Raw genomic sequence first — 68,995 nt, 5'->3', positions numbered from 1 at the left:
CTCACTTCTTTGAAGTTTATGTATAATTTTGCTAGTAGGGTCACAGAAAACAATGGAGATTTAACTTTAGCTTCCTTACCCCACATAATAGCAGAATCACTCAGACTTCTTGTCTTCTCCCAAAGATGCAAGGTAACGGGTGCCCAAGCTTAGTTAAGATAATAAATGAAAGATGGTGTGTGTGTACGACCCGCTCTGTCTGCCTTCGCTGCTGCGTATACATTGCAAGTGTTCAAAAATTCCTCACACTTGTAGCGGTGCTGTTTGGGCCTTCCTAAAGGATGGAGTAGGCACCGAGAAGAAACTTCACAGACCAGATGGGAGACTGGCATTAATAGCCACCGGGGGCACTTCAGGAAAAGCGGTCTGAGCCAACATTTGTCACTCGGAAATCTTGGCATCTGAGGCCCTTTTCATCCCGCGTTTACACGTAGCGGGCACTCCCCATCGCAAGCGGGTGAGCACAGAGGTGCCTGGAGGCAAGAGGCACAATCCTGAGCAACACGGCCACAGGCGTTTACCCGCGATCTCAGGTTTCTTCACTTAAGGGGGTGGGAGAGATGAGGCGTGAGAGGTGACGGTGCCTTTGGAAGATGGGTAAGTACAGAGGGAGGAGCTGGGAGTGCGCTGCCCTCCCCGCCCGGAGACCTTCCTCGCCAGGTGAAGCCTGGGCCCTCCGCCTCCGCCCCCTCCCTCCCTCCCTGGCACTTACGGCCCAGCCAAAATGGCGCACAGCATCAAAGCGGTACCCTGATCACGTGTTGGCCGGGGGGGCGTGCCCGGCTCGGGGGGCGTGGTCTGGGAGATGGCCAGGCCCCGCCCCTGGGGGTGTGGCCTGGGGGAGGGGGCGGGCCTGGAGGCCGGGCGCCGAGGCGGCGGAGGCTGCAGCTCCCACGGCGGGCGCGTGGGGCTCCGGGACTTGCGCTGCTGCCCCGGTCGGGGGCGGCTCCCTGCTGCCTCCAAGCGAACGAGCGCGGCTTCCCGCTACTGGGCCTTTGGTAGGTGAGCTCCCAGAGCTGGACGTGGGGGGGGGGGGGGTGTGCGGAGGGTGCTCTTTCCCAGCCCCAGCGCCCCCTCCACAGTTTGGGGAGGGGTCTGGCTACGGTGCCCTTGCACTCGGGTTGTGTCTCCGCCATACGTCAGTGCTGCCTCCTCCGCCGCCCCTGGCCAGCGTTGGCGGTGCCCGGTGCCCTTGGGGATGGGAATGGGGGCCGGCCGGAGCCGGGTTCGTAGCGAGGGCGTGGAGTTCCCCTCCGCTTCGTGGGCTCGGCGGGAGGGGGCCGAGTGGGCTGGTCTCCCCCGTGGAAACTGAATGCATTGCGCCCCAATTTCCCCTCCAGCAGAGTCAGAGAAAAAGCGCCTGGCCTCGCGAGCCAACTCTGCTCCTGTGGGCAAAGCGCGTCTGAGGGGCTGAGGAGGGCTTGGTGCCTCCCGGGGGCGGGGGGCGGGGGTCTCAAGCCCTGCTGTGCGCATCGTTGCGCCCCTCGTTCCGGGCACCGGCTCTTCATTCCCGGAGCCGCCAGTCTCAGGTTGTGCCAGGGATGCCTTCATCTCCGCAGTGCCAGGGCGGTGAGGTGGAAGGAGCGGCCAGCCCGAGGCCTGGTGGGGGTGGGGACGAGGGTGGGCGCAACAGGAAGACACAGTTGGGATGGAGATTCCCGAACTACAGGGGGTCGTGGGAGTGGGGAACTGACTTTTGTGCATGCAGCCGGGGAGGATTTCCAGTGCGGATGTGGAGGTTTTGATGGTGGGTGGAAGGGAAAGGTTGGGCTGGAGGGCTTGGAAACTGATGTGGGCTATTTTCTTTCAGAAGGAGGATGGGTCCAGGACAGTGCCACTAGGTGCTCATGTCATCTTTGAGCTGAGATTTTTCTGGTACTATTTGTTAAAGGAGCAGGGGAGTTGAGGCTGCTATTTAGTTCTGCCTGGGAGAACAAGGGGTTAAGGAGCAGCCTCTGCTTAGTTAGCATGGTGAGGCCCTTCCTGGTGTGAGCATAAGGGCATACCTCCAGCAGGTTTCAGGGACTTCCTGCAGGCTTTTTTTTTGAGGTGATGGAATTGTTCTGAATACTTTGTTCAATAATCAATGAACATTTATTGGGCACCTGCTGTATACCACACATCAGGCTAGGTGCTTGGTTTTCTAAAGGCAGCTTAACGGTACCCTCCAAGTAGGCTTAGAGTGTGTTATCACTCCCCCTTTTTAGGTGCATTGCTACTGGTTTAGCAAGAGAAAGGCCGTCCAAGTAGATTGCAGCCCATGCAATTTCTACCACTGTTATCTGGTCAGGTACTCCCAGAGAGGCCACTTTAGCAAAATGGACAGCTTGGATCATTTCCCTTGATTGTTTCCTCAGATTTTGTACAGGGGTGAATGGTATCTCCAAATAATAAGGCGACGGGTGACACAGTGGTTTCTGGGGACCAGGAATGCACTAGACACTGCATAGTGGGAGATACCATCTGAAATATGGAAGAGCATGAAGGAAAGGGAAGAAAGAATCTCATGGGGTGTTTGGTTGTGTGCTGCTGAGCATGTCATGATGTCACACTCTTTGAGGTCTGGCAGCTGCATTTTAAACGAGGGATGGAGGGGTGGGGCCGGGCAGGTAGGCAGGCAGGCAGGCTCCTGAGTCCCCTCTCTGAGTTGATTACAAAAAGCTTAGAACTAGAAAAAGTTACTAGAGGTTGCTGTGGGGGTCTTTCTGAGCCTCTGAAAATAGCAGGAAGGGCTATATCTGGGGTGAGGATGAGTAGTTGAGCTGGCGTGGCAATGAGGAGGGGTAAAGGCTCAGAGGGGTCAGGTGCCATGGGGTGTGTGTGTGTGTGTGTGTATGTGTGTGAGGATACAGGGGAGCTAATGGAAGCCTTGCTATGCTAGAGCTACTCAACCCCTGGGCCTTAGGTTCTATTGGGTTGAATTGGCACAGGAGTTGCTGTATAAATGAGGTGCATTGTGCTGAGTGACATGTAGAAGTGTGTGTGTGGGGGTGGGCTGGGGAGGAGTAGTGAGGAGAGGGGAGGACTGAGGGAGGGACCACTCACTCAGAGTTTGGGCCCCAGATAGAGAATCAGTGGAACTGGAGGGGAGGGAAGTGGGATGAGAGGGAGAGACAAGAGTATACTGCAGCCACATGAAGTCACCATCTGTCCCCCCGCTGGCCTGCTAGCTCACTGACCTATAATTAGCTCTAGAGGGCATACGGTGCTGGCTCACAGGAAGGAGCATGGCACTTCAGGTGGCCAGTAGAGTAGAGTGCTCAGAGTGGCCGTGGCTACCTTGAGGATCTTACGCCAAGGACCGTGGTTCCTCTGTGGATGCCACGCATGGAGGGGCTGCTTCTGGGCGACACTGGGCATTTTGCTAAACTGGGAGAGGATGGTATTGGGGGACGGGGCTGGGGAGGGGGGAAGGCCGTGGGGCAGGGAGCGCTAAGCAAGGAAGGTATGAGACTCAGGACCAGGCAAACCCTGAGGACTCCCCTGCTGGCCTCACCTGCCACAGGCCTCACCTGCCCACGGGCCTCACCACACAAGCGTGATGGCTGCCCAGCCTGATGTGCTGCCCACAGGGAGGCTGGGGGCTGCAGCCCCGAGGCCTCCATCCTCTCTTTCCCCAGAAGTCAGCTTTAGCACAGGGCAGCTGCCGGGCTTTCATTTGGAGGCTGAGAGGCCTTGGCTTGGAATGTCTTCCTTCTGAGAAAGCCGGAAGAGAAACTGTCACCGGCTAATTCACTTGGTCTTTCTCCAAGTGATGCTTAGCTCTGACCCCAGGCTGGGCCAGAAACTGAGTATTTGGCCACATTCTGTTCTGTAGTGTTCTCCAACAACTACATGTATGTTTGTGTTCTCCCAAGGTGTCTGCGAACTTCCTGAGGGTGGGGGTGTGTCCTGCATGTCTTTAGTGTCCATACCAATATTGAATTCACTCATGAAAATCACTCAGTGAGTGATTATTGGATTGAATTGAAGAGGTCTGTCTTCTGGTCATAGGTTGTCTGGAGCAGAGCCTCCTTACAGCTACAAGTATTTAAGCTGGACTAGCAGTGCCTCTGGGGTCCCGTATAGTGTTACAAGGGAATTTGATGATGTGAAAATCCCTAAATCTCTTGTAACGCACAGTACAGGGGTATAGTTTTGAAATCCTGAACAGTATAGTGAATGAGTAGATATTTTTTTGTTAGTGACAAACAATATACAATGTATACATCATTGTATGACAATTAAAAAGAGCAGATATACCTAAAACAATTTTTTTTTCTGCCAGTTCTGGGGCTTGAATGCTCAGAGCCTGGGCACTGTCCCTGAGCTTCTTTTGCTTAAGGCAAGTAGTGTTTTACCACTTGAACCACAGCGCTTTTTCTGTGTGTGTGGTACTGAGGAATAGAACCCAAGGCTTCATGTATGCAGTGCAAGAACTCTACCACCAAGCCACATTCCCAGCCCCCTAAAACAATTTTATAGTAAGTGTTGTATGAACTATCTGGTTTGCATGTAGAGGCCTTATGTTGCCCAGCCAGTGAGTTGAATCATAAATGAAATGAATATCTGGTTTGCTTTTGTGACTATTTTCCCCAGCTAGATGACTGTCATTTCACAGAGGAAATAGGTTTCCATTTCCTTTAAGAATAGCTTCCTTCGAGTGCTGAAGAATAACTCCTTCCTCATGTAGTAGTGAGCTCCTTGTTCCTCAACGACGGTTGAGTGAACACTGAGCCATCAGGGATATTGTAGTGGGAGTGGGAGGTACCCCCCTACACACACACAAAGGGTGGGGAATTCTGTGTTCCAGTTAGGGGGCTGGGAGGGGAACGGCTGCTGGATGGAAGGATCCTTGGCATTTGCTTTGGAAGAGAGCTGTCTTGAGTTAGGCTTAGAGGAATACTGATGAGCGTGAAGGGCCTGGGGGGTGGCCAGGCCCAGGGCTTGGCCTAGGCCTTTCATGAGAATGGGCAAGGGGCTGGGAATGTGGCCTAGTGGTAGAGTGCTTGCCTCATATACTTGAAGCCCTGGGTTCGATTCCTCAGCACCACATACACAGAAAAAGCCAGAAGTGGCGCTGTGGCTCAAGTGGCAGAGTGCTAGCCTTGAGCAAAAAGAAGCCAGGGACAGTGCTCAGGCCCTGAGTTCAAGCTCTGACAAGAGAGAGAGAGAGAGAGAGAGAGAGAGAGAGAGAGAGAGAGAGAGAGAGAGAGAGAGAGAGAATGAGCATCATGTGCTTATCCCCATCCCTTTCTTCTCTTTCTTTCTCACACACATTTATATGGCTGGCAACATAGTTTCATTGATCACACACACACGATATGCGCAAGCTCTCATGTTTCTGCTGTGCTTTGATGAGCACACATTCTCTCTCCATCTTTTACACCCACACATGTACATCATGTGTTATCATGACCACACACTGACACACAATATCTCCCCTTACTTTCTTTCATAAGCTCTCTCTCTTTCTCTCTCCCCTTCCTTCCATGATGCCTATATTTCTCAGGGTAGGATGTACTCTGGACACTTCTCTCCCTGGTACCTGTCAGCACTTTGGTTAGTGCATAGTGATAGCTCCTTAATGAAATGCAATGATTTCTTTGTTCCTTTTTGTTTTGTTTTGTTTTGTTTTTTTTTTTGGTTGTGTGGCTTGAACTCAGATCCTGGGTGGTGCCCTTTAGCCTCCTTGTGCTCAAGGCTCTACCACTTAAGCTACAGCACCACTTCCAGGTCTTTTGTTTTTTGTTTTTTTCTGCCAGTCCTTGGGCTTGAACTCAGGGCCTGAGCACTGTCCCTGGCTTCTTTTGCTTAAGGCTAGCACTGTATCACTTGAGCCACAGCACCACTTCTGGCCTTTTCTGTTTATGTGGTGCTAAGGAATCGAACCCAGGGCTTCATGCATGCTAGGCGAGCGCTCTACCACTAGGCCACATTCCCAGCTTTTGAGTGGTTAGTTGGAGATAAGAGTTTTGTGGGGACTTTTCTGCCTGGGTTGGCTTCAAACCATAATCCTCAGATCTTAGCTTTCTGAGTAGCTAGGATTATAGGCGTGAGCCATGGGTGCCCAGCTTAACACAGTGATTTCTATATTAGTTTTTTTCCAACTCCAGAAGGTCCCATTCAAGATTTGTCCAAAATAGATCCCTGATTTTAAATAATTTTGTTCTCCAAATCCACCTCACTTTGTGTGTGTGTGTGTGTGTGTGTGTGTGTGTGTGTGCAAGCACTGAGGTTTGAACTCGGGGCTTTGTGTTCTCTCAGCTTTTTTTGCTCAAGGCTCATGCTGTACCACATGAGATACATCTTCACTTTTTGCTGGTTAACTGTAGTTAAGAGTCTCTTAAAATGTTAATGCCTGGGCTGGCTTTGAATCAGGATCCTCAAATTTCAGCTTCCTTGGTAGTTGGGATTACAGGTGTGAGCCACTAGATCCTGGCTGCACTTTACTGATTACTTTGATTCTTCTTTTGCAAGCATATTTTAGAACAATTGTGTTAAGTAATGGTTTACATGAGAGGAGATGGCTAGGGTTACCGTAGTTAACAGTAAGTTCAGCACAGGGTGACGACTCTTGGTTTGGCTGAATGGTGAGTTGCCTGGAATGTCAACACTGACTGGTGGGTCCCAGAGTTACCTCTGCAGCGTCTCCAGGCTTATTGCTGTGTTGTATTTGAGTATTCAAGCTCTCTGAAAGGACTCTAGTGTGTATGTGTGTGTATGCGTATGTGCGTGTATGTGCCAGTCCTGGGGCTTGAACTCAGAGCCTCAGTGCTGTCCCTGAGGTTTTTTTTGCTCAAGGCTAGCACTTTACTACTTGAGCCACAGCTCCACTTTTGGCTTTTTGGTGATTAATCGGAAATAAAAGTCTCATAGACTTTGCTGCTTGTGCTAGCTTTTAACACGCCAGTCTTATATCTCAGCCTGTCGAGTGGCTAAGATTACAGGCATGAGCCATGGGTGCTGGCTGACAACACTTTTTTTGTGGGGATAATTTTGGGCTTTAAACACAGGGCCTTGCATTTTCTTTTTGTGTGTGTGTATGCTGGTCCTGGGCTTGAACTCAGGGCCTGAGCACTGTCCCCAGGTCTTTTCACTCAAGGCGAGCGCCTTACCACTTGAGCCACAGATCCATTTCTGGCTTTTTTTTTTTTTTTTTTTTTGGTGTGGTTAATTGGAGATAAAAGTCTTGTGGACTTTCCAGCCCATGCTGACTTTGAACCTTGATCTCAGTCTCCCAAGTAGCTAGGATTATAGACATGAGCTACTGGTGCCCAGCAGGTACTTATATTTTCTAGGCAGGTTCTCCGCCACTTAAGCTATGACCTTAGCTTTTTAGAAAAAATTTAAAATTATTTAATTAATTTATTTTTTAACAAGGACTTACTCTGTAATCCATGTTGGTCTTGAACTGATGATCTTTCTGCCTCCACCCCCCCAAAAAAAGTATATGGCACAGTACCTCAAGTTTGTAATTCTAGCAATTTGTGAGGTGAAGATTGGAGAATCATAGTTCTAGCCAATCTAGATTTAAAAAAGAGTTTGGGGACTCTACCTCAACCCATGGCGATGGTGTGGCGATAAATGCCTGCTATCTTATTGGCAAAGGAAATCACAAATAGGATCACAGTCCAGGCTGGCATGCACATTCAGCAAGGTCCTGACTTGAAAACAATCAGTATAAAGACTGGTAGAGTGATTTAAGCATCAGAGCACCCGCCTTGCAAGAGCAAGATCCTGAGTCCAAACTCCAGTACGTCAAAAAAAAAGTACATATATATATTATACACATACATGCATATATCTGACAATACTTACATTAGGGTTTCTTAAGTCTCTTTTTAGTAACACAAGGGAACCTCAGTCAGGTTTTCATACATTGCCTGATTTGGAGGTGATGGAACTGCAGTGGGGAAGGGGAGCTCAGAGCCCTTAGCATTTTTCACATTGCTTCACCCTTTTTTCCACCCCAGGCTGCTTCTAAAAGTCCAGTTTACATGGCGGTGGAAAGGGACGGTGAAGGCTGAAATTTGGGTGTTATGAAGGAGGAACTGTTTTGGAGGGTACAGAAACATGTTGTACTCCTTTCCCCCATTAGGGTTCTCCTGTGAATGTTTGTGGTACTTCCTTTCACCTTTTGTGTGTGTGTGTGTGTGTGTGTGTGGCACTAGCGTTTTGAAGTAAGGGCCTTGTGCTTGCTAGGCAGATGCTCTACTACTTGAGCCATACTCCCAGCCCTTTTTGTTTTGTTATTTTTTTGAATAGGGTCTCACTTTTTACCCAGGCTGTCTTTGTCCCTCGATTCTCTCAATCGGAGCCTCCCAAGTAGCTAGGATGATAGAATTATAGGAGCCAGGAAGCCTGGTTCCACCTTTCACTAGTGTCATGGTTTGGGCAGTGTGCTATGTGCTTGCCGGGTAGGTGATAGGCCCTGCCTTGGGAAGAGGTGGCCTGAGTCGAACTCTTGAGCAGCATCTGGACAGATGGGTTCAGACTCAGTCCTGGGGAAGCCCGCCTGTTCGGTAAGCATGCATCGCCTCATGTGTCTGACGAATGGGAAGGCACAGAGAACTGATTGTTTGTGAAGGAGTTGCTAGCTATTCTGAAATTTGGATATAGCTTTCTCTGTCCACGTGGAAAATGGGAGTGGGCCTAGCCTTGAGGGCTCTGGGAGCTTTGGATGCTAAGAGCTAATTAACATAGAGTGTTCTGAGGAGGTAGGTACTGCTCACTCCCATTTCACATAGGGGGACAGAGGTTCAGAAAGGGTAAGTACCTTCACATGGTCACATATACAGCCAGGAAGGATCCAGAGTCTAGTCAGTCAGCCTGCTCCAGAGTCTGTCTCAAGACAGGAGTGGTCCCAGCTGGCTTTTAAGAAGCTGTAGTTGCCTGGCACTTGTGGCTCACGTCTGTAATCCTAGCTACTCAGGAGGCTGATATCTGAGGATTGCAGTTCAAAGCCAGCCCTGGCAGGAAAGTCTGTGAGACTCTTATCCCCAATGAACCCTTAGAAAACCAGAAGTGGTGCTGTGGCTCACAGTGGTAGAGTGCTAGCCTTGCCAAGTTAAAGCCCCATGACTGACCAAAAACAAAAAACTGTAGTTTCCAGAGGGTCAGTTAAATGCCCTATTCCCAGGCCTTGAGCCAGGTTTTCCGATCTTGGAGTTTTTCTTTGATGTCAGTTGAAGGAGGACTTCCCAGACAGCAGTGGGTCACACAGATATGTGGACTCTGTGCTGGAACTCCCAAAGCTAAGGAGGATATGGTTCTTACCTGAGGCTCTTTAGATATGATCGTGTGGAGGAAAGAGACAGGAAGCAAATAGAGAACTTTCTTGGGCCAGTGAAGGCCAAATGCCACACGTTGGAAGGAATCAGAGAGGAGGAGGTGGTGTTTGAAATGAATTTAGAAGATAGAAAAGGGAATCCAAGAAGCAGGTCCAGTGAAATGCAGAAGGTTTTTTTCAGTGGACAGGAGAGGAACAGAAGCTTCTGGATGAGAGGGAAGGACAGGTGGGCAGCCTAAGGACATGGACAGCTAGACAGTGCCCTGGGGAGTTCGCGTCTGCAAACCCACAGCCAGGAGGGGAGAGCAGTAGCTTACAGCTGGATATGAAGCCAGCTGGGGTGAAGAGAGAGCTCTGGGCGGGTGGTCTTTGCTATTGGGGAAATGGCCCCTGTGATTGTCTTGTCTTCCCCATGGCTCAAGGAGGGAGGAAGGGTAGCAGGAATCAGAGGCTAGTGGTCCTCAGATAGCTATCACCCTGCTAAAGGGGGCGGAGGGGGGGAGGGCCAGGCCCTGGTGCTGTGGTTCCTTGGGGGTGACCACATGCCTGGAGGTGTCACTTCATTCTCTCACCCTCCATACCCTCCCCCTCCTTGGAGTCAGTCAGACAAATGGAACCCTTGGCACTTCCTTTTATTAGCTGTGGCGATTTGCTCGTGTGACTTTGACTCCCAGTTCTGACATGTGTAGAACGGAGAGAAGGATCACATCTTCTTCATCAGGAATTGTGAGGAATAAAATCAATTACTACTTGGTACATGGTGCCTATTGATAAACCACCATGAATCGTTACTACTTCTTGGATCACCACCTTCCTCCCCATGGCCTCAGGCTTCCACCCTTCTTCCAGCTCCCTTCCTCTTAGCTCTGAAGGGGCTTCCACTCCAAGGCTGCCTCTGCCCAGCGGTTCCCCACCACACTTGAGCACTGGCCCCCAGCAGCTTTGCCATGGCCCCCTGCCATCTGGTAATCCAGTGGGGAGCCAGGAATATGCATGTGGCCGTCCAGAGTGTCAGACCCAGGTGTCCAGTCTTCCTGTTTGTTAGGAAAAGATGGGGGGTGGGGGTGACTTTGGGAAAGCCAAAGATGCTTCCAAGTTTGCCTCCGTGTTCATAAAGCCCCTGGCAAATGGTTGCTTTCGGAGCTGGCAGCTTTCACCTCTGAATCAGGACCTGTGAGTGTTACTTACAATTGTGCAGGAGTTGAGAGGCCTCTGTTAGGCTGAGATGATAATTGTTCTATTTAAAGATGGACCTGGAGTCAGAGGGAGCCAGGTGTCTCTCCGTGGCTGTGCTAGAGTTTTCTTCTGCTTCTTGGCTTATGCACTGTGTGTGGGGGGAGTGTGTGCAGTGGGTCCTGTAGCTATCTCTGGGGGTGTCTGCCACACCTTCTATGTGCCTCTAGAGGCTCCCTGGTGCCTGGTTTGTAGGGGGCCAGGGAAGGACAGCTCCTCAAGTGCCAGAATGACCAAGAGAACTGGGAAGGCCAAGCTGGACCAGATAGAACAGCCTTCTCTTCCTTCCTGATAAGTTGATCCACTCCTCCCCCCCCGCACCAGAGTTGAGGACAGAACTCAGGGCCTTGTACTTGTTAGGCAAGTGCTCTCACTGAGCTAAAACCCCAACTTCTTCAGGGAAGTTTTCCAGCACCTCTCCTGTAAGCTTTTTTTTTTTTTTTTTTTTTTTGTTGGTGTTGTTTGTTTTTTTTTTTGGCCAGTCCTGGGCCTTGGACTCAGGGCCTGAGCACTGTCCCTGGCTTCTTCCCGCTCAAGGCTAGCACTCTGCCACTTGAGCCACAGCGCCGCTTCTGGCCGTTTTCTGTATATGTGGTGCTGGGGAATCGAACCTAGGGCCTCGTGTATCCGAGGCAGGCACTCTTGCCACTAGGCTATATCCCCGGCCCTGTTGGTGTTGTTTTTTTGCAATAAAGATTATTTATTTATTTATTTATTTATTCATTCATTCATTTCCTGTAAGCTTTTAAAACTCTGATAGCCAGGTGCCAGTGGCTCACACTTATAATCCTAGCTATTCAGCAGGCTGAGATCTGAGGATCAGAGTTCAAAGCCAGTCTGGGCAGTAAAGGCTGTGAGACCCTTATTGCCAATTAACTACTAAAGAACTGAAAGTAGAGCTATGGCTCAAGTGGTAGAAACACCATCCTTGAGTGAAAAAATGAAATGGCAGTGCCTTAAGCCCCATTACTGGCACAAAACAACAACAACAACCCCTCCAAATCTCTCTATCCATGCTGGGTTTGGTGGTACACACAGGTCATCCCAGCAGTCAGTGGGATCACAATTCAAGACCAGTCTGACCTATATCTCCGGAACTTGTCCCAAACATACGACCCCCCCCAAACACACACACACACACACACACACACACACACACACACACACACACACACAGAGCGAGCAAAAATTAAAAACAGATCCACCCACAGGCCTGCTTTTATCCAACACTCATTTCCCGGTCCTCCCCTGTCCCTGTAGGGTGCCTGCTACTCTCAAGGCTCTGCTCACCCATGGTCTCATCCCTTCAAGGGCTGCAGTTCTGTCTTATTGCAGAGGCCATCAACCAGCTGGTCCCTGGTGGAACTGCAGCCCCAAACTAAGGCCCAGCTCTGGGTTTCTTCCTTTGATGGCAGTGGCTCAGGCCATCCCCAGGGCACCTGAGCTCCTGAGCTCACTGTTCTTCCTGCCCCTTCCTCCCTCTCTCCTTCCCTCCCTTCCATATTTCTTTCCTTTGTTTCCCTGATTCCTCCTGGGCTATTGATGGCAGGGGTACAGGGGCCCTGGGCATTGGGCCTTGCATTCAGTGAAGGGCCTGGACCAGAGGAACTGCGCGAGTGAGATGGGGGGGAGGGCCTGTGACCTTTCTCCGCCCTTCCATGCTGCTCTGTGGGCTGCCAGACCAGGGTTCTACTTGCCAACTTGGTCGCCTTTAGGGACCCTACCCTCCATGGTGGGAGGCTTGTGTCCAGTTTCTGTGTCTGGGAGCATGCCTGTGGCGACATGTGTGCATGTACCAGGTCTTCCTGTGTCTGCATGCCCGTGCATGTGTCTATGCTGGCCCCTCTGGGGATGGCTGTGAACTCTGGAGTTTTCCAACTGCTTCTCTGATTTTCATCTGATTGAGTCCCACATTCCTTCTCATCTCTCTCTTACTGCCCCCCTCTTTTTTTGTCTAGATAGATCATCAGGACTCAGTTTCCCCTGCTTGGGTTCAACCCTGCTACAGGTCTGCCAGCATCTGACCCCTCACCTCATGCTGGGTTCTGACACCTCCTTGTCCCTGCCCTCTCAATCTGCCAGTCCTTCCCCTTGGGGTGATGGGAGGCCACCCCTATGTTTCTTGAAAGTAGGGGAGGGAGGAAAGCACCGTTTATGGAGGTCTCCAGCGTACTCAGCACTAGTCCGGGATGTCACACCCCTTTAGCACTCATTCGATGGGAAGACACTGAGAGCTGATGGAGGTACTGACCCTCTCATGGGTAGAGGCTGGCAGCCGTGCTTGCCAGAGAAGCCACCAGCTATAGTATATGTCCATGTTTTGTCTTTGTTTTGACCACTGGGCTCCACTGTGCCAGGCTCTGAGAATCAGTAGAGCCATGCTGCACATACCTACAGCCCTAGCTGATGACTCCTGGCAGGGCCAGCAGGGATAACCAGCAAGCAGATTCCCAGGCTGGAGGAGGTGGCTGGCTACAGGCCCACGCTGGGGGGGGGCGGCATCCTGGGTTCTTTTCAGTCATTCAGCCACTGATCCAACACAGAAGTAGTAGACTATAAATCTAGAGTCAAAGATTTCTCTCTGCCAGGCCTGTGTGCCACCCTTGGCAGGTTTCAGAAGCGGGGAATGACATGAGCCAGAGCTGCCTCCCTGAATTATGGACATTACAGTAGGTCAGGACTCTTGGCCTATTCCTGTGCCTAACCTGTGCCTCTCCAAGGCCTTAGCCGTGTGTGCCATGGATGATGGCAAGCCCCACCCTGCCTCTTTCCTATGACCCCAGGAGTCCAGTCTCCGTGGGGTCCCCACCCCCCTAGACCCTTTAACCCCCATCTATACCTGCGTTGGCCCAAGTATGCGGGAGAACACTAACGGGGCAGCAGGGCAGAGACCCACTTCTTTTCCTGCCACCCTTAGGTCTCAGGCGAGCTCTGGGCAGCCTGCTGGCTGCTCCCCTACCACTGGATCATTTCTATATTTGGCCAGCGAGCCACGTGGGTGGGGAACCTCTGTGGCTGCACTGCTGACAGCTGCAGGGGGTGGGGCAGGGGCTGCAGGCAGCAGCGTCTGGGCAGCCGCATGTGCATTCCTTGGTGGAGGTAGGGAGGTGCCACCGGAGTGAGCAAGCCCCTCCTCCCCTCGTCCCCCGGGTTCCAGGCCTGTCTCCATCCCCTGGATGCCCTTCTCCCTTCCCTTTAGCCGGTCCTCACAGTGTCCTCTTCTCCTGCAGACTGCACGGCCTTCCAGAAACCATGGGTGTTGCTAGACGCAGCTGGGACTCTGCCAGGCTCCAGTGCTCAGTCTAAGACAAAGGCCGCCCCTCAGCCCTGCTCTTCCTGCCTGTCATGGCCACATTCGGATGCTGCCTGCTTGTCTGGGGACACAGGGCACGAAGCCCCAGCCCTAAGAGGTTAAGCCAGGCCTTCTGGCTCCATTCCACGGGGGCACTGCAGGCCCCAGGCTCCTTTCAGAGCCAGAGCAACTGATGCCATGGCAGAAACCCCTGCCCACCTGTCTCCTTGCCTGGCACTGCCCACTCCGAGACCTGTGCCCTTCTGGGTCCTCCCGCGGGGGCCAACCCTGTGAGTCCCTCCCCATCCCTCTGACGCTGAGAAGGTCCTGTCCACCCCTACCATGTGTGAGGTGATGCCCACAATCAACGAGGGGGACCCTTTGGGGCCCCCCCATGGCGCCGATGCGGATGCCAACTTTGAGCAGCTGATGGTGAACATGCTGGATGAGCGGGAGAAGTTGCTGGAATCCCTTCGAGAGAGTCAGGAAACCTTGGCAGCCACGCAGAGCCGGCTCCAGGATGCCCTGCACGAGCGGGATCAGCTCCAGCGCCACCTTAACTCTGCCCTCCCCCAGGTAAGGCTCAGGCTCTGCTCCTCCCTCAGCCCCTCTCTCTTCCCTGGGCCCCCGTGATTCCAGCACAGTTGGACCACAGCCTTTGGCATCTTTTCACACATCAGACACGGAACACACAGAATTTGCTTGCCATTTTCCTAGATAGATCCTTTTCCTGCCACTTCAAAGCTCTTCTCCCTGGAATGGACTCATATGGAGAAATAAATGAATGGAATTTGCTGCGGGAAGATAAGGCAGCCATACTTGCCAGCCGCGTTGAGCCCATACTACCAGTAGGTGGCACCCTAGGCTGGAAGGAAGCCTCTTGCTCTGCTTGCTTCTCACGGGAGCTCTATTCTGGGAAGTGGCAGGTGGGGAAATCACAGAAAGTGGAGGTGGGAGAAGCCTTAAGATCACCTAGGCCAGCTTCCTACTGCACAGATAAAGACATCCAAGAGACAAAATGTAGACGATGACATGCAGAGCCTGTCGAGAAGCCAGGTATCCCGACAGCCGCGTGTTCCTCAGAGGTACAGCCCACCAGTCCATGCAGTCACCCTCCGTTGTGTCTTCCCGTGGACTGACCCAGCGAATCCCCATAGCCGTGAGGTCGGTACGTCATCACTGCCACTGCTAGGCTGAGATGGAAACTTGGGGAGATTGATCCGTTACTCATGACCCGCCTCCGGGGCACGCAGAGGTGATGTGCTCCCTTCCCTCGCCACGTTGGCCCTGGAGCTCAGTGTTGCTTACTGCTCACCACTGGGTCGGTCGGTAGATATTCCAGGCAAAATGAGAACTCTGAGGATAGAAGGGGAGCAGGAACTTACCTCAGTGACCCTTCTGCTCATGAACTCTGCCTGGTAACCAGGCCTGAGGGTGGGGTTGGCAACTGTCTGTCTGTGGGCATAGTTCTCAGGGATGGAATAAACGTCCTGCGTTCTCCACTTCCTCTTAAGGTGGAGATGGGTGTTGAAACCACATTTGGGATGTGTGATGTAGCCCACCCTGAGCCTGAGGGGGTGCTTTTGGGACCGGGGAGGCAGCCCTGAGGAGTCACGTAGCTCAAGCCTCAGCTCTAGCTCTTTCCCCGGGTTCAGGGAGATGAACCAGGGCTGGGCTAGGGTGAATTTTCTTTCCAGAACTCAGATGTGATGTGGGAAGAATCATGTACTGCTTTATCAATAAGAATGTGGAGCCCAGGGCTGGGAATGTGGCCAAGTGGTAGAGTGCTTGCCTAGCATGCACGAAGCCCTGGCTTCAAGTCCTAAGCACCACATAAACAGAAGTGGCTCTGTGGCTCAAGTGGTAGAGCACTAACTTTGAGCAGAAGAAGTGCAGGGACAGTGCCCAGGCCCTGTGTTCAAGCCCTAGAACTGGCAAAGAAAAAATGGAGCCTGGTTGAGAGGTGGGGTAGGCAGGTGGGCTACTCCTTCTTCACTATGTCTGAGACACTGAACAAGCCCTGGAGTGAATGAGATGGTGCTGGCCCCAAGGGACTCAGACTAGGGAGAAGGCACAGGATTAGGAGAGAATGTAGAGGACGTTAAGGAGTCCCAGAAGGGTGGTTAGGTATGGCATCGGTGATAAAAATAGCTTCCTCTGGTGGTTTCGCACTTGGTGTTTTCTGCACATCAGGCTCATTTAATGACTGTAGCAATTCCCAGAGAGAAGATGCTTACCTCTGTCTTCCAGATCAGAGAATGGAGTTGATTGAGAAAGGTTAAGGAATTTGTCCAAGGTCACATGGCTAATAGGTATAGCTGGGATTTGATTCCAGGACTTGTGGCTTGCTCTGAATGGTTTTTTGGGGGAGGGAGAGAGGCTCGTTACCCCACGGAGGATTCTGGAAAGGTCCTGGGAAGGCTGTTATCTGACTTCAGCCTGTGGTAGGGCTTGGGCTCGGTGGGAGGTGAGGGGAAGAGCCCGCGGGGTGAAGGTGTGGTATTCGGAACTCTTGCTGGTGTTTGGAAACTTGCAAGAGACACACAGGTGGCCTAGGACTTGGGGTGAATGGAAAGGAGCCATGAGAAAAGTTTGAAAACCAGGATGAGAAGTTTGTATATAACTTTGTGGACGTGTTTTGGGGCCTTTCTCTGGTAGCAGTCCATCGGATGAGTAAGGGAGGAAGAGGAGAGGCTGCCCAAGACCAAGTAGCCTCTCAACTTGAGACAGGGGGTGCAGAGAGCATTGTGGCCCTTTAGTGGCGGTGTCATGGTGTAGGGTGGGGACAGGCCATCGAGTCCTGTCTCTGCCTATGTGTATGTGCCTGTATGTGTGCATGCGGGTGTGTGTGTAAATATGACCGTGTGTGTGCAATATATGTAAGCGGAGGGATGAGGCAGCACCAAGCCCAGGCCTCAGCTTCCGGTGTGTGACGTGGTTGATCTTGACTGCCCTGACCACAGTCTCAATGGAAAGGAACAGTCAAGGGAAAGGACCAGAGGTCTTCATACGGTAACTTCTTTGATCTCCTGTCCCTTCTCAAAGCTCATCCAGTCTCTTTTGCCTGGGCTGGAGTTCTAAGAGGGGACAGCTTTGGGACTTCTTCCTTTGGTTCTGGAGTTTTGGTGTGCCAAGGGGACTGCAGTGTAGGGCAGGACGGCAACCTCTTCCCAATCACCTGAAAACCTTTCTGATACCCTGTGTCTTGTCACTAGAGGCTATGATGGGCCTGGAACTGTGGGGTCAGGCTCTGCACCCTGGATGTCTGAATGGAAGATGATGAGCAGGAAGGGTCTTTGATGAGGTGAAACTGTGCCCACCAAGAAGGGATACTGAGTCACTTGTGCTCCGTGAGGCTGGGGCAAGTGTCTGGGCCTCCGGCCCTGGGCTGTAGCCGTGGTGCATGGGGCTCCCGGGTGCCCAGGGCTGAAGCCGTGTGCCAGCTGACGGGTCAGTGCTGCGTGTGACCTCGCTTCCCGTCGTTCTTCTGTCTGCTTGCCTCACTGGCCACCTGCAGTCGGCTGTGCCCTGGGGAGGGTCACTAGATAGAAGTGTCACAATGTGCTCCCCCCCACTCCCCCAGTCTATCAGCTTTGTGTGGCTCTTACTCCACCAAACCAGCCCTGGCAATCCCCTCCACGAGTTTCTGAAGATGCCCTGGATGGCTAGAGAAATGGAAAGACTGAGTGGGAGGGAGGGTGGGATCTGCTCACATTGGTGGCCAAGGGAGGAAGGAGCTGCTGAGCAGGCTCTTAACTTTCTCACTCTTGTGTGGGGCTCTGTTCCCTCGGAATCCAACACACACTTGAGCCTCAGACCTGGGCCCTGCTGGGGAGGCTCACACTAGCTGCAGGAGAAGGGGCTGGGCTCCTCGGGGCGAGGCGGAAGTGAGGGATGGGAGACAGGAGTCCACCGTGGACTTGGGTGTGCAGGACATGACTTGAATTCTCAAGTACTGAGGTCTTGGGGGTTTTCAGGAATTTGCCACCTTAACCCGGGAGCTGAGCATGTGTCGGGAACAGCTTCTAGAGCGGGAGGAAGAGATATCAGAGCTGAAAGCAGAACGGAATAACACGAGGGTAAGTTTGCATGCGTGCATGCGTGCGTGCATGTGTACATTTTGACCAACAGGCAAGACCAGGGGCAGCCGGAGCCCCTGACCATCCTGACCTCGTCCTACCTTGCATCGTTCTGTCACATGATTTAGCCAATAGTGCTGGGATTTGCGCTAGCTTTTGGGTTGTGGAAGGGTTGGGGGTAGCTGAGTTGGAGGTGAGTGTTGAATTGGGGAGCAACTCTACCAACATGGAAGAATCCCAACCTTTTAGCAGTGGTTTGGTTGTATTTGTACCTATCCGGTGATCCTGTGGGTCCTGCTTGTATCCTCCTGGGACCCAGGCTCACGACCCTCCCTCTTGCCCTCCCCTGCTTCCTGCCAGTTGCTTCTGGAACATCTGGAGTGCCTGGTGTCTCGCCACGAGCGGTCACTGCGGATGACTGTGGTGAAGCGCCAGGCCCAGTCGCCTTCGGGGGTCTCTAGCGAGGTGGAGGTGCTAAAGGCCCTCAAGTCGCTGTTTGAGCACCACAAAGCCCTGGATGAGAAGGTACCAGCCGCCCCCCCCCCGGCTCCCCATTGCAGCCAGGCTTCCTGAGCTTCCTGTCCTCCCCAGACCTCCACACCTTGTGATGAGGGAGAACTCTACAAGCTGTGGACCTGGCTGTGTTCTGCCACTGGCCTCATTTCAAGTTCTGTTAGCTTCTCTCCTGGGACTTGCCTCTTGGCAGGCCGCCGTTTACTTTCCCTCATACCTGATAGAAGTAGATCAAGCCTGGGCTCCTCTAGTCTGAGGTCAATGGAGCTACTTTTCTTCCTCCGTCTCCCCTTTCCTTGGGCAGGTGCGAGAGCGGCTCCGGGCGGCACTGGAAAGAGTTACCACCTTGGAGGAGCAGCTGGCTGGAGCTCACCAGCAGGTAAGCCGGCAGCCTGCCCTCAGTCTGCACGTAGCGCTTCTGAGGTCCTGCCGACAGCACCTAACAGTATGTATAGGAAGTTCTCTCTGATTCATTGCCCTGGATGCTGTGCCCTACAGGTGTCTGCCCTGCAGCAGGGGGCAGGGGTTCGGGATGGAGTGGCACAAGAGGAGGGGACTGTGGAGTTGGGACCAAAACGCCTGTGGAAGGTGGGTAAGGGGGATGCTATTTAGGAGGGGCCTGTATTCTTCAAGACAGGAATGGAGGTGGGAGCAAACTGACTTGAGTTCCACAGAGAAATGACTTGAATTAAATTTGGGGCTTTCTGCAGAATTCCCAACCCTCTTTCCTTCTTCTTTCCACGCCATCTGCAAACAACAACCGCAAAGCCTACAGACATTTGTTTCTGTGCTAGGCGTGCTTTTCTACTTGAATTGTTAGGGCCACCTACCTTGTGGCAACATCAGGCCAGATTCTTCCTCTCTCTGAGTCTTCATTCCCTTCCTGGGTTATCAGAGACTGAGATAGCAGGTAAAACCAGAAACAGTAGTTTTTCAAGGGGTACACAGCAGAGCAAGGATGCTTGGCAGCTGTCAGCAGTGTTTTCCTGGCTGTACTCGAAGCTGCGCTCTGATATGGGGGCAGAGCTGGAACCTGTGGGCTTGTGGTTCCCTTCTCCTCTCCCCTGGGGCCGGACAGGGTATGGGATCCCCTGGGTGCCGTGACTGACTGATGGTTTGCTTTCCCTGGAGGATGACATGGGCCGGGTGGAGGAGCTGCAGGAGCTCCTGGAGAAGCAAAATTTTGAGTTGAGCCAGGCTCGGGAGAGACTGGTCACCCTGACGGCAGCTGTGGCCGAACTTGAGGAGGACCTGGGCACAGCCCGTCGAGACCTCATCAAGTCGGAGGAGATGAGCAACAAGCATCAGCGGGACCTCCGGGAGGTGAGGGAGGGGCAGGCCTGCTGTCAGTCCCCTCCTCTTGCTGGGTATGAGTGTTGGCACGCGGTGGGTGTGGACAGAGGTCCAGGTACCAGCTGGAGTGTACAAGCTTAGACACTTACAGATCCAGGATGGGCAGGGGTGATGGGAGGTGGGTCAGGCAAGAATCTGGCAGAAGAGTGTAGACCATGGCTCTTTCTGGGTTCTAACCAGCCAGATGTAAGTGGGAAGGTACAGACAGGAGGAGGGCAGGGAAAGGCTAGTGGCCTTTCCTTTCATCCCTTCTGCTCCCTCCCAGGCTCTAGCCCAGAAGGAAGACATGGAGGAGCGAATTACCACGCTGGAGAAGCGCTACCTGGCTGCTCAGCGTGAGGCCACGTCCATCCATGACCTTAATGACAAGTTGGAGAATGAACTGGCCAACAAGGAGTCCCTGCACCGCCAGGTGACTGCTCCTGGTGGGGTGGGGGGTGGGGTTGCCGCACTTGACATGAGGGCTCCTCAGATCACACTGGTCCAGATAGAAGCCCAGAGGCGGGGGTGGGGGGGGTGGGGGTCGGGGAGGAGGAAGGGAATCGAATCTTGCAGGTCCCTTGGGAAAGGCAAATTCAGGCATCTTGGGGTCAAGAACCAAGATTGTCCCTGCTGAGATGGCATGTGGCTAGGGTCCCAGTACACCCACTTGAATCTTTTCCCCACCCGACCTTGTTAGTGTGAAGAGAAGGCCCGGCATCTACAGGAGCTGCTGGAGGTGGCAGAGCAGAAGCTGCAGCAGACGATGCGCAAGGCAGAGACTCTGCCAGAGGTGGAGGCTGAGCTGGCCCAGAGGATTGCAGCTCTCACCAAGGCAAGTGTGTCAGGGGCCTGGGATCTGCCTCTGTCCCCTGCGTGCTGAGCTCTTATGGAGCCGGGCAGGGAGTGGAGCGTTGGGAGGCACCTCAGGCTAGGAACCAGAGAACCGCTTTGCACTGCCTGATGCTAGACACTACCTTGTATCTGTCCGTTGGAAGAGTAATCTGCCCTCATCACCCACAGTCCTGTAAAAAGGAGTCCTGTAAAAGTCATTTTAGAGATGCACCTGCACTGATTGGCAGTGTATTCATTATCATCTACACTATTATGGTTGGAGCTTTTCCTGTGGGGTTGGAATGGAAAGATTAGGGTTTTCATCTCAGGAAAGAGGAAACCCAAGGGGAGATAGGATCAAAGTGTGCATGGCTCTGAAAGCGTGCAGAGAGAATTTAGGCCAAGCGCATCTTGAAGCATCCTAGATATAGGGAGTGCCCCTGGCTGCTTGAAGACTGCAGTTTTAGGATGAATATAAAAGGGAATATCATCTTACCTGATGGAGAGGTAACTTTAGAGAAGAATCTTTCTTAAAAGGTGTACAGACTGAAACAGGCAGCTTCTGGAGGAGCTAGGTAAATAAGTGCATGATGTAGAGAAGCAATACATTAGTCAGGTGACTTTAGGAGTCTTTCCTGGTAGTCAGAGGCCCTTTTGGAGGGCCTCATGGGGGCTCACCATCGCTGTGCCCAAACCTGAGGAGAGAAGGAAGCCAGGGTTTCATTAGCACCTGGTGCCTGAGCCTCTGCAGGATAGAGCCTGGCCAGGTGCTCGTGGGGTAGGACCCACACTCGGCCCTGCCTCCGTCTGCTTCTACCACGATCCTGTTCTGCGGCCTGGGAAAGTCCTCCACTGCCCGGTGGGGCCTTTAGGGTCCAAATTGCTTTGATGGTGAAGTTGGTGCTGGTCTCGTCTGTCTCTGAGCCCCTGAGAATGAAGGGCTGAGTTTAAAGCACAGCAGAGACTGTTATGTGTGGGAAGCTGAGCCAGCTTTTGCTCAAGAAGGGATGGGCTGAAGCGATTAATATGTTAAGTGAGTCACAGCAGAAGGGTTCTGGGGAAGGGTTTCCTGGTGTGTGGTGTTCTATAGTATCTTGTCAGCAGAAACAATAGGGCCTCCATCTCCAGAGGTACAAGAAGAGGAAGGGAGATGGCCATGCTATCTGAGCTGGAATGTTCACTGTTCTAAGTGTTTGCCGTGGACTACTTCATTTAGCGAGGGACCAGTGGCCATTGGTGGTGTTATTATTCACATGTTACAGTTGATGTTAAGGTTTGTAGAGGTTCAGTGGTTTGTCAGAGTCACCGCGGTGCTGAGAAGAAATCTGGATCGGAACCCAGGCTCTCAGTATCAAGTCCATGTGTCTATGGAGATGCACCACCGTGCTTGAGAGCTCTTTCTTTCAAGAAGTTTTCTTTTTTTCCTTTCTGGAAACATGGAGAAAGGATTCATAGTCTTGAGTTGTCAGCTCTGTTTTTTTTTTTTTTTTAATTTTAAATTTTGGTGTCAGTCCTAGGGTTTGAACTCAGGGCCGGGGTGCAGTCCCTGAGCTTTTGTGCTCAAGACTAGCATTCTACCACTTGAGCCACAGTTCCACTCCTGGCTTTTATGGTGCTCAATCAGAGTTAAGAGTCTCATGAACTTCCCTGCCTAGGCTGGCTTTGAACTGAGATCCGCAGATCCCAGTCTCTTGAATATCTAGGATTACAGGCTCGAGCCACGGGTGCCTTGCTGCTCTGGGATGGATATATATATATATATATATATACACACACACACACACATATATATGTATATGTATATTGGCCAGTCCTGGGCCTTGAACTCAGGGCCTGAGCACTGTCCCTGGCTTCTTTTGGCTCAAGGCTAGCACTCTACCACTTGAGCCACAGCGCCACTTCTGGCCGTTTTCTGTATATGTGGTGCTGAGGAATCGAACCCAGGGCTTCTTGTGTACAAGGTGAGCACTCTGCCACTAGCCCTGCTCTGGGATATTTTAAGTGTCACCCTGAGCAGGAAGAAAGCCAGGGACCTGGCAGGGGTCAGGGGCACAGTGGTGATGGTAGTTCTGCTCCAAAGATGATAAATAGCCTAGGGCTAGGTTTCTGAGGCCCAGATCCCCCCAAACCACTGTGGGATATGGGGGCCTAAGCAGGAGGGACAGAGATCTCAGGTGCACTGACCCATCCCTGCCCCTAGGCTGAGGAGCGGCACGGCAACATTGAGGAGCACCTGCGGCAGCTGGAAGGGCAGCTAGAGGAGAAGAACCAGGAGCTGGCAAGGGTGAGGGCACCGTGGTAGCTCTCAAGCCACCTCCCTGTTCCCAGGGCAGGCTCACAGGATGGGCTGTGGAGGGTCACAGAGGAGAAGGGGCGCAGAGAGGGGCACAGAGGAAGGGCCCGTCCATGGAGAGAGCCATACAGGGCCAGAAGGAGGCCGGTCGGCGGGGGAGGAGGCGGTGGAGAGAGCCTGAGAGCAGAGGCGAAGGGGGCAGGACTGCTGCGGGGATGGGCAGCTCCTGGAGAGGGCAGCGCCAGGCCCTGAAGGCTGGTGGCTGTGCAGGTGCGCCAGCGGGAGAAGATGAATGAAGACCACAACAAGAGGCTGTCAGACACAGTGGACCGGTTGCTTAGCGAGTCCAACGAGCGCCTGCAGCTCCACCTCAAGGAGCGCATGGCCGCCCTGGAGGAGAAGGTGAGGAGGACCTGGAGGGTGGGGGGGTGGTGGTGGTGGGGAACACACGGGTGGGCGGAGCCTGTCCAAAGGCCAGGGGTTGGACATGAGAGGGGGCCCTGTGAGGAGGGGGACGGGCTCTCAGTGAGGGAGAGGGACGTGGCCAGGATTACAGTGAGTGGGGCTGGACAGTGGCTGGGCCCGGTGAGGTGGGCTGAGACCACAGGCCTGGAAGGTCTGTTCTACCTGGGAGAGGAGGGCACAGGCCTAAGCCAGAGCCAGGGCCTGGCTCACGGCTGCTCTCCCCCAGAACACGCTGATCCAGGAGTTGGAGAGCTCCCAGCGCCAGATTGAGGAGCAGCACCATCACAAGGTACCCAGCTGCTGGCCAGCCCCGTCCAGCCTGGGAGGGCCCGGGTGTCCCAGGAAAGGACACACCTGGTTGTCATGCAGCTGCTCTGACACCTAGCTCTGTGTCAGCTTCGCTTAGTCCACGCACATGGTTATTTCATGACAGCCCAGTGCAGCACATACATGATGTGTATTACTACCCAGAGGCGAGGAATAGAGGCATAAACACAGGGCACAGAGTGGGCAGCAGACTCAGGGCCTGGTGGCTGGATCTGTGAGAGGATTTGGTGGCAGGGGAGGATGGACCACTGTCTCCGCCTTAGCAGCGTGTGGCCGTGCACCGGCCCCTCTGCTGCCCAGCCTCGTTTGCCATGCTTTTGTCTGGTAGTGAGGGTCAGCCCATCTCTTCCAGTAGAGTCATTCCCCCAGACTCTGACCTGCTCACTTTCCAGGCATACCTCTGCTCTTTGTGGTCATCAATGGCCCTGGCCCGGGGCCCTGATGTGCACTCTTCTCAAAGTGCACTCTTCCGCCTCTCTCCGACTCCATCGTCCTCTCTGTCCCTCTCTGATGTCCACTCTCTCCTCTCTGCCTCTCCCCGGCCCCTACCCCATCCTGGGTCTGCCTGGCACAGGGCCGCCTGTCTGAAGAGATTGAGAAGCTGCGCCAAGAGGTGGACCAGCTGAAGGGTCGAGGGGGGCCGTTTGTGGATGGCATCCACTCCAGGTACTGGAGCACGCGAGGCCGGGGTTGCCAGGATGGGGTCCTGGATGGGCTTTGAGGAAAGAGACTTCCCCTCGCCCAAAGACCACCCAGGATCTCAGCGCCGTCCTCCTGTTCAGGGGCGGGATACGGGAGCTTCAGGAACTTGATCAGCCATGGAACTCAAGTGGGTAGTCAGCAAGTGTGTTTTGTTCCCTGCCCCACAAGGTCAGGGAGGTGCCACTCGCTCTAGTTCCCTCCGGGGTTTGAGAGGTGAGGACCACCCACATTCAAGTAGGTGAAGGGGAAAGTAGATGATGTTGGAAAGGCAAGCAGGGAGGTGGAAACGAGTCAGTCAAAACGTCCCATGGTCAGAAGAGACTCATGATGATGAGTCACGTGGCCATGGCATCCCATTATCAGACATGGTGAGTGGAGCTGCCACCCCCATTTTATTTTATTTATTTATTTATTTATTTTTTGGCCAGTCCTGGGCCTTGGACTCAGGGCCTGAGCACTGTCCCTGGCTTCTTTTTGCTCAAGACTAGCACTCTGCCACTTGAGCCACAGCGCCACTTCTGGCCATTTTCTGTATATGTGGTGCTGGGGAAGTGAACTCAGGGCCTCATGTGTAGGAGGCAAGCACTCTTGCCACTAGGCCATATCCCCAGCCCATGCTGCCCCCATTTTAGAGAACCTCTAGATTTCCCTCCCCATGTTATGAAGCAGTTGGCATTGTGTACAGACCTTAAGGTTGCCCTCCATTCTCAGTCCAGAGTCGAGGAGACGGAAGCAGATGATGCCACTCAAGGTTCCATGGCTTCTGGCTGTTCTCTCTCAAAACTAAAGACTTTCAGAGGGAACCCTCGTGGTTCCCTTTGCTCAGTGTTCTTCCCGTGTCAGGTTTAGGAATGTTTCTCTGAATGTGTGAGAGACGGTGCTAGAATGAGGGAACGATGCTGGAGTTTGAGACATCTGGGCACTGGACACTCAAGTTCTAACCTTCAAGTTCATCAGAGATCATTGTATATAGGGGTCCACAGGAACAAGGAACAGAGGCATACAATGTTGGTTGAGATTCTTCCCTCTTGTCCTCTCTGTAGGTTGATTAGAAGGGATAGGCCCCCCAATAAGATTTGGTCTGTCCAGAGTTCCCCAAGCCATTACTACTGCTTGCCATCTCTTGTTAAAGATTCTTGGCTATGACTGCAGTCACTAGACCCATCAGGAATTGGTGTGAGCTGTAGGGAAGAGATCCTAGGCAGGATCTAGGCCTCCCTGCAGGTGCCTGGTGTAGTCTCCCTGTCCTGGGTTCCTTTGAGGCGTCTGGGCTGAGAAGGCAGAGGAAAGAAGTGTCGCAGGCACTGTGACCCTAAGGTCTCAATGTTTGGATAGATGCTTGAGGGGGGGCAGCCAACGTGGTTTCTCTGGCCTGTCTGTGGCCCTGTGTTAGAGCCTCCTGAAGTTTCCCGGGACTAGGGAGAAGATATACCCAAGTTGAATTTTAGCCAGGGAATCAGTCTGGAGTATAACAATCCCCAGCAACTTGCTGGGAAGACCAGGAAACAAACACCCTTCATGGATCTTCCCTGAAGAGAAGAGTTTAAAAGCCCTTCAAAGATCAGCCCAACTGGCCTCTCCCAGTACCTGGAGCCCTTCTCCATTGCACTTGTAGAAGACGATCAGAGAACCTCAACTTAAAAAAAAAAAGAATTATCATAGGACCAGATCCTTCTTATACTAAATGGGATGCTGCTTCCTAGAGCTTTCTGCTGGTCGCTCTGACCAGGTTTTCATGGCAGTCCTTCACATGTTCATGATAGCTCCCAGTCCTGTTAAGGCTCCTCTCCTCCAAGTGGAAGATCCCTGACTGATTTGACCCAGTGGTGGGAGCTGGGGCGCTCAGTCCTCAGGTTCTGTCTTTGCTCCCTGAAGGTCTCACGTGGGCAGTGCGGCAGACCTGCAGTTCTCCCTGAGCGCAACCACCCACGCACCCCACGCACCCCCAGGCCTGCACCGACTCTACTCCGCACTGAGGGACGAGTCTTCCAAGGTGAGGGTAGACGTGTGTGTGTGTGTGTGTGTGTGTGTGTGTGTGTGTGCGCCTCCCTCAGGAGTTTGGGGTCAGTTTGGCCGCATGCCTGGCTCCAGTGGCACAGACGGCTGGCGTGTGGTGCAAATCCTCCCCCTGTCCTCCCCCTCCATGTCAACAACAGCTGTAGCCTTGGGGTTGGGGCTATTGTCAGCTGCGGCAGCTGCGACCCCCACTTGCCTCGCCTCCTAGTGGGTGAGAGGTGGGGGCTGGAAGGTGGCCAGCTGGCCCCTGAGGCCACACTAAAGTGTGGGCGCGTGTGCTTGGGTGTGCGGGCGTGTGTTTCTGGTGGCCGTGGAGGGGGCTGAGGGGTAAGATGGGATTGGCTGGCTTCCTGGAACAAAAGTGTGATTTATAGGGGAGACGAGGGAGGGATGACACGTTAACTGGCCCTGGGGATGATGGCACCTGGGGGTTTCTGAGGAGCAGCTGTGGCTTCTTGCTGAGTTGGCTATGGAGATTAAGGGATAAGAAACAAGATGAGGGCTGACTTCCATCTTTTGGGGAAGTCAGATTCCTGCTTGGCCCCCTAATGGTTAGTCTTGTTGCGTCTTGAGTCTAGGTATTCGGGGACACTTTTAAGATTTAGATGGAGAAAGAGAGAACTTTTAGTTGGATGGGGGAAGATGCATCTGTCTTTAGGCTTTAGTCTGAGGCCACGTGTGGTGGTACATGCCTGTCATCTCAGCACTCATGAGTCTGAGGTAGGAAGATCTGTCAGTCCTGGCAAAGTTAGTGAGACCTTATCTCAAAAACAAAATTCAAAGGGAGTGGCTAGAGTCCTGGCTCAATGGTAGAGCCCTTGTCTACCATGTGTGAGGTCTTGAATTTAATCCCTAATAAGAAAAAGACATCTGAAGGTACTCCTTTTTCTCCCTCCCCTTGGTCCTTCACTCCTTTTTGTTTATAAGAACACGACAACAGGGTCAAGGGAGCTTAGAGCATCCAGAAGAAATCCCTAAGGAGAAGCTTGCGAGCTTGCATGTTAGAGCCCATCTCTGTCCCTGACCCCCTCTGTTCCTTCCCTGCTCTTCTGCTTTCCTGGCCTGGGCACATGCTGTTCCTTTTATGAACCTTTGACTACTGAAGAGGTTGTAGGATGATTTCTGAAAAACTGCCATCTCTCAGGATAACCAGAACATCTTGGATGTACTGAAACTCTAAAAGCACATAAGATAGACTGGCTTGTTGGGTCTTGTCTTGGTCTCTGGCTAGTTACCTTCCCGGAGTTTCTTAGACTAGAAACCACTAGCCTTTAAATAGTACCTGCTTTGTGTTGGGTACTATATATGCCTTGTTTAAGTCTTACAGCTACCTAAGAGGCAGATACTATTACTGTCCCCTTTGTACAGATAAAATGAGGGACAGAGAGGTAAAGCAACTTTCCCATGACTGCCCAGCTACTATTCAGTGTAGACAAGAATCGAAACCCAATCTGGAATCTGTTCGTAATCAGTCTGCTAGCTCTTCCTTTGGGGTATAGAAGAATCTCTTCGAATGCACTATACTACCAGATCATCTGGGGATTTTGATAAAATGCAGATTCGGAATCCATAGGTCTGGCAATGTCAGTGGGATTCTGCATTTCTAACACGGTCTCAGAAAAGCAGCCAGCATCTTGCTCCTCAGCCATCCAGGGGTCTTACTACTGTTCCTTTACCTTGTTTTTTTTGCTCAGGACTGGGAGCCATCACCACTGCCTGGGATGCTGGCCCCCACAGCCACCTCTGCCTTTGACAGCGACCCCGAGATCTCTGATGTGGATGAGGAGGAACGAGGGGGGTTGGTGGGTGCTGTGGACATTGCCTCCCCTGGCGGCCATTCGGATGCCCAAACCCTGGCCATGATGCTGCAGGAGCAACTGGACGCCATCAACGAGGAGATCAGGTTGGGATCGGGTGGGGGGCTCGGGAGCCTTGGAGGGTGGGGCCTGTGTGTGTCACACGTATTGGCTTGTCTCTTACAGCCTTAGAGTGCCGGTCTAGGAGTCCACTGGGAAGGTTCAGTATCGACCCATGAGGGGCAGGGCCAGTTGATTCTCAGGTTCCACCTCCCCTGTCTCCACTGGGAAGTAGCCTAGGGTGGGAAGGTGGAGCAGTATTCCCGGTACTCAGCCACTGAGTGTCGCTCCCACCATGAACTAGCTCGAGGATGTTACTGCCAGTATTAACCCAGTCTGTGAGGCAGGCAATGTGGTCTCTGTTTTATAGACAAGGGAACAGAAAACGAGAGAGGCTAAGAGACTTACCCAGAGCTACACAGTAAGTGGGAGACCCAGGATTCAAACTCAGCCCATTGTGCCATCTTCCATCTCTAAGGAGGCATCACACAGAAACCAGTTGGTAGCAGGGAAAGTTGCCAAACCCTGCACTTTTGCCTGCTTTTTCAGTGAGTTTGTTGTTAGTCAAAAGATCAAGGGGAGATCTGAACCAGAGAATCTAGCTAATGTCCATAGGAACAACATGTGTGTGCATATGCACGCACACACGCATGCACGGAGAAAGACACGGAGTAATATACAGCTCACCTCTTACTTTGCAAAGTAAAACATGAAAGATAAATACCATTTATCATCATAACCATTCTGCAAAAGGCGTGCGTGTGTGTGTGTGTATGTGTGTGTGTGTGTGTGTGTGCCTGTCCTAGAGCTTGAACTCAGAGCCTGGGTGCTATCCCTGAGCTTTTGTGCTCAAGGCTGGCTGCCACTTGAACCACAGCTTCACTTCTTGCTCCCCCTCCCCCCATACTTCTGGGTTTTCAGCAGTTAGTTGGAGATCAGAGTCTCACAGGCTTTCTTGGCCTATATCAGGATCCTCAGATCTCAACCTCCAGAGTAACTAGGATTATAGGAGCAAGCCACCAGCACCCAACTCAAGAAAGGCCATTTTTAAAACCCTCAGAGCTGTCTTGGAGAATCTCTCTCTCTCTCTCTCTCTCTCTCTCTCTGTGCATGCACATGTGCATATACACACTCCTCACTGAGTGCCCCCTGGGCACACCCATTATTTTTCTTACTTGTTCGCGGGTCAAAGGAAACCTCCCTGGGTCAGGCTTGGTTACAAGACCTATTTGGGAGCTACTGACTGACCACTGCAGACCTGGCGTATGGGAAATGAAATATGGCGCTGAGCAGAGCACCCAGCTCCCGGCTGCCCTGTAGGTAGTGAGGGGTGGGTTAGGAGTGTTCACTAGGAGGCCAGCACGTGTCTCACTGACCAAATGCCTCCTTCCCCAGCTGCTACCTGGGAGGCAGGCCAGCTGAGGAGAGAGAGATGTTTCTAAGCCACAAGCCTTGAGCATCCCAACCAGAAACATCACCTGGCCAGGCCCGTGGTTCTGGGGTGGCGAGCGGAAAATGCCCGGTGCTGCCGCCCGCGAGTCCATGCTGCACTATGCCAGGCCTGGTTTTGCCCACCTTACAGGATGATCCAGGAAGAGAAGGAGTCCACGGAGCTGCGCGCAGAGGAAATCGAGACACGCGTGACCAGCGGCAGCATGGAGGCGCTAAACCTGACCCAGCTGCGCAAGCGTGGTTCCATTCCCACCTCCCTGACGGCCCTGTCCCTGGCCAGTGCATCCCCACCACTCAGCGGCCGCTCCACACCAAAGCTCACTTCCCGCAGCGCCGCCCAGGACCTGGATCGCATGGGGGTCATGACCCTGGTGAGAGTCTTTGTGCAGCTGATAAGCAGCCCTTGGCTGGGCCTGGCATGATCCCACGAGGTGCACAGACCTTACATTACGCGGCTAGCGTGCCCTGCAGGGCGGGGGAGGGCTTCGATAGCATCTCCCTTCACCCTCCCTTGGATGAGCACCCAAGGCTTCAAAAGCTCACCCCCTGCCCACACCCCTCCTGCCGTCACCTCACTTCTCACACCTCTCCCCACTGCTCACACTTCTCTTGCCTTCTTGCCTTACTTTTCCAGGCAAGTTCTGATATTCTTTTCTCTCCCAGGCCAGTGTAAGTCCTGGCTTCCAACTCTCTCCTCTTGTCCCCCCCGGGCTCCTCTTGGGGTAGGCATGAGGGCAGCCAGGGGTGAGCCCCAGCTCACCCTGTTTTTCTCTTTTCCAGCCCAGTGACTTAAGAAAGCATAGGAGGAAGCTGCTGGTGAGTGCTGCCTGAGGACCCAGGTACTAGCGGGGTACCTCCTCCCAGGCCCTTCCCTTTCCACTCCCCGCCCTACCCCCCCCAGTCTCCCCAGGGCCCTTGGGCCAGCATTTCTCCGCTCCTCTGCCTCGTCCTTCCAGGCTGGGTAGGCAGGCCCACGGTGCCCGCGCCATCCCCTGACGGCCCACTGTCTGTTCAGTCGCCAGTGTCTCGGGAAGAGAACCGAGAGGATAAAGCCACCATAAAATGTGAGACTTCTCCTCCTTCCTCACCCAGGACGCTGCGGCTAGAGAAGCTTGGCCACCCAGCCCTGAGCCAGGAAGAAGGCAAGAGGTATGGAATGGGCCCCGCCTCTCTCATCTCTGTCCCAGGCCTTCTCCTCCTTCCCTGGTGCTTGCCTGTTGTGCTCCTTGTTGGAACACCGTCTGGAATGGGTGTTCCCATGTCCTCCCTGATCCTACCCCCCTCGCCCCAGCCCGCTGCTCACAGTTGAGTTCTGCCTGAGCTCTACCGTCTATCGCTCTTGCTATAATTTAAGTATGTTTTTTCTTGTTCCACCGGCTCCTGCCTGTCTATCCTGTAGTGCCTTGGAGGATCAAGGCAGCAACCCCAGCAGCAGCAACAGCAGCCAGGACTCCTTGCACAAAGGCGCCAAGCGCAAGGGCATCAAGTCATCCATTGGCCGCCTGTTTGGGAAGAAGGAGAAAGGGAGGCTGATCCAGCTGAGTCGGGATGGAGCCACAGGCCATGGTCTCTGCCCCCATTGCAGCAGAGGGCTGGGTGGGCAGTGGGAAGTCAAACAAGAGAGTAGACTCACAGGTGGCTCTAAGGCGCCATTGGCAGAAGTGCAGGCAGGCAAACAAGCAGGCAGATGTCAGCTTCACACGGACGGCAGTTTTGTTAGTGCTATGTTGGGATGGAATAGGTGGCCCTGTAGGTGGTAGCTTCTGTGCCTAGGAGCATAAGACAGTAGCCAATGGCTGTTTACTCAGGATTTGTGTAGCTGGAAGACGTGAGGGACTTTCCACTCTCAAGGCTCCTCCCACCTCAGAAACCCCTCCCACTCTGGAAGCTCCTCCCATTCACAGAACTCCCACTCTGAAGGCTTTCTGATGTTCTGCACAGGACCTGCAGGAGAAACTTCTGTTTTCTTCAGAGGAGTCAGATCTTGGTTAGAACTTAGCTCTGGTTCAGCTGGCTTAGAGGACTACGAATATGGAAACATCTAATTATGGCTTTGTTGACATGCACTGAAGGAAGTGCTTAGGCATGGGCCAGCACTTATCACTGCTATGGCCATATAAAGGTCAGGTTATGTTTGGCATGTGGAAGGAACACAATAAATGTTCACCTTCCTCATCCCTTCCTTGTTTCCTTTCTTCTTCTTCTTCCTTCTCTCCCTCCTTTTCTTGCCTTCATCTATCTAGTCATCTGGCCATTTATCTATCTATCTATCTATCTATCTATCTATCTATCTATCTATTTATTTATTTATTTATTGCCAGTCCTGGGCCTTGGACTCAGGGCCTGAGCACTGTCCCCGGCTTCTTTTTACTCAAGGCTAGCACTCTACCTCTTGAGCCACAGCGCCACCTCTGGCCATTTTCTATATATGTGGTGCTGGGGAATCGAACCCAGGGCTTCATGTATATGAGGCGAACACTTTACCACTAGGCCATATTCCCAGCCCCATCTGGCCATTTATTGAATAACTCCTATTCCTCAGAGTATGAGGGGTTGGAGCAATACTTTGTTCAAGGAGCTCAGTGTCTTGTGAAAAGAGAGAGAAAAAAAGAGATGGTTCCCACACAGTACAATGGTGGAGAGAGGCCCAGATGCCTCAGGAGCTTGGAATCAGTTGTGGAGTGGTAGGGGTTGGTGGGAAGGGCTCCTCCTTAGGCTGCTATCTAAGCCAGAACTTGATGGCAGACAGGAAATAGCTATGTCAAGAGGAGGTCTGTGTGTACAGGGAAGGAGTTTAATCTGGAAAGAGAAAGATGATGTGGGTGAGAGGGCTTTGTTGCCAGCATGTCTGCTCTGAATGGAGGAGGAAGAGGATGGGAGAACACAGAGGGATGGACAGCTGGTCAGGGCTGTGTCCTCAGCTGGTGGAAGAGGGTTAGAAGTCCCCTGAGGAGAGGCAGTGGGAAGACTGGTGAATCATACAGAGGAGGAACTGAATCAGCTAGAAGAAATGAACCTTTGAACCAAGTGCATAATTTGCCCTTCTGCACCTTAATAAGGTGTGAATCATAACACTACTAGTGGAGGGAGGAGGGAGGGGGGAGGCCAATGTCTCTGCTCAGGCATTGGGAGTCTGTGCCTAGGAACAAGCAGAGCGTCTTCCTTCCCAGCCTCAGGGGTAAGGTGGGCTCTGGAAGCAGCCTCAGATGGGGAAATGGGAAGGTCTGGTGAGAGGCAGAGGTATTTTGTGAAAAACTTTATGGTCTCCTGTTCCCCACACTTGGTCAGCATCTAAACCCAAGACAGTGTCTGGGATGGGCTTCTGGATGCTTGTGCCTGCTGCCCCTGTGCGCTGTGGGAAGTGGCCAGGATTTCAGCAAACTCTTAAGATGCTGCCTTTTGCCACAGGTTCTAATTTAAGAGTCTCAGCATTTCAGGAGATCCTCAATAGAAGATAGAGCAGGGCATGTTCCTCTATGAAATCTGGACCAGGAAGCAGAGAAAGAGGCCAGGAGGTACATCTTGTGCCAACTTCTCCACCAACCCAGCTAGCACAATCCTCTCCGAGCTTTGTAGGCCACACTTATCTGTGCTCTCAGTTTGCTTTGTACCTTGACTAGGAGAAGGGACAGGTCTTGTCTCTGGTTCTAGGGAAGGACAGCGTGGGTCCATCTGGCTAGAAAACACCCTGAGGGTTGAAGTTCTTGTGGATACCATCTAGGCTAGGGAGGAGCCACCCAGTGCCACACCAGGACTGCCTGGATGCAGGAAGAGGCTCCAGGAACAACACGGGGTCCTCTCAGACCAGCTTGGGTCTTCCTTCTTCCACTCTGCATCCCAGGCCTAGGCCCAGGGCGGAAAAGCAGCGGTCTGCTGACATGCCTATCCTTTTCTTCCAGTTCTGTTGACAGACTCCGAGCTTAGTCTTCAGGAACCCCTGGTCCCTGCCAAGCTGGGGACCCAGGCAGAAAAGGACCGACGGCTAAAGAAGAAGTAAGAGCCCCAAGCCAAGTGCTGCCAGGGGACCTAGGCCCCACCTGCCTTCCTTCCCTTGAGCTGTCATGGGCTGAGCTCAGGGAACCAGAGCTCAGAAAGTCTCTTCCCCAGACAAGTTGTCCTCCTGGTCCTCGTAGGCACATCAAAACTGTCCTGAGTTGCAAGGAAGTTGTTTTTTTTTTTTTTTTTTTTGTCGTATTAGGGTTTGAACTCAGTGATTTGTGCTTACTAGGCAAGTGCTTTGGCCTAGAGCCACACACATGGCTTTTTGCTGCTTTTGAGATAGGGTGTAGCTTTTTACTGGTGTGATCCTTCTGTTTATGCACCCTGCTCTAGCCTGGATGACAGGCATGTACCACCACACCCAGCCCTTTCTATTAAGATAGGGTCTTGTGTACTTTTTGCCCGTGCTAACTTTGATCTGCCTCCCAGGGAGTTAGAGCATGACCCCCCAGTGCCCAGCTGCAGGGAGGTTCTTAGGATGATCCTAGGGAGAGGAAAGCAAGGGGACGGCGGCATAGTAACTTGGGACTCCTGGGTTCCAGGGCCAATTGAAATGTCGGAATCAGTATTTGTCAGGTCGTGTGCAAACAGTATGAAAGCCCTGGGCCTTCTGGGAAGCTGTCCTGCCCCCCCCCCCGCCCCAACCTGGTGTCATATTCTGTCAAGCATAGAGAAGAGTCCAAGGATGGGGAGCAGGGGCCATGGAGGACCCAACCTAGCCCAGTTCACTGGTCTGTAGGAGCTGCCTGGGAGAGAGGTGGAAGGACTAATGAGTCTGTTTTCCTCTTACAAGACACCAGCTGCTTGAAGATGCCCGCAGGAAAGGCATGCCCTTTGCCCAGTGGGATGGCCCCACCGTGGTCTCCTGGCTGGAGGTGAGCCTGGGCGAGGGAGTCTGCTAGGGGGTCCTGAGGGAAGACCGTGTGGGGTGGGACACCCTGGTCGGCGGGAGGTGTTTTCTACCACTTGGTCATCATGTTTCTCCCTGCCAATTGCACGTATGGCGGCCCAAGCATTTGCCCTCCCCCAACGCACAAGCAGCGCTTAACTTTGGAGGAGAAGTGCTGCTCCTTCCTGATGTCTCATGGGAACTAAGTGTAGATGAGAGGACCCATCCCTGTGTTCTGCAGGCAAGGAGACTTCCCATAGGCTGCCCTCAAGTGCCAATCACCCATCTGATGCCCAGAAAATTCCTTTCCCTTCTCAAGCCTGATTTAAATCTGTAAAATGGGAGAGAGGAGGATTTGATGACAGTCCTCTCCATAGTGCTAAGCTTCTGCGCTTTGCATTCACTGAGACCACAGACGAGGCCTAGCTTTTGCTCCTCGCTTGGTATGGCCACAGTTCTTGGCAGTGGGGACCGGGCCGTGGCACAGGGGCTGAATGATCTCCCTCTGCCCCATGTCTGCAGCTCTGGGTCGGAATGCCTGCTTGGTATGTGGCAGCCTGCCGGGCCAATGTCAAGAGTGGTGCCATCATGTCTGCCCTGTCGGACACAGAGATCCAGCGGGAGATCGGCATCAGCAATGCTCTGCACCGGCTCAAGCTACGGCTGGCCATCCAGGAGATGGTGTCACTGACCAGCCCCTCTGCCCCGCCCACCTCCAGGACTGTGAGTGCCCTCCCTTACCTTGGACCCACAAAATCTTGCCATAGGGAATGTGGTAGATTGAGCTCTGCCCTTAAACTTCCCATCCCCATAAGGTTTTCCTTGCTCGATGTCAGGGATGGCTATACCTTTAAGACCTGGGACTGCGTGGCTATTATCCACTCCTACCTTCCCCCTCCCCCCCATCCCCCACCCACCCCCTCCCCCCTTTCCAGAAGTCGGCCCAAACCAGCCCCGCCTCTCATAATGGCGCCGGCCTGAGCCCAGGGGGCCAATCCTGGGGGGACTGTGATCTCCGCCTCTGCGGGAAGGTCCGTGACATCACTGTGATGGACAGTTCATCAGCCAATCGTTAATACCCAGTTAGTCCCTCCTCTTCCTGCCACCATTACTGTTAAATAAACCCCTCCCCTGAATAAAACTTTGGGAAGCTCCTGAAGCTTACTCCGAGATGCCCACGTGTACCCGGCCTCCTTGGCGAGTATAGGGGGGGAGGGCATTCTCGCGGCCACACCCGGTCTGGAGCTTACCTGTGGCCCTCGCTCCCGCATTACTTCCTACTGGCCAGAGGCTATGCGTGAGAGCGAAAGGGGAACACACAGAGGGGGCAAATAGGCCCGGGATCTACACGGAAGGATGTACAGAGTTAGCCTGGCAATCATTAGGAGGATGCAGCATTCATTCTAGGAGCATCCTGCAGGCCTCAGTCCTGGCCTCCCACAAGTTCCCACAGGCTCCATTTCTTCATCCCTACCCTGACAATTTGAGATCCCTTGGGAGTTTCTGGGACAGGACTTCTGTGGTTCTGTTATTGCCAGGTTTGGAAAGGTCGAGGCAGTAGGGCACTTAGGACTTCCATCCAGTCCTGTAACCTGACCAGCTCCCTGGCCTCCCAAGGGAGGATCACAGTTGTTCACCTCTGTGGCTGGGATCAGCCCTGCTTCAGCTCAGCACCGTTCATTCCTGTTCACCAGGAAACACGTATGAGCACTGCCTGTGTCTCAGCACTGGGCTAAGCAGTATGGACACAAAATGAAGGAGCTGTGTCTGCTGTGGAGGTGCTCAGAGCTGGGCAGCGCAGAGCTGGGGTGGGCCACGGGAGGACTCAGGAAGGGAGCTCTGTCTTGTGTTTGGGAGTTCCAGGATCAGCTAGGTTTCCTCTCTGCCTCCAGTCTTCAGGGAATGTCTGGGTCACCCATGAAGAGATGGAAACTCTGGCAACTTCCACCAAAACAGTGAGTCTGGTCCTTAGTCCTAAGACCGGTGACACTTCGAGTGTGAAGGGGAGGGTGTGGGAAGTTGGGGGCTGGTGGTAGATCTAATGTCCTTGATTGGCTTCTGATCTCAGGTGGTGGGTTTTTGGGGAGAGGTGACATTGTGAATATTCTGAGTGTGTGTGTGTGTGTGTGTGTGTGTGTGTGTGTGTGTGTTTGTCCTTGGGTGTGTGTGTGGGGGGGCTGTTTGTTTCAGAGTTACAAGCATCTTGGGGCCTGGAACACTGCAAGGGAGAAGACCTGGGGTGCAAAGGCTGTTGTCCTGCTTGTGGGCCTGAGCTCCAAAGGCCTTGCCCTTGACTTGGTCTCTGGTAGAGGAACAGCGAGGGCTGGGTGGGCATGCCATCTTCCCTGGCTTCTAGTTAGGCCTGCCGGGATGTGTGGCACTGTCTTTTGCCACACAGCTATGCTCCCCTCTCACTACCACTGTGGGTACCAGTTCTCATTGGCTGCTAGTCACCCATACAGCTCTTCTCCCAGCTTTGGATGGGGCTTGGGGTGGACTGGCTGGGTGTCTTGACTTTCCTGTTTCCCTGACACGCCGCGCTTGTTCCTGCTAGGACAGTGAGGAAGGCAGCTGGGCCCAGGTAAGACTCCCTGGCTCACTGAGCCAGCTCTCAGGCCAGGGCTTTGTCCTTCTAACAGCCCTCCTTAGCTGCGCCCACCCAGTCCCAGTGTGGGTGCGCCCACAGGCAAAGCCAGGATGCAGTTCTTTCCTCCTGCTGACCCCCCTCAGGCCATTCCCACTTAGCTCTTCCCTCCGGTTTCCCCAGAGGGCAGCTGAGGCCAGCACCACTGGGTCCTCTTTTCTCAAGACTGCTGAGACTCAGATTCCTACAGTCCTCTCCTCTCCCTGTCCTTCTCAGAGGAGAGCCTAGCATTGGACGTCTGCTGGATATCCTGAGTACAAAAGTGAACCAGCAAAGCCACCCCATAGCTGTAAGCAAGTAAAGAGAAACTATCAACAAGCAGTAACAATAGGATAGGGATAAAAACAAACAAATAAAGGGACAGTATTGGATCTGGACAAGTGCCATGAGGAAGAATGAAGTCAAGCAGCTGCTCACAGGAACCCCATCGGTGGGCTGGGCCAGGCCAGTGATAGTCACACAGTAAGACGCTTCAGCAGAGCGTCTCAATCTGAGGGAAATACGAATACTAACAACATTCAAAATTTGATGCCAAATTCAAAAACAAGCAAAGTGAATATATTCTTTAGAAGAATACTTATTGGTGACTGTAAATGTATATAATATGTGTACATTATGTAATATGTATATGTAAGTGTGTATATATATTGTGTATATGTATGCATGCACACATACACACACACGCAGTACTGGGGTTTTAACTCAGGGCCTTGCAGTTGCCAGGTAGGCATTCTACTGCTTGTACCATGTCCCATCCCTTTGTTTAAATAAGGTCTTACATGTATGCTTAGGCCAGCTTGGACAGTGATCCTCCTATTGGCATTTCCTATGTAGCTAGGTTAACAGTTGATGCTACCATGCCAGCTGTTATTGATTGAGATTGGTGTCTCACAGACTTTTTACCCAGTCTGGCAAAAAGAACTATGATCTTCATCTCTACCTCCCAAGTAGCTAGGATTACAGTCATGGGCCACTGAGCCTGATGTGTAAGAATGTATTTTTAAGCATGAGAATGCCATACAGGAAATTGTGGTGGTTACTTCTGGGAGGAGCAGTAGGGAATGGCATGGGGAAGAACCACAGAAAGTAGGATGTGAGGGTGAGAATCTTATTCTGGTTCCTAACTCAGATACTTGTCTAATCTAAACGTCACTTTTATGCTTAAAAATGGGCTTATGTGACATACAGTTTTATATGTATCAGCAATTACCTTTTAAAAGGTAACAGAAGAGAACATTTGAAAGTGAAAACATTAAGCAGGGTGAGGTTGATGGAGGAGGTATAGGATTACTGTAAAAAAAGAATAGTTTTCTAAAGACAGTGTTCGGAGAGCAGCAGGAGGTGATGTTAGAGCCAGTGCAGGCTTCTCACAGCCAGGTGGGGTCTGTGTACAGGGAGAGCCCCAAAGGACCCGGAGAGTTCTTGGAGCAGAATGCCAGGCCTTAGGGGAACCAAACTGGCTCTTCAGGCACAGGCCATCTGTGGTTTGGTTTTTTTTCTGTCTTCAGTCCAAACTTCCCATTCCTGTGGCCTGTGAGGCCAGTGGTTTCCCAGAGTGGGCTAATGTCTCGCCTCTCTGCAGGCCCGCTGTCACACAGCTTGTGCGTTGGGCTGAGAGTCAAGGAGGCAGGACAGTTGGACAGCAGCACACATGCCTTCCCGAGTCTGCAGGAGGGACTTGTACTCTGCTGCCTGGACAGGGACTCCTATTGTATAGTATACATGATTATTGCATGAATGAAACTCAGTCTTACGTGTGTGTATGTGTGCTGGTCCTGGGGCTTGAACTCAGGGCCTGGGAACTGTTTTTTGCTCAAGGCTAGCACTCTATCTACCACTTGAAACACACCTCTACTTCTAGCTTTTTGCTGGCTAGTTGGAGATAAGAATCTAACAGATTTCCCTGCCTGGGCTGGCTTCAAATTGCTATTCTCAGATCTCAACCTCTTATGCACCTAGGCCTACCAGCATAAGCCATTGGTAACTGGCTGGAACCCAAGACTTTTTTTTTTTGGCCAGTCCTGGGTCTTGGACTCAGGACCTGAGCACTGTCCCTGGCTTCCTTTTTGCTCAAGGCTAGCACTCTGCCACTTGAGCCACAGCGCCACTTCTGGCCGTTTTCTGTATATGTGGTGCTGGGGAATCGAACCCAGGGCCTCATGTATACGAAGCAAGCTCTCTTGCCACTAGGCCATATCCCCAGCCCCGGAACCCAAGACTTTTGAGATCCTGAAAAGGTCCACTTGAAATCCCCCACCTCACCCACCATTCCTGGCCTCTTAGTTATGAATCCTCCTGCATGGTGGAGGGTGGGTGAAGGCTTCTCCTAACCAGATTTAACCAGCTGTGACCTGATGGAATTGCCTTCCTCCTTTGCATCCTCTAGACCCTGGCTTATGGCGACATGAACCACGAGTGGATTGGGAATGAATGGCTGCCCAGCCTTGGGCTTCCCCAGTACCGCAGCTATTTCATGGAGTGCTTGGTGGATGCGCGCATGCTGGATCACCTCACCAAGAAGGACCTGCGGGTCCACCTGAAGATGGTGGACAGCTTCCACCGGTGAGCCGGGCCTGAGCCAGGGCGGGGTCTGTCTCCAAGAATGGAGGTGCCTCTCTTCTCTTTCCATGGCTGGTCCCGGTGCTAACAGGTGTCCTGGTTGTGAAAGGCTCCCTCGCTGAGTTCATGTCTCATTTTGCAATCGGAGGATCTGATCCTTTCACTACCAACCCTTAGGATGTGCAAAGTCATTTCTCGCAGGCATCATCCTTTCTCGGGTTTTCCTCCTAGGTCTGGAATTTCTTGACTTGTTTTTGAACTTGCTGGATTTTCCATTTCCTCTGAGTGGCTGCACCTGAAATCTGACCTTTGATTTAGATGTTTCAGTTCCTTCCAGGTTGAGTGAAAGGGTGGCTGGGCCTGGGCCCTACTAGGATCAGCCGTGGACCACATCCTTTTTTGGTTGGTGTCACCCAGTTCTCCTCTTGGCTGAAGAGATCTGTTCAGAGAGTTGTGGGCAGAGTATACTGGCAACCTATGGGAAGAACTTGGCCCACATATTGCTTGAAAAATCATGAATTTTGTTGCCAGTACTTAAATGTAGAAGAGAGTTCGTAACAGACTTTTGGATTTCTGGCCTAGCTTACAAACCCGAAGCTCTGTCAGCACTCTAGCTAGCAGTTTAAGCAGCCTGCTGGATGGGTGGCTTTCACCGGCTCCTCCAGCCCTTCCAGCCTACTTCCCAGCAAGTGTTTAACTTGGAGAGAATGGCGGGTGGTAATGCTTCTAGTAGTTGACAGTTTTTGAAAATCCTCCACGGTATCCAGACTCAAGTAGCCCCTGTTGCTATTTAAGCCAGGTCTTTTGCCTTGAGTGGGGTTAAGGGTTTGTGGCCTTCCAAGGTTCCCTAGGGCTTTGTAGCTGTCCTCCTGCTCGTGTGCTGTAGAAATGCAACTCAGGAGGGGATCTACGTAGTGTCTGCACTAGGCGTAGGAAGGAGTGGTAATCCATGTGTAGGTGGAATCAAGTGTGCAGACTCAAGTCCAGTGCTATGACCACCACGTGCAGAGACCCTTGCCCTGACCCCAGCTCAACTTGTGAGGGCTGACTGGAGCAGGAAGCCTCTGGCCTCTCTCCTCCTCTGCCCCCCTCACCATCTGTGGGAGGGAGGCTGCCAGGCCCAGCTGCACCTGTGGTATCCTCCTGGATTGATAGGGCTGGGGAGAAGGGTGAGTCTCTTGCTGGGCTGGAATGGGCCTAGGCTGTGGAGGAGGCCAGCCTCAGGGGGATGTGGGAGTTATCCCACTTGTCATCCCTGGGCTCAGCCCCCTCTGGGAGGGAAGCCAGCTTGCCACACGCTCTGCTTCTAGATCATCTCTGTTGTCCAGTGCTTCGGACTTCTGAAGCATCTCCACATCCTCTCTCCCCAGCTGTGCACGATCTGCTTTTATTTCACTTAGGTTTCATGAATGTGTTAATTCTACTAACTCATCCTTTTTTAAGGCAAGGAAGGGATATTTAAGAACGCTTCACACCCCCTCGTGGTAGCCAAAGCCTCGTCCAGCTGCTCAAGCATAAATGTGTGGTTTGAAAGTGGTGTCTCTGAGATATGACTTTGGGACAGAAGGACTTCCGGATAGAACTATGGGGAGATCAGAAGGGCATAGTCTGCATAATTTAATCCCACACGCAAAGCCTCAGTAATAGAGTCCAAAGCAGCTGGTGCAGGCACCAGTGGCTCATGCCCGTAACCCCAGCTACTTAGGAGGCTGAGATCTGAAGATCACAGTTTGGAGCCAGCCCTGGCAGAAAAGTCTGTGAGGCTCTTTTCTCCAATTAGCAAAAAAAAGCGAGAAGTGGGGCTGTAGTTCAAGTGGTAGAGTTCTAGCCTTGAGCATATAAGCTCAGGGATAGAGCATAGGCCCAGAGTTCAAGCCCCAGGACTGCCCCCCACCCAAATAAAAAGCAGTTGGTGTTGGAGAGGACTTTCTGTCCCACCATGGATGGAAAAACAGGGAACAGCTGAAAGACAGACTTGCTGCAAGTTTAACAAAAGCCCTAGGGACCTGGGGTGGGACAAGCTGCCTTGGGAAGGGGGAGTCACTGGAGGTATCTGGGGACTGGCTGAGCAACTGCTCTGCAAGGTGTGTTAGGGTGGCTCTTGCTTTAGGAGAAGCTAACAGCTTAAACTAGCAGCTCTGATGTCCCTTCTAGCACACAGAATCGAGTCCTCAGTCTGTCTTAGTGATCTAGTGCTTACTATGACCTGGTACTCTTTAAGCACTCCTAGTCATTTATGTGAATTATCCCATTTAATTCATTGAACATTCCCAGAGTATCTCCTTATGTGCTAGAGTTGTAAGGTGAGTTGTAAGTCCCCTGCCCTCATGGAGCTTCCATTCTGACTTGGTAAGACAGTTAAGAAGAATAACTATCCAGTATGTTAAATAGCTACTGCTGTGAAAAAGAAAATCATACCGAGGTAAAGAAGATTGGGAGTGTGAGGCATGGCTAGTGACTGTACAGGTTTTAAAGCTGATGAGCAAGTAGGAGAAAAATAATTGTGCAAGCCCCAGCAGGAGGTGTGTGAGGGGGCTGGGGACCTCCGTGCTGGAGGAGATGGGTTTGGACCTGCTGTGGCTGCCCTGGGGTGTGGGGCAAGTGGGCAGGAACAGGGCCCTGCTGTGGTGGCTCAGGCTCAGGGGGCTTGTGCCTGCAGAACCAGCCTTCAGTATGGCATCATGTGTCTGAAGAGGCTAAATTATGACCGGAAGGAGTTGGAGAAGAGGCGGGAGGAGAGTCAGCACGAGATCAAGGGTAAGCTGCTTTGGCCTGCCGGGGCCTCCGTAGAAAAGGGCAGTGCCGCCTACCCCCCTCTAAGGCTCTCCCTTGGACCGAGTGGACATTCTGAGCCCCGGGAGAGCTTTGATTCTGAGAGAGAAGATATAGCCCAGCTGTTCCGGGGACTTCCGGTCTGAGGAAAGGACCACAGTCTGTGCCTGGTCAGCTGTGATAGCCTTTGCTCCGGGCTGAGGCCAGTAACCAGACAATTATGGACCCTTTCCTGAGTCCTGCGGACCAGCAGGAATGGGATGAGGTGGGGCTGGTTATGGAGATGCTAGGATTCAAGAAGGCAGAAGGAAGATGTGGGGGTTGGGGAAGTGGTGGGAGTTGGAGAGCAGGTGACTGGGCTCCAGGTCTAGGGAGATTGACCTCTGTCCCTGCAGGGGTCAGGGACAAACCTGTTGCCTTGGTTTTTGCTCCTTCCTTCCCTGTCCTTCAGACGTGCTGGTCTGGACCAACGACCAGGTTGTTCATTGGGTCCAGTCTATCGGGCTTCGGGATTATGCGGGAAACCTGCATGAGAGTGGTGTTCATGGCGCCTTGCTGGCCCTGGATGAGAACTTTGACCACAACACACTGGCCTTGGTCCTCCAGATTCCCACGCAGAACACCCAGGTGGGCAACCTGTCAATCTGTCTCTCTCATGCATGTGTGCACAGGCCTAGGGGTTTGTCTGTGTGTTTAGTGGGAGCTTTTCTGGAGCCTGTCCCAAAGGGGACTGTGATGTCCTCAAATGTCCAGGTGTGGCCCCTGTGCATGGCCAAGGCCCCTAGGGCACGTGTTCTTTACAGGCAGAGACACCGGGGTCTGTCCCCACTTTGCTGTGGGTACTTGCAGGTCCTCCTGGTGCCTTTCATACTTGAGACTTGGTGTCTTCTTGCTCCTCAACCTTCTTCATGGAGGTTGAGAAGAGAGCGAGCCCTGAGGCCCATAGCTCCCTTGCCTGTCACCCAAGGGATCTGCTCCTGGGCCTCCAGGTGTCAGAAACCTAAATATACCAGAGAGCACAGCCCAGAGCCTTTCCACCCTAGAGCTCCGTCTGCCCGTCAACAGTCCAAAAAGATTAGACATCTCCTTAAATTACATTCCATATTTACGATGGAGCTGTCATCCACAAATACATATAAATTCTCTTGAACCTATTTATACTTTTGGCTTTTCTAACTTCCTGTGGGTAATGGACTCTAACAATTCCTAACAATTGTGCAAAGTACTTCCTGATTTTATTTGTCCTAAATATGCCCATCAGGCTCTCCTTGGGGAAGGAACAGCTTCCTCCTGGTGGTAAGGATGTTTGTATTTGACCAGTTCTCACCTTTTGTACAAACTGTGAATTTCGTAAACTCTGATTATATTGCTTCTAGGCCCAGGCCTTTGTCTTTCCAGACAGAGTGGTCTTAATTCTTTTAGTCTTCCTCATATAGACTTGTCCATGTCCCTGATCATTTTAGCTGCCCTTGTCTGGACTGTTTGCAGCTGTCAGAATGCTTTTGAAATTCAGCCAGCCAGGCTCTGTGGGCTATTCTGGGAGCAGACACGTTTTGACTTGATGGGGGTTAGGGCAGTGCGTCTCCTGGGTGCTGTGTTGGTCTCTGGGACAATGGCAGCACACAGCGTCACTGTGTACTATAGGGTCTCTGCAGTAACCCTTTCTAGCCAGCCAAAACAAAGCATGGATTCCTTTTCCAGGAACAGCTTCGATCTCTATCTGGGTGCGATTGTCTGCCCTTGCTCACCTCAGCTCTTTGCCATGTTCCTGCTCTGTTTCTCAAGCTGCTAGCTCTCTACTTTTGGCTGTGCAGAGGAGTAGCACTTTAGATACTTGAAAATTAACTCAACTTTTCTTTTCAGAACATTTGTGAAAGCTGTGCTCCCAACACTGATGAAGATTAACCTATAGAACTGAAAATGGGCCCAACTAGAAATGAGCTTTTTTACTCTTTCCTTTATTTTCCATCTCAAAATTCATTCTGGTTTTGTGGGTAGTGATAGTTCTTTAAATTGTATCAGAAATACTTATCCCTCTCTTCCTAGTCTTTCTTATTTTCCTGACTTTATTCATTTAGCTATTTGGGGAAGTAGTATCCAACCCAGTATGGAATTCTTCACGTGTGTGTGTGTGTGTGTGTGTGTGTGTGTGTGTGTGTGTGTGTGTGATTTGAACTCAGAGCATTATACTCTTTCCGCTCAAGGCTGGCTCTACCACTTGAGCTATTCTTCCAGCTCCAGATTTTTGCTAACTAATTGGAGATAAGAGTCTTTCAGACTTGTCTGCCCAGGCTGAATTGAACTGTGATCCTCAGATCTCAGCCTTCTGAGTAGCTAGGATTACAGGTGTGAGCCACTGGTGCCCTAAAATGATCAAAATTATCTGGGAGTTATGGGGTGGCTCAAGTGGTAGAGTGCTTGCGTTGGGTTCAATATCCATTGCCACCCCCCAGAAAACAGTGGTAGCAGAAAGTTTGCTTTTGACAATTTTCTTTTTTTTAATCTTTATTTTTTATGATTTTTTTCTTATTTATTGTCAAAGTGATGTACAGAGAGGTTACAGTTTCATACGTTAGGCCTTGGGTACATTTCTTGTACTGTTTGTTACCTCCTCCGTCATTCCCCCCTCCCCCCTGGCAATTTTCTTTCTTTTTTTTTTTTTTTGCCAGTCCTGGGGCTTGGACTCAGGGCCTGAGCACTGTCCCTGGCTTCTTCCCGCTCAAGGCTAGCACTCTGCCACTTGAGCCACAGCGCCGCTTCTGGTCGTTTTCTGTATGTGTGGTGCTGGGGAATCGAACTGAGAGCTTCATGTGTAGGAGGCAAGCACTCTTGCCACTAGGCTATATCCCCAGCCCCCCTGGCAATTTTCTTAATGAGTTAATTTCTGAGAGGCCTAGTAAGAGCCCCCCCCCCCAAAGAAGTCATGTATAATTTTCCCTTTATGAACAAAATGTGGGTTTTGTCCAGTAGGTAAAGCCTGTCCACTCATGTGGTCTGTGACTTTTTTTTTTTTTTTTTGCTAAATGACATCTCCCCCACCCCCCCACACTGTTAGTGGTTTGCTTGACAAGGGCCTCAGGAAAGTGTGTGAGGCTTTGAACAGACAAACGCACTAAGCTCCTGCCCCATCTCAGCTCTTGGACCCCAGGAAACAGGTAGAAGATGGCAGAAAGATCATTAACCACAGCCCTGCCCTTTCTCTCTCTTGCTTGTGGCCCCACAGGCCCGCCAGGTGATGGAAAGAGAGTTCAATAACCTTTTGGCCTTGGGCACAGACCGGAAGCTGGATGACGTGAGTACCTGGCTGCGAATCCAGGGACCTGGGGATTCAGTTGGTTGGACTGAGGTTGATGAGTTCTGCCTACCCTGGCTGACAGTTGGTGAGCTTGCCTCCGGGAGGGGAGCCCGAGGCATGGGATGGTTCAGAAGTCAGGGAAGCTGGCCAGGCTTAGCTGAGCTTGTCTTTGGGCAGCAGTGACTGTGAATTCTATATAACTCCTTTCTGGCGTAAAAATGGAAGTTCTCTATATGTTACACTTCAAGTATCTTCTAGCTCCAGGGTCCATCCGTCTTTTTTTTTTTTGGCCGGTCCTGGGGCTTGTACTCAGGGCCTGAGCACTGTCCCTGGCTTCTTTTTTTGCTCAAGGCTAGCACTCTGCCACTTGAGCCACAGCGCCACTTCTGGCCGTTTTCTGTATATGTGGTGCTGGGGAATCGAACCCAGGGCTTCATGTATACGAGGCAAGCACTCTTACCACTAGGCTATATCCCCAGCCCAGGGTCTAGCCCTCTTAACTATGCAGGATCAGAAGTCTTCCCTAGAGGCCATATCATTGGGGTCTCAGCCACATCTCCACCAGCTGTGTGAGGTTGCAGCCTGTGGCTCCATCCTGTTGTATCTGAGGGTAGAGGTGCCGAGTGACAGTCCTGCCCTCTGCTCCTCAGTGCAGCCTGACAGCATTAGATGCACAGTTCAGGCCTCATCATTCCAGCTCCCTGGCTTCACCTTCTCTCTGTTGTCGTACCACATTAAGGCTGTCCTCTCCCTGTCGCTGCAGATACAGTCTTAGGCCTTTCTTCTTCAAGCCTCCCTCTCGAGTTCATGGCAGACCCTGACACCTTAAGCCCTAAGTATTTCTGTGGAAATACCTACCTGAGTTCACCTGCTCCCCAGGACTACAGCCTGGCTGCCACCTCTGCCTTCCTCCTCTCTAATTACTTGCCTGCCCTCACTGGACACGTTTGCCTTAGCTAGTCTGGCTCCAAGCATGTTAAAAAAGAGCCCAGGCTCTGTTTATTTTTAGCTTCTTCATCTTCAGACAGATCATTGTTTCTTAGTTGGGTTTAACAAGACTAAAAACCACCTTTGTAGAAGACCACTCTGCCTCCGAAGGCAGGATACACTAGAGAATACACAGTATTTTTTGTTTGGTTCTGTTTTTGTTGCCAGTCCTGGGGCTTGAACTCAGGGCCTGAGCACTGTCCCTGGCTTCTTCTTGCTCAAGGCTAGCACTCTGCCACTTGAGCCACAGCGCCACTTCTGGCCCTTTTCTATATATGTGGTGCTGGGGAATTGAACCCAGGGTTTCATGTATACAAGGCAAGCACTCTTGCCACTAGGCCACATTCCCAGCACTACACAGCATTTTGGAAGGTGTGTTTTCACAGAGGTACTTTAAAGTTGGGGATGTGTGTTTGCATACACATGTGTATGCATGTATATATGTATGTGTGTGCGTGCATGTACATTCTTATAAGTGGGAGGCACTTTGGTTCCCCTGGCAGGCCCCTTCTCAGACCCTTTAATCCCCCCCGCCCATACTCCTGCAACGCTGACCCTACCACTACATGTATACACACTGGCAGTCTTAGCTTTCTTTGTCATCAGAAAAATGACTTCCATATATATTAGTGTAGTGCTTTCTAACTTAGAAAGCTATCTATTGCTTCAATCCTCACAATATTCTTCTATGAAGTCCTCCTCTGTCAGGGATGACCTGGGCATGGTGGCTCGGTGGTAACAGCTGTTTCATTTTGTGCTGATTGTCATCTATGGAGGTTATTATTGGCATCTTTCAGATGAGACTGGAAGGTCAAAGAAGCACCTTACCTCTGTCACAGAGCTGGTACACTACAGGGCAAGATGGGAGCAGATGCATGTCTGCTTCTAGAGCTCTTTCCTGCTGCCTCCTGGATGGAGCTGTTGAGTGGAGCTGAGGGATACCATCTGGTAGTACAGTGAGGTTTCAGGGCTGCATCTAGATATGGGGTGAGAGAGGTCTGGTTCTTGCAGGAAACTTAAAGTAGAAGCCTGGTGGTGAGAATAGGGAGAGCTGGTAAAAGGGATGGACTAGCGAGAAGGTGGCATCCAAGGAGTCTGCCTGCAGAGCATGAAGCTGAAGTCTTGTAATGACTTCGCCATTTCTTTTCTAAGGCTGCAACCCGGTCTCCCTCTTCATGGAGATCACTCAAGGGAAATGAGGAGCAGAAAGAACATGCGCCTCTTAGGGAACTTGAGGATATAGAAGAAGCCAGTCTTTGAGGTTGGCTGAAGGTGGTTGTGAAGGTGAAGGAGGGAGACAGGGCTAGATTAAGGGGAGGCTAAAGGCCAAGGATGGAATTCCTACACAGGAGCCAAATGCCAGTCTTTTCATTGAACAGGTAATTATTGAATGCCTGTGGTATTCCCAGACTCAGCTTAGGGATTCATTGGTTTGAACAGAAAAGATCATGGTTTCCGCCCCCGTGGATCATAGAATTTGAGATGGAGGAAGAGAGAGAAAAAGAGGTGGAGGTGGGGGGGGAGGGCTGGAAAGAAATATGAACGGAACCCTCTATCATAAGTCTGTGTCAAAATGCTTCTGGGAGCATTTGGGTGCCACAAGGCACAGGCAACAAATCCTAAGGGTCGGAGATAGAAGGGTTTTTGAGGTGAAAACAAGGAGTAATGCTACTATTACTTCTGGTACCACTCAGCCTCACCTGGACCCTTGCCGTTCTGAGGACATGGGGCGGAAGGGTGCTGGCTGGATCAGGGTGGCTATGGCTCTATGGGTGGGGTTTTCTATAAGGTCGTGGTCCTGGATGCCCATTGGCAGTGCCCATCTTGTCCTCTGGAGGAGTATCTCTGATTGATCTTTCTCCTGGTCCATCACTACTGTGGGGTACCAGGTAGAACCCCATTGGGGTAGGTAGTCTGGGAAGTAGATGGGGCAGACATACAAGAGGAAACTGAAGTCAGAGAGGTCGCTTAGCTTGCCCCTCCTGTGGCTGAGCGGAGAGGGGATGTTCTGAGTCCTGAGTGCTGTCCCAGGGTACCCGGTGGCCACCCCTGTGTTGGCCCAGGGAAGCCTTGGCTTCTATCTATGCCTAGAAGAGCTGCTGTCCGTGCCGGGGGAGCCTCTTCCCAAGGGGAGGCTGAAAAGGGAAATGCCTAGAAAGATCTGTGGGCACCCCAGATTCAGTTTGGGAACGTTGGGGGGTATGCAGGGAAGCTGAGCTCACTGCTGGTGACGGTCTCAGAGCCACCACGGGCTCCAGGAGTTCCCTCCGCACTTGCGATCCGCTGTACAGAGGAAGAACCGAGGGCGACAAGCTCTGGACCTGGCTCCCTTCTTTCCTAAGGGTCGGGTGTGGTAGCCCTAGAGCCCGGGCAGGGCTGGCAGTTCCAGGTCGCCTCAGGTCCTGAGTGTGCCCACGTCTGAGTGCGCCCCAGGCCCTGAGTGTGCCCCATGGTGCAGGGGGAAGACAAAGTGTTCCGCCGCGCCCCGTCTTGGAGGAAACGCTTCCGGCCGCGGGACCACCACAGCGGGGGCATGCTGGGCACCTCCGCCGAGACCCTCCCGGCGGGCTTCCGCGTGTCCACGCTGGGTCCCCTGCAGCCCCCGCCCGCCCCGCCCAAGAAGATCCTGCCCGAAGGTGAGTGGGGAGGGAGGGGGGCGGCGAGGCTCTGTCCTGCACGGTGGCGGCGGCGGGCCGGCGGGGGAGCGGGACGCGCGGCTGTGCGTGGTGGGGGCGGGGGGCGCGCTGCGGGGCCGGCCACGCGGGGCTCCGGGTCGAGGCCACCGGACGGACGGGCGGGCGCGCGCGCACTAACCCGGCTCTGTGTTCTCCTGCGCTGCCAACTTCCCCCCACCCCCGCCCCCAGCCGGGCCAGCCGGGGCGCAGAGACTGGAGACCTCCACGGTTCGGACCTATTCCTGCTGACCCCCACCCTCCCGCCCCGGGTCCGACGGGGGTGCGCCCCCGGCTCGGGGTAAGTGGGCCCGGCCTGGGGCGCAGCTGCCCAGCCAGCGGCTGGCCCTCGTGGCACACGCCTGGCCCGGCCCCGCCCCACCAGCCCAGCCGGCTCTGCCTGACCCCACCCCCCCCCCTCGCTTTGCCCGGCCCAGCCCTGCCTGGCTCAGCTCTGCCCCGCCCCGCCCCGCCCTGCCTGCGGCTGCAGCTCCGCCCGCCCGCGCTGCTCGCTGCCCCCTTCCCGGGGGGCCGTGGCTTGGTGCGCCCTGCGCTAGGGAGCATGCTAAGGAGGCCTTGCGCCTGGCCCTGCGGGGTGGGGGATCCCCGCTCACGCCTGCCTCTGTCTCTTCTTTCCCAGCTCGCTCCCACTATCTCTACGGACACATGCTCTCCGCCTTCCGGGACTAGCCACAGCCCGGGCTGCCTGGCATCCTCCCCCGGATTCCCAGGCTCTGCCCGCCCCGGCCCCTCCTGCTCGCTCCCCTTCTTCCACGCCGCCCGTGACTCGTCCTTCTGTGACTGTCCAGACGTTCTGGATCTCAGAATTATCATCCACCCCCGCCCCAGGCATCCCACTACCCCTAGTCCCACCGCGTGTCCTTTCTACTCTCTTGTGGATGTGGCCTGGGTCTCCTCGTGTCCTGGAGGTGCCCGGGTCACCTGTGCTCGGTGCTTGGGATTCTGTGGGATGGAGCTCCCTCCTCTGGACCTAGCCTGGTCTGGACTGTGCCCTCCACCAGGACCAGCACCCACCCTGGGCCAAGGCCCGAGCTGGCCCCTCCAACAAGGGGGCACCTCAGACTGGCTTGCCCTCCTGTTCTGCCTCCAGGTCCCCGTCCACGCTGGCTGTGCCCCACAGTCTCACAGTTGGTTTGGGATCTCCAGCATCATATCGCCCCCTCTCCCAACCCATCACAACTTGAAGCTCCTGCTTCTAGGATGTGCTCGGGCATTAGGATGGCTGCACAAGACCCCGTTGTCCGCTGTTCCACCAGGATGGTGAGACCCAGAAGGAGGACTGGGGGTGGGGGGACACACTGAGGGAGAACCTCTGGGGCCTGGCTTGAGCCAAATCCCAGACAGGAACCTCCCAGCCCTCTATCTGATGAGAGGGGTAGCCAGGAAAGCTAGGGGGAGAACTGACGGACTCTGGTAGCCATAAGCCCAAAGGACACTGGGAATTTTAGCGCAAGCCCCAAGGACACAGAGTGATCCTGCCAGGGAAGAGCAGTGGGACTTGCACTGCTGACCAGCCCAGCCCCCTTCCCTTTGCTGTCCTTCTGTGCCTCCCTTCTTCCGTGGTCCCAGCCCTCTGAGGACCAGCCTGATGGGTAGGCTGAATACACACTGACCCTGCAATCAGGTTTGGGGAAAAGGCAGTACGGAACTTCCTTCCTCCAACTGTCCAGGAAGAACATGGCTTCCCTTTCAGTGAGTCACACTGGGGAAATTCTGTGTTGGTGAAGGCTGTCACTCGTGGTGCCTGTCCCCAAATCATCCAGTCCTCCTTCAGGGTTCTTTAGATGTGCCTGGACTGTTTCTCCCAGAGATTCCATCATTGTAGTGCTTTCCCTAGCAGGAGGGAACTGGGACAGAGGGGATTTGGGTCCTGGTTTGGGAGGAATTTTATTGCTAAGAAATCTCTCTTCATCACCCATTGTGCCTGAAAGTGTTGGGGCCATCAATTCAGGGTGAGTTGATGGGACTAGGGCTTCACCTAGGCGAGAGGAGAGGGACAACACCTGGGTTATGTATGCTGGAGAGGGGCTGTGTAGCGCCATCTTACAGGTGGCTAGAGCAGCGGGCTGCCCCCTCAACTACTTGGTTTAGAGCAGAGTGAGGCACACAGGTGGGATAATGGACCTGGCCTGAAGGAGTGATGGAGTGTGGGGCAGGGCCAGGGCTTAGGCCTTCGTGCTGCTTCTCAGTAGAGCAGAGCTTGACTCGTGGGCTGGCACCTGGGCTGGGCAGGCAGCCACCTGTCCTGGTTCTCCCTCATTGTTTCTGCCCTGCTGGGAATGGGGAAGGAGGAGTTACTGCTCAGAGGAGGAATTAGAAGACTACACAACCCCTCGCCCCCACTTCTAGGTAATGGGTTCCGTAGTTATGGAGATAGCCCAGAGCCTTAAGATTGATGGCGTCGAGCACCGCACTCCTTCAGGAGTCTTGTCTCTTCAGGGTCTGTGTGGGAGAGTCAGCCCTTCCGTCTGTCCTCACAGTGTCACCTTGTCGTGGTTGGTCTCGTCCATTAGGCAGCCGCTGGGGGAGCAGGTACATTCAGGGCCCTTGAGAAGGATTGCAGGAGGTGACGGAGAAGGGGAGTCTGCCCAGGGATGGAAGGCAGTTGTCTTGGTATACCCCTTGCCTCATAGCCGATCTGTTTTTTCCTTTGGAGAGTTACCAGTGACCCAAGTCCTCGTTGTCAGCCTTCTGTGTCTCACCAGGTCCCTTCTCAGTACTGTATTGGCTCAGTGCACCAGGAGTGGATGTATGAGTGTATGTGGGTGTGAGTGTGGGTGTGTGTGTACCAATAAACAATCTGGTTTTAAGACAATGTACAAATGATGGCTTCTGGTCTTCTTTGGAAAGTGTGAGCTCACTGACCTGTCCAGCTTCTTTCATGGCTCTAAGGGCTGCTATTCTCTGAGAAGGAAACAGAGTTGTGAAAACCCTCTGTTTATTTCCACATCCACAGGATTGATGGGGGGGGGGTGTTAATGTTTTGGTGGCTTGTGCCAAGGGCACAGAGGGCCAGATGAAGGGCAAGGAGCCCACTGCCAGGCTCCACTGATTTTATCTCTACTCACCTGCCAGGCTTACTCTGTTTGTCCCTTTCGCTCTGCCGCTGCTTCTCTGCACGTCCTTCCTCTGCTCCTCTTTGAGTAGCTCCCACCACCTCTGGATCAGGCCCAGCTCCTCCTCCAGTGGCTCGTGACTTGGCTTGTTGGCCTCTCCACTTTCTGTCAGTTTGAGTCTGCCTAACCTGCAGAGGTTACGTCTCCCTGCCCCCTCATCAGAAGGTAGCCAGACTTCTGGTGACTGGACTTTGCAACTTCAGGCCTTTGAGATGGACTTTAAGCCTCCCCGGAGAGCAGTGTCTGCCTCTCCAGCATATTTAGGAAGCCAGTAACCCTAAGGTCCGTGAGTGCTCTGCACACTCAGAAGTTGGGCACTACTTGTCTTCCATGCCAGGCTGCAAGGCTGCTCCATAGGTCAGGGTAATGGGTGTTTGTGTCCCATTCACTCATTCACACACTTGAATGAATGAATGAGCCGATCTTATCTGAGAGGGCTGTCAGCAGGGCTCATATGAATAGAAGCTGAAAATTACTGCATACTGTAGGTTTCAGACACTGTGGTAAACATCGTCTTAGTCTATTCTCGCTGTGATAACAAAATACCTTAGGTGATTGATAAGCAGCAGAAATGTATTGTCACAGTTCTGGAGAATGTGACCTCCAAGGCCAGGGTCCCAGCAGATCTTGTGTCTGGTGAGGGCTCAGCCCTCAGAGATGGCACTTTCTTGAGGGTTCTTACCTATTCCTCTTATAATGCATTTCATTTTTCAGAGTGGGGCCCTCATGACCTCATTGCCTCCTAAATCGGCTCTGTTAATACTCCTGCATTGTAATGTGAATTTTGAAGAGACCGAAATGTGTAATCATAGCACATACTAAGTGGATTAACGTATTTGTCATAGCACTGTGATATAACCCCATCTCCAGCTTATAGATGAGAGTTGTATAAGGCTAATATCATTCAGCCAGAAAGAGAAAGGAATCTCCTGACTTCAGTGCTTTGTCCTTAACTGTGTTCTCCATGTTCAATGTTAAAGTATTGCTCTAGGTGAGGAGCGGTGGCACGTGCCTGTAATACTGACACTCTGGAGGCTTGAGGAAGAAGAATTGAGAGTTTGAGGCCAGCCTGGGCTACATAGCGAGATAGATACTCCAGTATCAGCAGTGCTGGACAATGTTGACTTCTCTTTTAAGGGAGCTCATGCCTTCTCCAGCTGCCCAGCTGTTTGTTTTATCTGGCTCCTATGAATTGTCACGGGCCCTGTGTGTTGTGCCTGTCAAAGTGGTGAACTCCCATCCACACAGAAAAGTGTTCTGTGCATCCTTGTATCCCTGTTCATGGCTAGCAACGCCCCAAACAATGATAGAGAAGGCACGGATGACAAGAGGGGGCCAGACAAGGTATCCTAGACAGAGCCGAGGAAGGGCAGAGACCAGGGGAGTTACTAACCTAGGGCCTACATGCTTCTAGGGGTCCCCTCCACCCTCTCCCTGATGAAAGGGAGAATTGATGAGTCTTGGTGGCTAGATCTAAAGAGATGTAGAAGGAACAGGCTTTGTGGAAATGAGAACTTGTGAACTTGATGTGAGACCCCAATGTGGTGTTTCTCTCAGCATTTGTAGAAAGCCACGAAGGATCTAGATTTCTATTCTAGAACCCCAGTAAATGGAATTTGCTCCAGACAATGAGTGGCAAGGAGCCTGGGTCTGGGTGGTCTCCTGTGGCTGAGGGAAGGCAGGGATGAGGCAAGCCAGAGTGGTACCATGTGGGTTTCCACCGAGGGCCTAGGCTGGGCTTCCTTACCCAAGGTCATCCTGGAACCTTCCAGTCTCATTTGGTGGTCTAACTCATCTTCAGGCTTCAGCTCCTCAGTTCCAGGCAAGAGACGAAGAAGCCTAAGAAGTGTGAGGGGCATGGTGTGTTGGGATGCTGTTTACTGGTGAAACAGGTACCTGAGTTGAGGAGGCTCCTGTCTTCCTCCCCTCCGTTGTCCTCCACCTTTGACCCCCTCTCCAGTTGGTCCAACAACCTGCGGAACCTGGAACACTTAGGAAGGTTTTCCAGCCTGCCAGATTAATTATCTGGAGAAATTAAATACCCATGAGTTTATTGGAGTATACAAATAGGACTTTAAACACTCAGCAGTTCATACTAATTATCTAAACTATTTCTACGCTAACAACTGGTGTGCAATTTCAGGTAATTCCTATCTTTTCATTCCAATGGATTCCCTAATGTCCATAATTAGGTAACATTTGATTAACCCAGTTTGATTTATTTTAAGTGCTTCCACAGAGGAAGTAGTTTAAGCTAATTTCCCTAAAGGACTCCACCTCACTGTTCATTAGCCAGAATCCTATCTGTAATTCTATTGTGAAAGTTACAGATTTGTTAATTAAGGAAGTCTTTGTGCTTTCATGACAGTTATTTATTCTGTGAAAATAATGACTGAATTTGGGCTCCGGTGTGGCAGAGATTGTCATTCATTCCTGTGTAGTGGCAGCACAGTATATCAAAGTTAAGGAGTTAGGGTATGACAAAGTAAATAGATGAGGATTACACTTGACAATGGTGGCGATCTCCTGACTCTAATAGCCATTCCTAAAGTGCCACGTGTGTGTGTGTGTGTGTGTGTGTGTGTGTACTCTTGTGTGTGTGCACACTGGGTTTTGAACTCAGGGCCTTGCACTCTTGCTTAGCATTTTTCACCCAGGGCTGGCTCTGTATTACTTGAGCCATACCTCCACTCCTGGCTTCTTGATGGTTAACTGAAGATAAGAATCTCGGATTTATCTGTTCAAGCTGGTTTGAACCATGATCCTCAGATCTCAGCCTCCTGAGTGGCTGGGATTACAGGTGTGAGTCACCAGGCTACCACCACTAAGATTGCCATTCTTTTCAGAGGATGACTATAAACCTCAAGATCTATGGGCCTTAAAACTATATCCAGCAACCCTAGAGCCCATCAGGTCCTTAGTATCCATGAAGGCTCTTCTTGGCCAGCCCTAGATGCCAGTAAGGACAAGCGCTAGGTAAGTCCCAGCAGAAGGCAGTCAACTCTAGAAGCTTGGGAAGTACCAGGGGCAGAGGAAATGAATCTGAGGGGAGAAGCTCCCCTCTGCTGTGCACTGCAGGATTTTGGCAGTGAGTCAATGTAGACCATAGACAAGTCACAGCAGACAGCCTTATCTTCCTTACCCCAAGGGCAGTGGGTCAGGACTACGAGTCATGGAAGTGACCTTAGCTTAATCTCACCAGTCTGTTCAGGAAGGGAAGACTATAAATTCAGTGACACAAACCCCAAAAGAAAATCTCCCAAACTAGAGCCAGCCGATGATTAATTACTTAAGACAAGCAGGTCTGGACCCGGGGTCCTATCTTCTGCACCCTCACTGGTGTTCTCAGACTTTGTTGAAGCTTTGCTTTGATCTCTTCCTTAGGTAGAATTTGTGGACAAACTAGGGGCAGGTGTCAGCTTCCTCTCTGGGAGCCAGGAAGGGGGGTGGTGGTGTTGGTATGCGGGGAGGAAGGCAGCCCAGCTGAGCCTAGAGTAAATACAGAATAGCCTGCCATTACTGGTGTGTGAAACTGAGTCAGATCAGTTATCAACGGCCCCAAGCGTAGGGGCTGGAATGTGCTGTGCTCTGAACCCTCATTCTTCTATAATGATTCTGAAATTTGTAATTTGCAATATACCCAAAAAAAACTTAGCTCCAAGGTATTGGCGTTAATAAAGTTTTTATTGGGTGTTTGTGGCCCATTCCGGTTCTAGTTCCCGGTTAACTCCCCAGCGAATCCTTATGTAATCTCTACCCCAAATCTTTGTTCTTGACTTTCCACCCACTTTCTCCCCTTGGGAAGCCAGTCTTTGAAAAAATGCCATCTTAAATGATGAGAACCCCAGCTTCTCTCTTGATTGTTCTTTGGGAACCTCTCACCACTTGCTCAGCACCTTCTCATTCTCTGAGCCATAGGCAGAGACAGGAGCCCCCTCTGATTGGAGGGAAGGGCGGAGGGTGGCCAGGAAACATGCCATTTAGCCTACAAATAAATGTGTCTGGTGCTACTTGCCCTCATCGAATCACCTCCCACTTCTCTATGTGGAACCAGGGGGAGATACAGGGATTAGAGAAGAGAGTCCCCCACATCCAGGTCTACCGGCCCTCCCAATACCTCCGGCGCATGCGCATGCTTGATTAGCTGGAGGGAGTGGGCTGGTTATGGCTGTAAGGTGGAATGCAGCAGACTGTGAGCCATGTCTAGGACTTTAACTGCAGGAATACTCCCAGGTCTTCCTGTGTGCCGCAAGGTTCCTGCATTTACGGATTGTCACCTGGGCTGTGAATCAGACCTACCTGGCTCCCCTTATGGCCGGAAGAGGAGCAGGCCTCCTCAGTGCTTAGAGATCATCATAGGACCGTGCTGCAAGAGGTCTTTGGTGCTTTTGGAGCCCTGCCCAAGTCAACCCTTGTCATCCTTGGAAACCCCACCCCTGGAGTGAGCCAGGACCCTGAAGGGCTGGGGTAGGGGTGGTGTTCTCGCCCCTCCCTCTACATCATCACAGACAACCTTCTAGCAACCAGTCTTTATTCGTTTTTTAAAAAAGAAATCCAAATAAGTTAGCAAAAAAAGTACAAAACAATGGCAAAACCACACAATGCTTAGTTAACAAAAGAAATCACCCCTCCCCTCCCCCCAAGAGCCCCTGCCTCCTGCCTTGCCTGTCCCCAGCAATGTCATCACAGGAGACCTTGGTCAGATGGCAGCTTCACAAACAACACACAAAACAAAACAAAAACATGAAACCACTGGAAGTTTCCCCATATTCACTGCAAAAGCTTGCCCCCCCCCCAGAGACGGGAAAAGAGGATCGTTCTTCTCCCTTTCTTCTCGTTCAGCTCAGGGCAGGCCCAGCCCAGCCACTGGCATCAGGAAGTGACCAGAACCAGAGGTGTGCACGCTTGTCCAGGTCAAAACACTGTCTTTGTCTCTCAAAGGGTTTCATTTGGGGGGGGGGGGGTTGGAATTAAAAACTGTGTTATGACGAAAAGGAAGCTCCTGAGTTTGCCCTTCCCTGAGCCTGGGGCATCCACAAGGGGGCGCTCTGGTCCCTTGCTTTGTCTCCTTGGAAAGGGGATGCCCTCTGCTCTAAGAAGTCATCTGAACGAAGACACCCATTCCCTCGATGGGCCTTGCATGAACCTTAAGTGGATGGGGAGGGGATAGTCTGGCCTATGGCAGCCTGGGGCTGTCTTCCTGGCATCACGACAGCCTGGCTTAGGAGATCCCCTACTGCAGAAGTGGTAGCATCTGCCACCACCACCCTGGGGACTCCCACAGACACCCAACCTGGTGGCCAACTTCAGTTGGGCATGGTTTCATCTGGAAAGGCCACAGACACATCCTCCACTGTGATGCTGTCCACGATGGAGGTGAGGGAGTGCAGGTTGTGGGCATCTGTCGGGTCAGCCGCCAGCAGATGGTCTGTAAGAAGGGTCATAGATGTGTCACCTTGGTGGTGGTGCTGGGGAGATTGGACCCTTAGGGGATACAGGTTCTCCAGGACTGATGGGGAAGCAAAGGTAAGAGTTCAGGATTCTCTGGTCCCTGGCTTTCTCCATCTGTGAGTCCATGGTGAGTCCATGTATATGTGCATGTGTATACCTGTGTGTGCCTGTGTGTGTGTGCGTGTGTGTGTGTGCACGCGTGCACGCATGCAAGCTTATGTCCCCATGGGTGTGTCTCCTCTGAATTCCCCCAGGGTCTAGGACTTGAAGGCAGCTACTCCAGGGTGGAGCCAGGATAAAGTATCTCAGAAGGACTGGAACTACCTTTCCTGGGCCTAGTTTTCAGTGCCAACTCAGCAATTCCCAGAGACCCCCCCCCCCCCCCCGGGCAGGCCAGTCTCCGCTCACTGAGAAGGCCAGGTATCAGGCAGCGGCTGGGAAGCAACAGGAGGCCCCCGCCTCTCAGCCAGTCAAGGCTGCAGGGAGACACATGGCCTCCCAGCTCACCCTAGGGTAAGTCCCTGGAGAACCACAGGAAGAGGATGAGAGCAGGGAATAAGGTGAGAATGGAGGACCCCCTCCCCCCCTCCCTCCCCCCTCCCTCCCCGGCCCTCCAGTCTGTTACCAGGGCTTCACTTACCACCAGGGTTAGGCCCGAACTCCAGTGCGCTGCCCCACTCTGGACTGCAGGAGGCGCTGTGGGAGCTGCATTCCGTGGGCACCTACAAGACAGGGCCAAGGCCCAAGGTCAGAGCGCAGCCATCCTGGAATGTGCCTCTGCCTGGCCCCAGTAGGCAGCACTCAACTGGGGGGATGGAGGGTGGGCCACAAGCTGGGGACATCAGCTGAAGACCCCCTCTCCCATGTCAGAACGTTCACCTCCTGCTTCCAGGTCCTTCCTGGCTTCCAGGATGAGAATTCTCTGGTCACAAGATCCCTGCTTAAAGCGGTGTCCGTGGACAAGGGTGCTCGGGCCAAGTCTCTGGCCCCGCTAGGTTGACTTCCAGAGAGACTGAGTGGTGGTGACTGCCCAGGACAGGGCTGGGTCTGGCCGCTGGGGCGTACTTGGCCTGTGACTCACGCGCTGGGATGAATCCTCCCTTTGCGCAGGCTCACCGGGAGCTTGCCCAGGGCCCCTTCTGGAGTCCTGAACCAGCCCGCCCCACCCCGTCGGCACCTCCTGCCCATCCGCCTTTGTCTGATCTGGAAGAGCCAGGGGGCACAGAAGGTCAGCTGGACAGCTGAACTCTGGAAGGGGTCCCTGCCTGGCACCTGCTGCGGCCATCTGACTGACCCTCTGTGGCGGTGTCCCGAGGCTGTCGGGGTGCCCCCTCGGGGCCCTCCTCCTGGGGCAGGTGGCTGGCCACTTACCGCCGGCTGGGGGCCGCCCCCGCCCCGGTAGCGGAGGTCGCGCTCCTCCTGGTTGAGGGAGCTGAGCAGGGCCTGCAGGCGCTCGATGTACTGGATGGCGCTTCGCAGGATCTCCACCTTGGGCAGCCGCTGGTTGGGGTTGAGCAAGGTGCTCCTCTTCAGGGCCTCGAAGGCCTCGTTCACCTTCTTCAGCCGGCGCTTCTCCCTCAGCGTGGCTGCCCGCCGCCGATCCAGGGACACCGACTTCCTCTTACACACCTTGCACGCCCACGGCAGGCACTGGCCGGGACAGCGCTCCGGGGTCCCCAGCCCCTTGTCTTCCAGGGGCCCTCGGGCCTCTGGGCTCAGGCTGAGTTCAGTCTGCTCATAGCCCGGCGGCTCGAAGCCCTGGAGATGGACAGGCAGGTAGTTCTCCCCGTCATAGAAGCGGGGCTCCTGGTAGAAGAAGGGGGATGTCTCATACAGCTCCATGGGGTCGGAAAAGACTTGTTCCTGCCACTGGCCCCCAGGCTCCTGCAGCCCCTCACGCCAACTGCTGGGTGCCATTTAAACCCTCCTGACTGGCATGGAACCAGAGATAAATATAGCCAACGCCACAGAAACCTGAGCCCTCCTCTAAGCTGTTGCTGCACATCAAGACGTTTACAGTGGCTTAGATGTGATTCCCCTTCTCTCTCCCCAGGCCCCCACCCACCCAGCCCGCCTGCCTCTGGCTGGGGTGGCTCCTGCGCACGGGTCGGGAGGCCGTCGGCTGTAATTTGATTAGTTTTCATTTCTCTGCAGCCCCAGTGGGGCAGGGGAGGTGCAGGGGGGGGAGGGGGGAGCACATCCCCCTCTCATCTGCTCCTTTCAATTACTCCTCCCCTGCCGCCTGCTGCCTGCTCCTCTCTCTCTCTCTCTCTCTCTCTCTCTCTCTCTCTCTCTCTCTCTCTCTCTCTCTCTCTGGGCCAAAGCAGCCTGATGGGTGGAGGGCAGGAGCAACGAGGAAGAGGTGGGCTTAGGCTGGATGGGGGCCCGCAGAGCCAATCCATCCATCACTCCGCTTCCAGGCACCTTAGCCAGGCTAATGCACCTTTGACCTCGTATGTTCTCTTAGATCTCATATGATTGGTGGTAAGCTGACCAAGGGAATTTGGGGGTTTTAGTAGGAAGTTTTCTCCTTAATGAGGTCAGAGCAAGGGTTAAAATTCACAGCCCACACACCACCACTCCCCCCAGCTCCAAAGGCAAGGTTAAGAGTTTCTTCCCTCTGTCACCCCCATTTATCTGTCTTTCCACGTCACATCCTCTACTCTTATCTCCTTGTTGGAGCACCAGAATCTTCCTGAATCCTTAAGGTGGATGGAGTAGGAGAGGAGAGAGGAGAGACTTCCCAGTCCCTCTGGACCGCCTTGGCTGGGTTCTTCCACTGCTTCCTGTCCATGCAGTCAGCCTCGCAAGCATCCTCCGGTTCTCAGATGTGAAATGGAGGAGGAGCTGTTTCATCTTTGAGCGTCAAGGTGGACGGTCACTTCTCATTGCTGAGAGAGCCTGTTCCTGATGCAGGACTTACATGCCAGCACAAACCAAGCTCAGGTTTAGGCCTAGTGACCACAGGGATACCCCTCCACCTCCCAATTGTAGTATACCTTGAGGAACACCTTGTCCCACTCAACCTTTGACACTTGAATCCTGGGTCACATAACCCGGCCTCTGCTGATGTCACAAGATGGTGGCCCATTCCACCCATGTGTCGCTTCATGAATCCTGGGCCTTGGGCTGTCGTCTTTCACCCTTGGGTTCCAGGTTTTTTCTAGACCGCTGTGAACAGAATCTGACTCATCCTGCTATCCCTATTCCCACTGTAGATGTGACTGATGAGTTCAAATCAGTAACACGGACAATAAAAGGAAGCAGAATCCTGTGGGAGACTCAAGAAGCCCTGACTTCTGAGGGGAAGTAAGAGTAGAGTTTGAAGGACTGGCTTTCTCCCCTTGCCTTCTCCATGGGAAGAGCCAGGAAAATGCTGGCGTCCTTTGGGTAAGGAGAGGACGTAGCTAGTCAGGCCTTGAACTTCAATCCCAACGTTCTTGGCCTCTCAAGTAGCTAGGGTTACAGGCATGGAACACTGGCACCTGGTTTAATTTGGTTCTTGAATCTACCCATGTGATAGAAAGAACAGGGCAGGCATTATGGGTATGCCGACCAGCTGAGCTGAAGAAGGATCTGTTTGCAACAGCCAAAACCAAACCAAACCCAAAACCACAACCTTGCCTCAGTTTACACTCCAATCCCACAAGTCCCGAGAAAAGGAGTAATGATGCCAGGTGCCAGTGGCTCACACCTGTAATCCTAGCTACTCAGGAGGCTCAGATCTGAGGACTGAAGTTCGAAGCCACCCTGGACAAGTATGTTAGTGATACTCTTATCTTCAATACACCCCCTAACCCCCCCCCCCCAGAAAAAGCCGGAAGCAGAGTTGTGTCTCAGTGTTAGAGCACTAGCCCAGGGACAGTACGCAGGCCCTGAGTTCAAGTCCCATGGCTGGCAAAAAAAAAAAAAAAAGGGAGTGATTTCAAAGCTCCATGGAAACCCAGAAAAGTTGTCTTTTGTGCTTTTGGAATGCAATCTGACTTGCTTCCAAACCATCTGTTTCCTTCCTCCCGAATGGAAGCTGAGCAGGCATGCTCTGTGATGGTGCTTGCTGTCTAGTAGCCTGCACGCTGAGCTCTGAGGCTTGGTGCAGGGCACACGAGACGAGATCAAAGCTGCCAACACTGGCAAACGAGTGGCTTCACAAAAGGACGTTTGAGGAGTTTATAGATTGGCAAAACCACTGAGGGTCCCACGGGGCCTGTGTGGAGGGAGGGCCTGGGCAGGACTCGGGGGCCATCTTAGAGATTGGTCAGATGTGGACAAGGGAAGGAGGGTCATGAGCAGGCAGGGTCTGTGGGGCTCAGGTCCAAGGGGGCTTGGAGTCAAGGCTGCAAAGATGGAGGAGGCTTGCCTGGCCTGGGATGGCTTGGGAAGGGAGCTGGTGAGAGAGACCACAGAGACCACCATGACAGGAGTCCTGATGGAGGTTTGTCTGAACAACCCAGTCAGGAGGTTGGAAACTGGATTCAACTGGGAAATAGGCCGAAGATGGTGTGTGTGTGTGTGTGTGTGTGTGTGTGTGTGTGTGTAAGAATGGTAGTTGTATTCGATGAGAGGGCACCTGACACATAGACACATAGAAGCACCCAATAAACATGGAGAACCCATGTTTCACGTTGTCCTCTCCTCCACTGGAGCCGTAGCCTGCTCTCAGCCCCATGGTTTACCCCTAGGCTTCCCTCAGTGCCTGTAGGAGGCCACAGGAGCAGGGATGGTGGCGGGGGTGGGGGGGCAGCAAACCTGTCTCCCTTTCCATGTGCAAATAGTCCTTTATGTTTTCCATTGAGCAGGCTGTACTGAGCACCCTGTTACCAGAGTTTCTGACATAAATGGGACATGGACTTTGCTGTCAACTTGTTCACAGGTGAGCACCAAGGTAGGAAGGGAGAGGTGACAAAAGAGAGTTCTAGGAAAGGTACCACAGTGGCATATAATCTAGAGAAGAAATCGATCTGCTTGTGACTTACTCTACTCAACATCTATTTCCTGAGGACCTACCTACTCCGTGTCAATCTCTGAGTGGGGACTAGACCTGGGAGTGACAGCCGTCACTGGACACAGCCCATCTGCAGGCAACTGTGACCTTTGACCTAACATGTGCATGTGCCTCTGACCTTACATCAGAGCAGGGCTGGGAGGTTGGGGTGATTTCTATGTCTAGGTCTCTGTGGAGCTTGTCTGGAGGTGTGTCTGTGTGTCCCTGAGCGAGGTGACCTTCACCTGAGTGAGGTCCTTGTCAGGGCTTGCTGTGGGGATGGTCCCAGGACACTGACCTCTCAAATTGATGTAGCGAGACACAGGCCCTAAACCCTTTGCTCTTCTTCAGCCAAGTTGTGAAGAAGCCATGGAGGCCTTGCTCTTCCTCTCCTGAGCAGCCCTCGGGCCCAGCCAGCAGGCTGCCCTCTGATGGATGGGAACATATTGGTGCCCAACACAGAGCAGCCTTTGTGCTCAGCCACCAGTGGTGATCCATCAGCTCTAACCTGACAGCAGGGCGTCAGGCCCTAATCCCCACCCCTGCTGCGTGGGCACACAGGGCCCCTTTCCCCAACTGCAGCCTTCTCTTTCGGAGTCCTGCTCTCTCCAGAGGAAGCCCTGGTCCCCCATGGGGGCTCCATGGCCAGGCTTTTTGCCCTCCCACCCTGAGGAGCTCAATTTAGTCCTGTCCATTTACATGCGAAGCTGATTTCATTTGCATGGCAGTATTGGATTTCAGAAATCCCCTTCACCTGCTCCAGCTCCTTCCTTCCCCTTCTGCTGCAGGCCCAGCCATGTCTGGCCTCCAGCCTCTCCCGCTTGGTCCCCACCGGCTTCACGGCTGGGCTGGCTTGGACTGTCAGGTTGCTTGGCTGAAACCAAAGCAAGTTGTCCCTTCTGAAGTCTAGGTGCGTGAGAACAGAGGGACGATAGGGTCTAGACAGTGGAAGCCTCTGGATTCCACACATACTTGCACTTTTTGGTTCCTGGACTGTGTCTTTGAGTATCATTGATGAGGATGACTCAGGAGTTGGGTGTCAGGAATGTGTGTGCATCTCAGTAGGGCATAGGTTCATCAATCTGGCATGCAAATCAGCATTGATTATTTGGGAGACAGTGGCATCTCAAGTTGTCAGAGCTGCAGGTCTAGGATCCGCTGGACACTGGGAAACAGAGGCCCAGGGAAGGACGCACAGGCTCAGTGTCAGAGTCTGAGGGCTGTCTGCACCTAGACCACCTGAGCTTCGATCCCAGGGTCTGAATCCAGGCTCCCACTCCCCTCCCTGAGGTTGCAGGTGAGAAGGTTGCAGCCTGTGGGAACATGACACCGCAGGCAGATGGACGGTGAGAAGATTCAGTGTTCCAATGGCCAGTTCAGGGCAAGTTGTGATGGAGAGAGGAAAATAGGATACAGGATAAGAGTGAGAGGAGAAGCCAGGGGCTTGAGACAGGAGATGAGGTTTGGAGTTGGAGGATCAGAGTTGAGAAATTGGCCCCGACTGGTCCCCAGCCTCTGGTCACCTCATTCCCATTGATGACCGAGCCTTGGAGAACCACTGGGAAATTCCGCCCCTTCCTGGAGTCTGGAGCTCTGAGCTGGGGTCATCCCTCAAGAATCTGGGGCTCCAGGATGGGGGATGGTGAAGACCTGGAGGCTGGATTGGGTCTGAGGTGAGTGGCAGTCACTCATAGGTGATTCATGGAGACAAGGCAGAAAAATGGTCTTAAAAAAAAAAAAATACCCAGGACAAGCCAGGCGCCGGTGACTCACACCTGTAATCCTAGCTTCTCAGGAGGCTGAGAGCTGAGGATCACGGTTCAAAGACAGCCTGGACAGAAAAGTCCAGGAGACTCTTATCTCCGATCAACCACTAGAAAAGCAGAAGTGGCACTGTGGCTCAAGAGGTAGAGTGATAGCCTTGAGCTGAAGAGCTCAGGGACAGTACCCAGGCCCAGAGTTCAAGTCCCATAACCAACAACAACAACAAAAAATACAGTACAGGACTCAACAAGAGTCCCATGGCACTGTGAACCTGGGGTCTGGCCCCCATGGGGCCTTTGAAAATAAGGGAGAGGATTGATCTGTGAGTATTCTGTGTCCCTATGGAAACAGAGCCTTCAGCTTCTGGTTGGGAGACATGTCAGGAAATACAGCGAAAGTAAAGGAAGGAAGCCTGGATATGGAATCAGGGCTTGTCTTGTTTCCTATCTCCTTCTCCATTTGCCTATCTATAAAACAAATGATCTAAATAGCTCCCTTTTCCCAACTCAGCATGTGTTGGGGTCAGGGGAGGAGGATTAACTTTTTGTTTTGGTTACTGGGTTTGTGGTCCTGGGGATCGAACCCAAGACCCTGTGTATACACACTAGACAAGTGATCTAGGCCAGCTGGGAAAGTGTAGGATTGTAAAAGCCGGGCCCAGCCTGGTGAGAGGAGAGGAATACTGGCATCGCCCTTGGTTTTTTGTTTTGTTTTGTTTTGATTTTTTTATTTAGCCAGTCCTGTGGCTTGAACTCAGGGCCTGGATACTGTCCCTGAGGTTTTTTTTTTTTCTCAAAGCTAGAACTCTACCACTTGAGCCACAGCGCCACTTCTGGCTTTTTCTGTTTATGTGGTACTGACGAATGGAACCCAGGACTTCACGCATGCTAGGCAAGCACTCTACCATTAAGCCACATTCCCAGCCTCCCCGCCCCCTTTTTTAATTCTATTGATATTCTTCCGTATCTGACCTCACTTCAAGGCAACCAGGTGGTTCTCTGGTCCATTTCAGCACACTTAGAACGACCTCGTGTGTGTTTGTCCTATTCACCTCACAACTTCGCTCCCTTCCCCTCTGCCCCTGCCCTGTGGGCTCAGAAGCCCTAGTATGCCACCCCACCCCCTTCCACTCCCTAAACTGCTTCTATTTCTGCCTCTTTGACAAGTTGTGACATATTTGGGAGCAGCTGCTGCCTGGGTGGAGATGTCTTTGCTTTCCTCCTGTCTCCATCTTCTCTGTCCCCATCCTTTTGACAGCCACCCCTTCCCAGACAACACCAAGACCCTATCTACATCCCCTCTCTTCAGTTTAGATATCTAGCTTCTCCTGGGATTCTGCCGGGTGACCAAGGCTCCACAAAGTCACATAGGAGCCTGCTGGGGGCAGAAAGCCAGGTAGTCAAGGGTGGCAGGTAGGATCTCTTCTGCCAAGCTGTGTGTGGCTGGAGGCAAGTCTCTCCCACCTCTGGACTTTATTCTATGTTTAAAATAGGGATGATGCATAATTATGTCTTCCCTGCCAAGTGTGAGCACCTCGCTGTCTACTAACTTCAGAGACTGGGAACCATCGCAGTGCTCTTAGTATTGTTGATTCCACTACCTTTTCTCCTCTAGGGACATTACCCCCCTGTCTCTCTCCGCTGGCTTTTCCTCCGAGCACCTAAGCATGCTAGAGTCCCTACCTCTTTCTCATGTAGTCCCCCCACCCCCTGCTATGCTTTATAGCTAACCTTCCCTCGTCACCAGGTTTCTAGTAAAAGGACTGTATATTTCTTCACCTCCCGTTCTCTTGTCTACTCAATGGCTTCCATCTTCCTTGGGTCACCAAGACTGTTCTTCCCAAGATCAATAGAGACCCTTAGCAGGGGTAACTTGGGAGATTTTTTTTTTTCAGTCATAACTTTTTTGACTGGTCTGTATCATCACCTGGTTAGCTGCTATTACTGTTATGTATCAATTACTTCACATTCTTTGTTTTGCCTTAAGAGCTTCCCTGAGTTGCGGATCACATATTCAAGGTTTTGGTAGATATCTCTATGTAGATGTCTTATGGGTTCCTAAATTGACTATGTCTGTTAGGAGACCCATCTACTCTCTCCTCCATTCCAGTGTTCCCTTTGTTGCTGACTGAGGCCATCTTCCACTAAATTTTTCTTCATCTCTTTCTTACCCATCCATATCTTAGCTATGCTTTGTCGCAACAATTCTGAACTTACATAGGGTCAGTCCCCACCAGTCACAACTGAGAGGCCTCATTGAAGATATGGCATTTAACTGAGGGAGGTCACAAAGGGTCATGTCATTGTGATAAAGTAAAGGCCATTCCAGATGTGCCTTAAAATGTTGAAAATCAGTGAGAGTGTGAGGCCCTAGTTCAAGATTTGCTACTGGCACATACATAAAAAATGTTAAAAGTCAATGTTGATGGTATAACTCAGTAAGGGCACTTGCCCAGAATGCACATGGACCTAAGTTTGATCCCTCGCACTGAAAAAAATAGAAGTAAAACTTAAAACCAAAGGGTTCTAAAACCAAGTCTAAAACTCTTTAAAAGATTCTAGTAAAAACTAACAATTGTGTAAAATTCACAATGACAGTTATCATCCCAAAAATTAGTAGACAACAAGCCAGGTGCCGGTGGCTCATGTCTATAATTCTAGCTACTCAGGAGACTGAGATCCGAGGATCAAGGTTCAAAGCCAGCCCTGACAGGAAAGTCCATGAGACTCTTATCTCCAATTAACCACCAGAAAACCAGAAGTGGTGCTGTGGCTCAAGTGGTAGAGCGCTAGCCTTGAGCTGAAGAGCTCAGGGTCTACCCAGGCCTAGAGTTCAAGCCCCACAACTGACCAAAAAAAAAATTAGTAGACAACAAAGGAGGAAGGAAGAAATTTGAATCGTAACCAGAAGAAATAAAGTCTGCTAATTATGCCTGGCTTTTGTGGCTCACACCTCTAATCCTAGCTACTCAGGAGGCCGAGATGTGAGGATTATGGTTCAAAGCCAGTCCAGGCAGAAAAATCTATGAGACTCTTTTTTTTTTTGCCAGTCCTGGGCCTTGGACTCAGGGCCTGAGCACTGTCCCTGGCTTCTTCCCGCTCAAGGCTAGCACTCTGCCACTTGAGCCACAGCGCCACTTCTGGCCGTTTTCTGTATATGTGGTGCTGGGGAATCGAACCTAGGGCCTCGTGTATCCGAGGCAGGCACTCTTGTCGCTAGGCTATATCCCCAGCCCCCTCTATGAGACTCTTATTTCCAATAAACCACCAGAAAACTGGAAATGGTGTTGTGGTTCAAAGTGGTAGAGCACTAGTCTTGAGCAAAAGAGCTCAAAGATAGCACCTCGGCCCCAAGTTTGAAGCTCAATGACCAGAAAAAAAAATGCTTATTGAAATAGACCTAAAGCTGACAGACTTAAGCTGGGCACTGGTGGCTCACACCTGTAATCCTAGCTACTCAAGAGACTGAGATCTGAGGATCATGGTTCAAAGCCAGGCCAGGCAGGAAAGTCCATGAGACTTTTATCTCCAATGTACCACCAGAAAGCCAGAAGTGGAGCTGTGATTCAAAATGGTAGAGAGCTAGCAGAAAAGCTCAGGGACAGTGCTCAGGCCCTGAGATCAAGCCCCATGACAAAAAAAAAAAAGAAAGAAAGAACAAAACAAAACAAAACACCAATACTGACAGGCTTATAACCTAATGTTTGGAATTGCAACCCCTTTCTACAACTAGTTAATACTAAAAGAAAATGTAGTTAGGGAAAAAAAGTGACAGGGATGATAAAATTAGTAGTAAAGTCTATTATCTATGATAACTATGTTCAATAAAGAGTTGACGAGAAATATGAATATGATGAAGAGAAATATGAAAGATATAAAAAGAACAAACATTTCCCTGGACAAAGGTATGCATTAATCTATACAGACAGTCATAATAAAACACCATAGACCTGAGCATCTCAAACAATAGACATTTCTAGTCTCAAAATGTTGGAGTTTAGGGGCTGGGGGTATAGCCTAGCGGCAAGAGGCCTGCCTCGGATACACGAGGCCCTAGGTTCGATTCCCCAGCACCACATATACAGAAAACGGCCAGAAGCAGCGCTGTGGCTCAAGTGGCAGAGTGCTAGCCTTGAGCGGGAAGAAGCCAGGGACAGTGCTCAGGCCCTGAGTCCAAGGCC

General features: G+C 52.4%; 2 protein-coding genes across 2 annotated transcripts; one reads left to right on the top strand and one right to left on the bottom strand.

Annotated features, from left to right (window-relative positions):
- The first annotated feature begins 13,755 nt into the window (after positions 1-13,755).
- On the top strand, positions 13,756-52,316 carry Ppfia4 (PTPRF interacting protein alpha 4). The gene is made up of 28 exons (XM_048357342.1): positions 13,756-14,372; positions 17,774-17,875; positions 18,236-18,400; positions 18,693-18,767; positions 18,887-18,976; positions 19,520-19,711; positions 20,007-20,153; positions 20,421-20,555; positions 22,755-22,838; positions 23,118-23,249; positions 23,539-23,601; positions 24,214-24,305; positions 26,217-26,334; positions 28,052-28,260; positions 29,796-30,036; positions 30,446-30,481; positions 30,681-30,814; positions 31,065-31,231; positions 33,565-33,658; positions 34,458-34,539; positions 35,076-35,276; positions 36,446-36,508; positions 39,584-39,759; positions 42,416-42,513; positions 42,980-43,155; positions 45,752-45,820; positions 49,269-49,446; positions 50,123-52,316. The coding sequence occupies exons 1-28, from the start codon at positions 14,139-14,141 to the stop codon at positions 50,170-50,172; spliced, it is 3,603 nt and encodes a 1,200-aa protein (XP_048213299.1). The 5' UTR covers positions 13,756-14,138; the 3' UTR covers positions 50,173-52,316.
- Positions 52,317-57,208: 4,892 nt separating this feature from the next.
- Myog (myogenin) lies at positions 57,209-59,990 on the bottom strand. The gene is made up of 3 exons (XM_048357304.1): positions 59,442-59,990; positions 58,711-58,792; positions 57,209-58,047 (listed from the first exon to the last, which is right to left on the bottom strand). The coding sequence occupies exons 1-3, from the start codon at positions 59,985-59,987 to the stop codon at positions 57,926-57,928; spliced, it is 750 nt and encodes a 249-aa protein (XP_048213261.1). The 5' UTR covers positions 59,988-59,990; the 3' UTR covers positions 57,209-57,925.
- Between the last annotated feature and the right edge of the window lie 9,005 nt (positions 59,991-68,995).

This window comes from Perognathus longimembris, chromosome 11, assembly GCF_023159225.1.
Source record: "Perognathus longimembris pacificus isolate PPM17 chromosome 11, ASM2315922v1, whole genome shotgun sequence".
In the NCBI taxonomy this organism is placed as follows: domain Eukaryota; kingdom Metazoa; phylum Chordata; class Mammalia; order Rodentia; family Heteromyidae; genus Perognathus; species Perognathus longimembris.
Note: the sequence above shows the minus strand (reverse complement) of the source record. Positions and strands in the feature narration are given on the sequence as shown.

Bases quoted from the DNA above. Each gene is read 5' to 3' on its own strand.
- Ppfia4 (XM_048357342.1), top strand. From the start codon at position 14,139: ATGTGTGAGGTGATGCCCACAATCAACGAGGGGGACCCTTTGGGGCCC. The intron at 18,768-18,886 runs GTAAGCCGGCAG...TGTGCCCTACAG, and splicing joins TGGCTGGAGCTCACCAGCAG to GTGTCTGCCCTGCAGCAGGG. The intron at 35,277-36,445 runs GTGAGTGCCCTC...CTCTGCCTCCAG, and splicing joins CCCCGCCCACCTCCAGGACT to TCTTCAGGGAATGTCTGGGT.
- Myog (XM_048357304.1), bottom strand. From the start codon at position 59,987: ATGGCACCCAGCAGTTGGCGTGAGGGGCTGCAGGAGCCTGGGGGCCAG. The intron at 58,793-59,441 runs GTAAGTGGCCAG...CCTGTCTTGTAG, and splicing joins GGGGCGGCCCCCAGCCGGCG to GTGCCCACGGAATGCAGCTC. The intron at 58,048-58,710 runs GTAAGTGAAGCC...CCCTTCTTACAG, and splicing joins GTTCGGGCCTAACCCTGGTG to ACCATCTGCTGGCGGCTGAC.